Here is a 57,439-nt window from a genome sequence, read left to right on the forward strand (position 1 = left end):
CACACTCAATGACAGACAATTGGTGAGAAAAATAGTCGACAGTTTATCTTCCCCTGCCGCCAGCGTGGTTAAGTCCTTAGGCCCACACTCAACTCCCAGAGCTTATTTAGAACTTCTCGACTCCGCCTATGCTACAGTGGAAGATGGCGATGAGTTATTCGCAAAGTTCCTCGGCCTGAACCAAAACTCAAACTCAGGAGAGAAAGCATCAAGCTATCTTCAGAGACTGCAGACTGTTCTGAACAAAGCTGTGCAAAGGAAGGCAATCTCAGCCAGCGATGCAGATATGCAGCTCTTGAAACAATTTTGAGGATGCTGGGAGAATGACATCATCAACCAACTTCAACTGGAGAGTAAAATGAAAAACCCACCAACCTTCTCTGAGTTATTGTGGCTCTTGCGCACTGAGGAAGATAAGCAGGCAGCTAAAGCGATGAGAATGAAGCGACATTTAGGTTTCACCAAAACCAAAGCTCAGTCACAAGCTCATAATGTCAGCCTCTTGGACAATGATGAATCTGACTCAACTGAGGCAGTCAGCAAACCGACCACAGAGCTACAAGCAATTCAGAAGCAGCTTGTCTTTCTTCAAACTCAAATTGCAACCCTTATGCAACAGAAGGAAGTGAAGCCTGAACAAAAGAACAAAGGAGCAAAGATCAAAAAGAAACCCAAGGAAGACAAATCCACTGAAAAAGAAGAATCATCCAGCGTGAAACAGCCACCAACCAAACCAGGCTATGCATTTAAACGACCAAGACCGTGGTACTGTTTCCACTGCGGTGAAGACGGACATATCAAGACCAATTGCAGTAATCCTCCAGATCCTGCACTCGTGAATTTTAAGAGACAAGAACTGAAAACAAAACAGGAAGCTTGGGAGAAAAATAACCCAACAGAAGATTTAAACTATTAGCTGTTCCTATTGCGGGGCAAATGGGAACAAAAGAGTGCGAAAGTCCCAAAACTGAGACTCCACACAAGACAAAAGCGTCACTAAAAGAACACAGAACTGTGCACACAAGAAAAATCCCCAAAGGTCTTGTAGGCAGCAAGACCAGAGCTAACATTAAAGTTAATGGAATCAACTGCGACTCATTACTTGACACCGGTTCACAGGTCACTACTGTATCCCAGTCCTTTTATGACCTGCACCTATCCGACCAAACCTTGCACCCAGTGAGCGACATACTGGAAGTAGAAGGAGCCACTGGTGATTTAGTCCCCTATGCAGGCTGTGTACAGTTGAATATCCAATTCCCCAAAGAGTTCATTGCTTCTGAACCTCAAGTTGAAACCCTTGCTTTAGTAGTTCCAGATGTTCGTTCCAACAGTGACATGCCAGTACTGATTGGAACTAACACTCTTGACACACTCTACGAGTCTCAGTACTGTGATTCTGTACCAACAGTTAACCCCTACTGTGGTTACCAACAAGTACTGCAGATCCTGCAGTTTAGACACAACCAACAAGATGATCAGCTTGGATTGGTCAAGTTGCGAGGCAGTGATCCAGATGTCATACCTGCTGGTCGGAAAGTTGTACTAGAAGGGTTTGTTAATGTCAGTGGTATCAGCAATGAGAAATGGGTTTTACTTGAGCAACCCACCCTTTCATCACTACCCGGTGGAATCCTCACTGACCGCTGTCTCATCACCCTTCCAGTTTGTTCCCCACACAAGATCCCAGTTGTGTTAAGCAATGAAACTAACCATGATATAGTACTGCCAACCAACTGTGTTATTGCCAAGCTGAGTGTTCCCCAGAAAATTGCTGATCCCCAGAACACTCCTGTGAATCAGAAACCAGAAGCTAGTCAGCAACAGCCTGCTAGCCAGACAAATGAAAAGAAATGTGACATGAATGAAAGTCTCAAGTTTGATTTCGGCGATTCCCCACTTGATGAAAAGTGGAAGACTCGAGTAACAGAAACCCTGAACACTTACTCCGATGTATTTTCCCATCATGATCTTGACTTTGGTCATGCAACAAAAGTCAAACACAGAATCCAACTCAAAGATGAGACACCTTTCAAACAGAGACCACGTCCTATACACCCTCAAGACTACGATGCAGTAAGACGTCACCTTCAAACTCTTCTGGATGCTGGAATCATACGTGAATCCGAATCACCATTTTCATCACCGATAGTTGTTGTCAAAAAGAAGAACGGTGATATTCGGCTATGTGTTGACTACCGGAAATTGAACATTCAAACAATCAAGGACGCATACGCCTTACCTAACCTTGAAGAGTCGTTCTCTGCACTCAGTGGATCACAGTGGTTCTCGGTGATGGATTTAAAGTCAGGATACTATCAAATAGAGATGGAAGAGAGTGATAAAGCCAAAACAGCATTCGTGTGTCCTCTCGGTTTCTGGGAGTGGAATAGGATGCCGCAAGGGATTACTAACGCGCCAAGCACATTCCAGCGCTTAATGGAAAAGTGCATGGGTGATATCAACCTGCGTGAAGTCCTAGTCTTCCTCGACGACATCATCGTCTTTTCAAAAACCTTGGAGGAACATGAGACTCGTTTAGCCAAAGTCCTGAACCGATTGAGAGAGAATGGTCTCAAATTGTCTCCGGAGAAGTGCAGTTTTTTCCAAACATCCGTACGCTATCTGGGACATATTGTGTCTCGAAGTGGAGTGGAAACCGATCCCAAGAAGATCGACGCCTTAAAAACCTGGCCGAAACCTAAGACTTTGAAGGAACTAAGATCATTTCTAGGTTTCTCTGGATATTATCGTCGTTACGTTGAAGGCTACTCAAAAATCGCAAAGCCCTTAACGAGTCTCACGGCGGGCTATCCACCAACCCGGAAAATGACCAAAGTTTCCAAGGATGGTATCAAATACCACAATCCCAAGGAACCATTTGGAGAAAGATGGACAGAAGCATGTCAGAAATCCTTCGAGGAGATAATTGAGAAACTAACATCATCCCCAGTCCTAGGGTTTGCCAACCCTGAGTTACCATACGTCATTCATACTGACGCAAGTACAACCGGACTTGGAGCGGCATTGTATCAGGAGCAGGATGGACGGAATCGGGTTATTGCCTACGCAAGTAGAGGCCTGTCCAGAAGTGAAGCACGATATCCAGCCCATAAGCTGGAATTCTTAGCCTTAAAGTGGGCTGTCACTGAAAAATTCCACGACTACCTTTATGGGAACACCTTTACTGTTGTAACTGACAATAATCCACTCCGATATATACTCACCACTGCTAAGATGGATGCCACCAGCTACCGTTGGTTGGCCAACCTGTCCACCTACTCCTTTGACATCAAATACCGTGCTGGTAAACAGAACCAGGATGCGGATGGTCTATCGAGAAGACCACATGGAGAATTGATCAATGATTCCCATTCTCAGGAGGAGAGTATGAGAATCCATGATTTCACATCACACCACTTAGCTCCTGTGGATGTAGTCAAAGCAACCTGTCAGTATCACATTGTGGTACAAGAAGCGGAACCGTTACCATCTCCTTGTCTCATAGAGTCATTAGCCATCCATCCAGATGCTATTCCAGCTGCATATGAAGAGGAGGATGGGTCCTCTGACGGCCTTTGCACAGTCCCTAAATACAGTGAAGCTGAGTTGGCAAGACTACAGCAAGATGATCCTGTAATATGCACAGTCATCAAGTTCCTTGAATCAGGAGAACCTGTACCTGACAGCTCGAAGTCAGAACTGCCAGAGCTTCCTCTGATGCTCAGAGAGATAAGTCGGCTAGAACTGAAGAATGGCCTGTTATACAGGAAACGGCAGTGTGACAACACAACAGTGTACCAACTTGTCCTTCCACGTGTGTTAAGATCCTCTGTACTCACCAGTCTTCATGATGAGATGGGTCATCTCGGAATAGAGCGTACTCTGGACTTGGCCAGATCTCGATTTTATTGGCCGAAAATGGCATCTGATGTGGAGTCCAAGGTCAAAACCTGTGGGAGATGTGTTAAAAGGAAAAAACAACCAGATAAAGCCGCACCTCTGGTCAACATCAAAACCAGTCGACCTATGGAACTTGTCTGTATGGATTTCCTGTCACTAGAGCCAGACAGTCATAACACAAAGGATATCCTGGTCATTACCGACCACTTCACCAAATATGCTGTGGCTGTTCCGACTCGAGACCAGAAAGCCACCACAGTTGCTCGATGTCTTTGGGAGCAGTTTTTCGTCCATTATGGATTTTGCGAACGTCTCCACAGCGATCAAGGACGTGATTTTGAATCGCTGCTCATCAAAGAACTCTGTGGCTTGGTTGGAATAAAGAAAATCAGAACAAGTCCTTACCACCCTCGTGGGAACCCAGTAGAACGGTACAACCGTACGCTACTGAGCATGCTGGGTACTCTACAGGAGAAACAGAAAACTAAATGGCGTGAATATGTCAAACCTTTAACTCATGCATACAACTGCACGAAGAACGAAGTCACAGGTTTTTCACCCTACGAGCTCATGTTTGGGCGACAACCTCGACTACCGATTGACATAGCATTCGGATTGCCAGTCAAAGAAGGCTCAGCCACGACTCATTCTCAATATGTGAAAAACTTGAAGTCTTACCTGAAAGCAAGTTACCAACTCGCTACAGTAAATGCGAAGAAAGTGGCTGACAAGAACAAGCAACGTTTTGACGTGCGAGTGAGAGAATCTACGCTGGAGATAGGAGACAGAGTGCTGGTGCGCAATGTTCGCCTCCGTGGCAAGAACAAACTCGCCGATCGGTGGGAGTCTACTGTCTATATAGTCCAAAAGAGAGCAGGCGACCTGCCGGTCTATACAGTATGTCCTGAAGGTCAGGAGGGACCTACTCGTACTTTGCACCGAGACCTACTTCTCCCATGCGGATTCCTCTCTGAAATTGAAGAAGAGCCTGTAAAATCAAAGACGCCTGCTAAGCGTAGAACAAGACAGACCACAAGAATGGATCCTCATCATCAGTCCTCGGACGAGGATGAAGATGACATCCAAAGTCGTCCACTAGAAATTGAGACAATGTTCTATCCCATTGAGGTCGAGACTATAATCAGACAACCGTCAAGACCTTTCAGTGTGTCTCCATCGAAGGATGTCGTAGCAACTGGAAATGAGACAGAAAACCTACCTGATGTTGAACTAGAAAACCTACCTGAAAAAGAACTACCGAACTTACCTGAACCCACTGAAGCTGAAGTCCTAAACTCACCTGTGGAGGAAGAAAATACAAACCTACCTGGAAACATACCTGTGGAAAAAGACAATGATCAAATGGACATGGAAAATCAACAAGCAGAAACTGAAAAAGACTTACCTGAAACAGAAGAGAAGGAATTAGCTGGAAAAGAACAAGAGGAAATAGAGAGTGGAGAAAAACAAATTGTTTCTGATGGAGTTGATGATCCATTGCAAGAGGAAACACAAACCCATCCCTCGCCAAGCTCGGCTGAGTTGGCAGACAGTTACCTGAGAACTGAAGTAACTGAAGAACCTGTAGAAACGACAGAAGATGATGTCAATGAACAAGATTCCATGCAATCTGTACGTAGGTCTGAACGTCCGAGAAGGCCAACAGTGAAATTCACCTACCCTCAGTTAGGGAACCCCTTCACGTCTTTTGTTCAAAACGTAGTTGATGGTTTCAATAAAGCAATAGTTGATGCCTTTGAAAGCAAGATCTTGAGAGAAGAACATGAAGGGACTCATGTTATTTAAGGAGGGGAGGGTGTAACCCAGGTGGAAAATCCAGTTTACTAAGCTGTAAAATAGTTAACCAGGTTAACTAAAGAAACATTTTATTTTTATTAAAATATATTATAAGTTGTTTTATTTTGAGAACATGTACAAAACGATCTACCTCTACAACTAACAAAACCTCATTAGTTGGTTTGATTTATATAAAAAGAGGTGTAATTAGAAGCAACACTAGATGGCAGCACACGTTACATGCAATCCCAACGTCTCAGATGTGACGTCATCGCATGCGCTCTCTCTCTTTGACGCGACGTTGATGAGGACAGAAGCAGCAGCAGACGCTGAGAAATATAAACTCATGAAAACAGTATTAAACAATATTAAACTAACAAAACGTTACACCAGCTGTTGTTAGCTGTGTGTTAGTTGAGTCAGGGGGTGAACCCAGCAGCAGTTGGTGAATGAAAACCTTGTTATCCCACTCGGTGAGAAACAGTCAAAAATGTTACTGTGTTTGCTAAATGCTAATTCATTCTAAATACATGATGATGCTAAAATAGCAACCCTGCCTTACACAGGCCAAACCCCCTTGTGAGTGTGTCCAGACGTCGTCGTTGCTAGAGCATTGGATGTGATTCGGTGAGATGTTTTGTCATTGAAATGTTGCTGATGTAAATTACTAGTGTTGAGGGGAGTTGTGATGTAATGTTATTGAAATAAGTGAACCAAAAACGGGATTTATCCCCACTTTTGATTTGTAGGATTTTACTTTCAGATGGAAAGTGTCTTATTTCATTTGTTTTGGTGCTAATGCATTTAAAGGTGCATTCCACCATTTTTTTGGTCTTAAAGGGGCAACTAAGATGTAAAATGAGTGTTAAAAGTGCCTTTAAGGGGCTGTATGTTAAAAAGAAAAGCACTATATGTGTTCTATTTTGCACTAATGTGTCATTTTAAGTTAATATTTTGCACTAATGTGTCATTTTAAGTTAATATTTTGCACTAATGTGTCATTTTGAGTTCATACATGATAAAAAGGTATTTTGATATTTTTCTACGTTGAAAAGCTGGTTAAACTGAAGGAGTTTAATTCATTTATTTTGTACCCAACCAGTTATTGGTTAAAAACATATGCCAGCATATGTGAATATATTAATTCTAAAATTCATTCATTTGGATTAAGAGTTAAAACTAATTTAGAATATTTGGATTCTGCAATACTCTGTTGATATGGATAATTTAAAAGGTTGTACAACAAGAAAAGAATTGAATACAGATACAGAAGGTATTTTAATTCATGAAAGGAATTAGATCATAGACTAAAAGACCTGTTCCAAACTACAGGTCAGGTTTTTGGATAAGGTTGAAGATCCGGACAAGATGGCGAGCCACCACCCAGGACCAAGACCTGCTTGAGAGCTACAGACGGACTGTCTGTGTATGGTATGAATGTCAGTCACCCGACTGGTGCTGACTAGAACGCGTGATTACGAGTGCACTCCAACGAACACAAATTGATGATCCTCCTGTACACGGAGCACAGGAGAGGGACCAGACCGCCGTCTGGTTCTGACCGGTCCAAGTGACCAATAACGAACAGTGACTTGACTGACTTTTTGAATGAGCAGAGCTCGGAACAGTGATAAGAATCACACAAAGACATTTTTCTTTTCTTTTATTATTTTTGGGGGTTATTTTCATGCCGGCTAATGTACCTATGTCAATTTAATACATGTGCACTGTTTCATATTGCAATTGCTTTAAAAAAAAAACTAAACGAGTGCCCGTTGGTTACTCAACTAAAGCTACTTGTGTCGTCTGATGTGATTGTGTGGTCATTTACAGTTCTACTAGTCCCATAGTAACAGCCCAAACGAACCTAGAAATCTGAAGCGCCCACCGTCGTACACACTGGTCCGTGGTGAGAGGGCTACATTTATATGATCATTTTTGTTATCTCCTTTTTAGTCTTTTCTTTCTTTGTGAACTGGCAACTGTTTGGTGTTTTGTGTGTGTTTTGTTCTCTTTGAAAAAAAAAAAAAGATAATGTTGAAAAAAAAAAAAAAGTTAGACAGCTACAGGAAGAAAGCACTAAAGAGATAAATGAATACCAGAGAGCTTAACGTTTGTCTGCTAACAGATAATTAAGAAAAGTTAATTAATTAATTTCCTTTTGGGGATAAAAAAAGAATTCTTTAAACCTGAAAAAAACTAAAAAAAAACATTTGAGAGAAGCTGGATGTAAAACAGACCTGATCAGCTGGACATCGCTATCAATCAACGATCGACTCAGTCATTGTCCCGGAATCCTGCAGCAGTTCAGATGACATAAAATATCAGGTGAGTTAATATGTTTAATATTTCTGATATTGTTTTATTCCCTGTGATGCTTGAACTTAACATTTCTTGTTGTTTTACCTGGAAAGTAAAGCAGAACCTCTCTCTTCTGAGACCAAGAGACCAGAGTCGTCACTAAGACCAAGAGACTGGACCATATAAGTCCAGTTCTTACATAGTTACACTGGCTACCTGTCTGTCACAGAATAGATGTTAAAATCCTGCTGTTGGTTTATAAATCTCTGAATGATCTTGGACCAAAATACATCTCTGATCTCCTGGTCCATGATGAACCAACCAGAACCCTCAGGTCTTCAGGGCCACGCCTACTTTCTGTACCCAGACTTAAAGGGGACCTATTATGGCATTTAATGTATATTTTAAACAGGCCTTGAATGTCTTAAAAACAATCTAAATGTTTTTTCTACATAAATCAGAAATTCAGCCTTTGGGCCATGTCTCTAGTTTTACCGCTTCTAACCTCTTTTCTGTGCTGAGGGGAGGGGGGGCTATGATAATGAGGCTCTGCGCTGATTGGCTGCTTGAATGACGTTTAGCAGGGGAGGGAACAAAACCTCGCTCCGGCCAGAGCAGCCGGCTGCGTACACAAAGCGTGTCCCATGCGAGAAGCTTCTTGACAAAATAAATTCCATTGCTTTATTTCTTTTGTATTGGACTGTCCTAACTGACCGCGAGTTTAACGGTTTCAGTGTGGACAGAGCGCGTCCGATGTCACGCAGCTCGACGCGATAGTCGGACGCTCTCATGCAGTTACACGGTGGAAACGGATCTTAAAGCCTGATTTACGGTTCTGTGTTAAATCGACGCGTATCCTACGCCGTAGGCTCTGCGTTGGTGTAACGCAGAACCATAAATCAGCCTTTAGTCACCTCGTCTTCACACAGGAAGATTTAATTGAATTCTAAACAGTTACACCACAGTTATTTACTCAGATTCCTCATCATTTCATATGTTACAAGAAATCAAAACACTGAATTTTCACAAATGGCAACTTTATTGTTAAAAAAATAACATAAGTTGTATAAATAACATGTATGCACTATTGCTGGCTCAAGGAAGGGCCGTGCATCTTCTGAAGGTGTCGTTGAACAGCTTCAGGTGCGTTGCTTGGAAGATCTGAAACCATGAACAGAAGAAAAAGGTATTACGGTACTAATAGAGCTCTATTAGGGAACACTGGAGCCACCGGGGCCCGGGACTCCTCACCGGTCCGGTCCGGTGTGTGGCCTCTGGTGCTCCGGAGCTAAGCTAAATACTTAGCCCATGCAAAGATCATACTTGTAGACAAATATAAATAACATAAAAAAAATAACGTCACTTACCGCTGACTCGTGTGCAGTTGCCGGGTCCGGGCTGTGGGAACTGATCCTTTTATGAGGGTAAATGTCGATGCTAAACCTCATTTTTACTGTCCCCTCGTTGTTCAAACAGCCACCGCTTCTAAACAATGGCGGAGCTCCAGCCTAACAGTCTTTCTTCATTCTCCAGTGGATCTGCTGCTCACTGCCAACCACCCGAAGACCCACACTCTGTTTTTCCAGAGACTAAGTCACCTGAACCTGCGTTTTCTGCCCTCAACGTCCATTTTGACCAATATGAATACATTTTTATTCTTACAATATCCTGAGCGTCCGTCTCTCTGTGGGTCCAGTTTGCTGACCTGGGGTCCGTTTCACAAAGCAGGTTTAGTGAAAACTCTGAGTCTGTTAACCCTGAAATGAGGGAAACTCTGAGTTTTCCGTTTCACAAAGGGAGGTAACTCAAACCAGAGAAAGAGAGGTAACTCTAGCCCGTTTCACAAAGAGAGGTAACTTAAGCTCTCGGTCAGTTACCGTAGTAACGTAGTAATCTCTGAACCTAACCTGGTCGGGACCAGGTTTATATCAATGAACCTGGAGTTTCTCTGCGTCTCCGCCTCTTTCAGAGCCGCACGCACATTTGATTTCCTCATTCATTCAGTCAGCAGGCGAGTTTTGGCGAAGTTCTGCCGTCTGTCATTAAAAACAGAGTCAGTATATATATTAGAAGTCCATTGTCACGAACACGGCATGTCCTTTTGATGAAGACACAATTGATGAAGGTGCAGAATTAATGCGCAGAGAATTAAATATTCGTCGGGAGATGGTTATCAGACATACATGTACATTATACATAGTCTCATTACAGGCAAAGCAATATATGTTAATCCTTTATTTGTTATAATTTTGATGATTGAATTGTTTAATGATTTCATAATATATTCTAATTTTTTGAGATTTTTTATTTGGGGTTTTCATAAACTGTGAACCATAATCATCAAAATTATAACAAATAAAGGCTTGAAATATCTCACTTTGCATGTAGTGGGAAATTTGTTTCAACTTAAGTTGAATTAACTACGAATGAAGTTTTGCAATATATTCACATTTTCCGACCTCCATCTGTATATTATTACATAAATAAATAAGAGCATAATATGTGTCTGTATTGGTTCAATACGGAATGCAACTTTTAATTCCCAATTACGGAACAATTCCGTATTTCAAGGGACAGGTGGCAAGCCTACATAAACTTGTCCAAGCCATAAAAGGAGCCCCACAGGATTGCAGGTGAATGATGTAGAGATCTGTTACAGTAAATTAATTTTATATTATATTCTGTGCTGCGGTGTTACTCTTTTTTCGAAAAACATGTTCAAATTCGCCGTATGCGCGCATTAAAACCTCTAATTCCATTCGGGTGAACACGGCGTGAAGTATGTGGATCTGTGGATCTTCAGATGCAAACTAATGTTTCCTCAAAGGGATTTTGTAAATTGAAATGTTAAATAAAGTTTAAAAAAAGAAAAAGAAAAAGTAAGTGGATCTTTTGTTGTCGCCGGTTGCCATGGTGGATTGTCGAATCGGGGCTCAATTGATGCTGGCTTTTTATAGTTGTGGCGCACGCGCTTAACTCCAGGTGAAACTACTTAGAGTTGAGTAAATTAACACAAATCCGCTGTTCTGGAACCGAAAACTCAGAGTAGATCAACTAAGAGTTCAGGATTAGACTCAGAGTTTGTTGAAGCTGCTTTGTGAAATGGACCCCAGACGTGCGTCTGCATTCTGGAGGAGGTCCAGGGTCCTGATGGCCAGTCAGGATTTCAGCATGTCATGGCAGGTGGGCAGATGGAAGATGGTGGAAGCCAGGAGTCTCCAGGGGCTCGGAGAGAGAAGGGTAGACAGACTCATCGCGTCAACAGAGAGTCGTCTACCCATTGATGACTGTATGTGACTAGAGATTTGTTTAATTTCACTGTGATCACATGATTGTAACATGCTCATCCTGCCATTATTGTCTGATCACTGATAAATACTTGATTGAGACATCACTGTTTTCTGCTCGTTTCCAGTCTAAACTGTATGATGGCAGCCAAAATGATCGTAAGTTGTGTGGGCTCAGTGAGCGAAGGTAAGATGGCGACGAGCGGCGAGTCGTCTACCCGTCCAGACACCAGAACAGACGGTCCAAGGGTTCAAGGCAGCAAAGGGGGAAGAACACTTCCTGTCCTAGGAAAGAAAGTCTCCAGCAGTGAGTTTCATTTCAAACAGATCTGGTCCTCCTTTTGCCCGCTGCGGTATTTTAACAGCGTCTCACCTCCACTGTCTTCCAGCTGCCTACTCCGACTCAACTCCTGCAGACGGGCCAGATGCAGCCGCCTGGTGGAGGCCGTTTGCAGCAGCTCTGCCGTCTCCATCCTGCCGCCACATGCGTGGGAGGATCATGAAGACCCGCTCGTCCCTCATCATCCCTCATATATATATATATATATATATATATATATATATATATATATATATATATATATATATATATATATATATATTGATGTTGATATTGATGTTTTTTTGTGTTTACTATTTTTTCTCTTATACATTACTCATTTTTCTACATTTTATATTGCTCTTTTTTATTATTTAGCTATTTATTGGTTATTTCTATTTTAATTTTTTGTATAAACCGTTGAGCGTGTGTGTGTTTGGCTGCTGCACGATTGAATTTCTCCTCTGGGAGATCAATAAAGTCTTCTATTCTATTCTATTCTATTCTATGTTTAAAGCATCACAGCTCATTGAATCAGGACCCCTGTAATATGACATGTATTGAATCAAAATATTGCTGCCAATACACAGCACATACAGTATGACACTATTTAGTTCCCACCCTCAGTGCAAGGGGAACATCTCTGAGTTTTCTCTGACTTTCTTGACCAAATCCCATATCCAGCAAATAAAGTAATAATTAATGTTTTGCTTAAAGGTATAGTTGGTCACACACTCCTCAGCAGAAATGTTTCTACAAAAAGGCAAGATATAAATCTACACTTTTTACACAGAATGGAGAAAACACAATAGGTTTCGAAATATCTAGCTCCCATTGGTCGTTTATATCCTTGAAAGAAAATAGAGGTTATAGTAGGCTACGTGAAAAGGAGTTATTTGTATCTGCACTCGATTGCTGTTCCTCCGGAAGACCCGGATGTCTGGCACAGTAAAATTGAAATTGAATTGCAAGAACTGAATTTGAATTGTGAGAACTGAATGTAGATTCACTTTTTCAATGCAATGATTCAAATAAAAAAATACAAATTCAAATTATGTGATTCAGATTCAGTTTTTTATGCAATTATTCAAGTTGAGCAATTCAAATTCAAATATAAATTATTCAAATTCAGTTTCTAGTCGCACATATTTCTGCCCATAAATACCATATGTGCAATATCTGTCTGTCTACCTCTCACACATTTTACCTGCTTTTGTTTTTTGCACTGTTCTCTTTCTCTCGCACTACTTCTACTTCCATTGCAATGTACTGTAAATATTGTTTATATCTCGTAATTATATATATTTTCTACTTTTTTACTTTTACTTACCCCTCCCCTGCATGTGTGTTAAGTGTACTGCTGCTAAGTGAGTTTCCCCATTGAGGGAAGAAATATATTGTTTATCTTATCTTATTTTATTGTTTTTGTTATTGTTCGTTAGTAACAAGAAGTTTCCTCTTCTCTGCAGACTTTTGCTTTATGCTGATAAACAGGAAACTTCTTGTGCAGCACGTTTTAATCACTTAACTCACCATTGTTTTATCAGTGTGTCACAGGCGTAAGCAAATTATCATACGTTCTGTTAATAGCGAGCATGATAACTTACTACTTATTTACAATAATTCCAACAAGTGCACTAACAAAAGTGCAAACAGAAAGTCTGTAGAAAACTTTTAAACATATTTGTGCCACAAATGCCATGAATATAATAACTTTATAAATAACTTATGAACTCAACAGTTCAATGCCATTTTCCATTGGCATTTTATGACTATTTTTTGACTCTTGCAGTAATACGGGACAAAGTGCGTCCCTTTTCAGCTCAATATGCGTACTTTAGTTTATAAATATGGGACGATTCCGTTTTTCAAGGGACGTTGACAACCCTAGTCATGACTGATTTGAGTTTGAGCTACCTCTCTGTGTTAACAAATTGTATTAACAAATCAGAATCAAAATAAACTCGTTCAGAAAATATTTTTTTTCCATTTATAGCTGTATCTTTTGGCTAGCCATTAACTAAGCCATTCTCACAAAGCAGCACAATGTAACTTTCAGCTTTTGTTGAGTTTGGCGGCTCCTTTGGACAAAAGCGGTAGTGCTTTACCAGAAAGAACACTACGTTTCCCATGAGCACCAGCGCGTACTGCCGGAAAACTCCCGTCCCCGTCGCGTGCATTTGATAATGCGCTCTGGTTTTGTTCTACGGCACCTTTTTCCTGTCACGCTTTTTAGAGGGACTTCGTCATAAATTAGTAGTCCAACATACTTACTTACTTACTGTAGTCTTTTAGTGTGGAAGGGTTCCTACCATGCTCCTCAAAGTTACATAGTGCCAGTGGAGGCGATACAGACCCCTCAGACCATGACAGAGGTTCATTAAACCTGTTGGAAGTTGATGTACCATCACAATGACTCTGGAAATATATTAAGGTGGAAAAGTTACATAGTGCTGCTTTAAACAGCTGTATTAATTGGACTACTTTGGAACAAGTTGAACTGTATTATTGAAGTGCTTTGACATGACATTTCTCACAATTTGGCATTATATAAATAAACCTAAATTGAATTAAGGAAAATTCTAATAACAATGCTACACTACTATGTTATTCATATATTAATGAATAAATTGCTTTCTAGAAATGATTAAACCATTATATTATTAATTTGGGATAATAATACAAAAATATTATTAAACCATTATTAAAAACACTTTTCAGAAAACTTACGGGTTTATCCAGTAATCTTTATAGCCTACGATATCATCTGACACAGAGATGGTTTTCCTGCCTTCAAGACTAAGCTGGTTTTGCATGAACTTGTCAGGCTGTTTTGCTTGGCAGGTCTGATGAAACCACAAGCAGTTTTGAGACACTCAAACAAAATCCATGAGTTTGAGTTTGATTTACATACCCGTAGGCGGTGGTAATTTTATTTAATGTTATTTTAAATTTATTTTTGTTGTTTTTATTCACTTAGTTGTTTTTTTTTATTATTAATGTACGTTATTTGTGAAAGGGGCAGATCAGATAAGATTCTTCTTCTTTCTGCTCCCTTTTCATTCATAAGTTAGGAAGATTTGTATTTGTGTTTGTATTAAATTGTTTTGTTTTTTGAATGAAATAAAGAATAAAATGAAAAAAAAAATGAATGAATGAAATCCATGAACTTTTTAAAAAAATGCATAAACCTGTCAAAAAAAAGAAGACAGATGTGCATACTGTATGTCTTTGGAACAATATACAATACAGAACATAATGTGCACTTGTTGATAAAAACTGCACGTCAAACAAATCAGTCTCTAAAATGCTGTGGACACCCTTTGTGCTGCTTTATTCTTTTTTCTCATTCTGTTTCTATAACTGTATTTACCTTTGACTACTTTAAAGTCAATTTTTGAGTGGTTATTGAATTTCTAGTTTGACTTAACCTGGGTAAAGGTTATTATTTGGTCAACCAATTTGACATGTCATGTTTTTCTGTGTTTATTTTCCTCACGCGAAGTCCAATGTTCAGGGAAAGACTAATTTTGTCAGTTACAAAACAAATTCAACAGATATTAAGACTGTCATGACGGGTTAGACCCTGGGCAGGTCGCCAGTCAAGACATACATTCATTTGTGCTATGATAACAATTTGAGGTAACTCTGAAATTATAATGTAAGATTTTTACAGTTACTCAACACTAACGCCAGTAAGCTGCCTTCAGGGTCTCACAACAATAACGGAAAAATGGATGCTACTACCTAGGTGATGGTTATAGGTTAGGTTAAGCTTTTATTCAAATGCGGATTAATATCTTTGCAAGCTTATTGAACAAAAAACACGTGTTCCTGAAGTCCCGAGTGACCAAAATAAAAATAAAAAAAGATTATGAATTAAAATGGGCCAACCCACCGCAGGTAACGCCTACAGACACGCAGTCAAATTGTTCTGAAACAGTTGCACCGTGACTCTTCAGAGGATCAGTCCTGAACGGTTGTTCCACAGTAAAAACTCAACGTTTTAATCCCAGGTGCTTTCTTTATAGTAACCATGCGCCCATACGGGTAAGTGCATTTTGCTTATCAAAAATTCTTCAAGTTTTCATGCACAGTTCTGATAAGAAGTACAGTCTGTAGTCATCTTTTGTTAAGGAAGTGCATAGTTTTGAATTACTTGGTTATGGGTTATATATAGGCTACAGAAAGGTTTTTGTGATTAACTAGTGTGCCAAATCTCCCCAGTTTGCGTTTTTATCTTACAAAAACTTAATGTTTAGGACATCTTAGATAAGCAGCAAATAGCAGTCAGCAGATCCTCTATTCCAGCTTTGTGTCCCTGCTTTTTTATTTTTATTTTAATATATACATTTTATGAAAAAAAAAACGTTTTAACCTGCAAAAACATGGTTAATGTATTTGATTTGATTTGATTTGATCTTTATTCATCTTGAACAAAACAATAAAAAAAAAACACACCATACATCAACAACAATAATAAAGCACAACCAGTTTTGTTCAAGAAGGGACAGGAAGAACCAAATGCTTATCTAGTCCGGCCCCTTCTTGCAATATAAGAATATCCGATATATAAAAGAATAATAAGCTTAGAGAAAGAATGTAGCTTAGAAAAATGGAGTGAAATCCTGGTAAAATAAGCCCCTCCTCCCTCAGTGATATAATATCCTCCCAGCAGGGCTGCAGGACAACACAGTACTAACAAAACACTTTTCCAATGTGTTGTTCTTACACTTATGTGAAGTCTTCAAAATGTCTCAGAATTTCTGTTTCAGGATGGTTTATGCAGCTTGTTTGATACTAATTGTTCTGCTGATTCCTGTATGTTTCAGTGTAGTGAGCGTACTGGAGACAGCTCTGTTGGTTTTGCTGGCAGCCTGTCAACAATGTACCTCAACCTTCCTTCCACCAGAGTTCTCACAACACAATGGCACTCTGTATGCAACCTGCTTACTGAAACCCAGCACTGCGCTCCCGGAGGGCCTCCCCAAACTGTGCGGCGAGGTGCTGTTTAAGCAGGATCAAGCTCAGGGAAAACTCCAAATCCTTCTCCGGTTCCACGGCTTCCCAAAAGACGGTCATCCGGAGCCCAGAGCCGTGCACATCCACCAGTACGGAGACCTGAGCCAGGGATGTGACTCAACTGGTGGCCACTACAACCCGTTTGGTGTAAACCACCCTGACCACCCAGGGGACTTTGGTAACTTCGTGCCTCAGCAAGGAAAAGTCCATGCGTTGATTGACTCTGAGGCAACACTGTTTGGAGGTCTATCGGTGTTTGGTAGAGCTGTGGTGGTTCACGAAAAGATAGATGACTTGGGGCTCGGTGGCGACACCGGGAGCCTGCTGCACGGGAACGCAGGGCGAAGGCTCGCCTGCTGCACTATCGGGATCTCCTCCCCCCGTCTCTGGGATATAAAGTACAAGCAGTACCAGAGGCAGTCAGTATTATTCATATAGGAATTCCTGTCAAATTAAATCAATCAGTTCACATCTTGCAAAACTTTCCATAGTAAATACTTCCTCTTCTGGACATTTAACCTATTTAAAGCTGACATTCCCGTTAGTGTCAGTGCATTCTTTGTTAAAAATGATGACAAAAAGTTGACATAACATTAAAATAAAGACCGCCAACAAAGCATTTAAAATTATTTGCATGTCCTGCGGTGATTTTGTATAACTCCAGAGCATCATGTGTATGTTTTCTTATGTAGATGCAGTTTTCCATTAAAAAATACATCAATGACAAGTCTTGTTTGCTTTTTTTTCACCATACACAAAAGAGGATAAAGACATCAGCAATTTTTGTAAACGTTTAAGCATTTATTTTAAAATAAATATGTCAATGAATTAAGCTAAAGGAAATAAATAACCTTTTTAATCAAATAGTGTTTCGACACACACTGTTCAACATACATTTTTTTAAATCGTTTCCAGTGAAGTATAGTTTTCCAGACTGCAGCTTCTCTAGACAAACCACCAGAATGATTGACACATTTATCTATCTACTAATGCAGATTATTCTGATGTGCTTGTAAGGTTTTATAAAAATAAAACTGCTTCTTTGTTTCAACACTGTGCATAGCAGCTGGATGTGCATTTGTTGACACGGTAACTATCAAGATACAGTAAGTTTGTTTTTAACGTCACAGAGGCAGCACGTAGAAGTGGGAGGATGACGCAGAAAAACTGACAATCTGTTTTTAATTAGCGCCATCTTTAAGGAACATTCTGCAGTTAAGATAAGCTTGGCTCCATCATTACATGGTTAGGTGTGTAAATCTTCATCAGGGACATAAAAGGACATGAACTGAAGCAGTTTTGTGTGAGGAAAATATGTGCTTACAAAAAAATTGAAAATGATGTCAGCACTCGGGTAAATTTTTAACCTTTAACAAGACATAAAAATGTCGTTACAAATGGAGTGTCTCAGAAAAACCAAGATAACAACCTTGAATTGTGTACAAAAAGTGCATAAAAAAAGACTTTTCATGCAGGCATCTCCGTTTGATTGCTGCCTGATTTCTTGGCCTCTGCTTCTAACAGTTGCCCTTTTTGTATAAATTATACATTTTTTGACAAAATAAAATGAACGGAGATGTCTGTACAGTGGTTTCTGTACGAATACAAAGTTAAGATAAATGTAATTTGTCTGTAGGTGCCCTCTCCGCACCGTCAGCTAAGTAGGGTGGCTTTTGAAAGTTTTGCCAGAGATTTAAATTGCAGTTTATTTTGCTGTAAGTGCTACACTTAATATTCCTTTTTGTTTCAAACACATATTTCATTCTCACTCAAAACTGATTCAGTTGACATCATTTTGGTCCCTAATGAAAAATTACACTCTTTACCATCTTATAACAAACTTTGGGTCGTTTAAATGCTGACATTTTCCTTTAATAGGCAGCGGGCAACAGGAACTGACCTTTGTCATCATTTCATTTCATTTGCGTGAAACAAAATTCATTTTCAATGTATAAATGTCTAATTACAGCAGCAGCAGAATTATAACATATCTTATGCTCTCCTTCACGATTAAGACCAAATTTAAGTTCCGGACCGGTTCTTGGTAATAACAATTTTAATGACTGCTAAACACTGAAACTGAATGTCAAAAGCATAAATACTTGATCTCTAAGACAGAAATTAGAGCCATAGCCCTTTTGTGCAATTTTTTAGACACGCACTAAAAAAAGAAATAAGTAAAAATAAGCCTGTGCTACAATGAAGCTGCTGCACGCGGACGCTGGAGGCAGCAGTTGTGTCAGTCGCACAAGTCCTTTGTTTAGGTGACGTTTTAAAGGTGGAAGTACATGAAAATATCAGAGAGCACATAAGAATAAGTTCCCTTTTGTTTGGTCACAGTTGCGTCTTTTTTTTCTTAAATGTTACGAGACAAGCGACTAGCTTCTGGAAGACTTTGCGTGTCCTGATTTCAGTCCATGTCCTCCTGCTCTTCAGAAACTGTTGTTGTGGAGACAATATTATCATCCGTTAGACAAGACTCAACAGTCTCAACAGCTTCCACCTCCCCGGGACATTCTTTTGGCTCTTCTTGTCCTCCTCTCATTGGCTCGGAGTCGTCTCCAAGTCGGCAGGTATCGGATGGTGACCGGGTTCCGCTCGGATCCAACGCTTCAGGAGCAGAGTCACTCAGATGCGCGTCTTCTGTTGGTAAAGCGGTACACGCCGTCGTGCTCTCTGGTCGATCACTTTCATGACCGTCTCTGCTTCTCGGCCTTCCGCTCGGAGGGCTGCTCGGCTCATCCTCGCTGGGCTGCTGTGAAGCGCTCTGGTGCGACGCTTCCACGTCGGACGATGTCGGAGCATCTTCTTGACAATCAGGAACTGCTGGTGTTTCGGCAACTTGGTTCAGAACTTCAGGACTGCTCTGCTGTGCGGACGGTTCAGAACCATCCAGACCTGCAAGAACCAACAGCAGACTGGCGTTACAGAAATAATGACTGCGTTTACATGCATCAATAACCCTTTTAAAACCCGAATATTGGCAATAACCCGAATTGGCACGGCCATGTAGCTGTGAGACTACACAACCAGCACTGCTCACAGTAGACCACATACATAACAACCTGACAATAAATGTACATACCGGAAAATAATGTGCAATATCATTCTCTGCAACGTGCAATTATGTAAATAACATCTGTAAATATCCATCTGTTATTTTTTTTATATACTAGTATTTCTTATTACTTATTTTTATTCTCCTTCTTCTTATTGTTATTATTGTATATACTGTTTATAGTGTTTTTATTATTATTGTGTGATATTGATGCCTCTTGTGTTTTGCACTATCCCCTTTGCTGCTGTAATCTGGAAATTTCCCCTCTGTGGGACTATTAAAGGATTTCTTATCTTATCTTTATCTTATCGTAAACACCAATAACCCCTTTGAATAACCCGAATTTGTTTTTAAAAACCCGAATATGACCCCTGGGTTACATTTAAAACCCGAATATTCGGTCATGTAAACGCCAAACGGAATATCCCATCAAACGGAACATGAATTTGTTTTCTGCGCATGTTCTGTTCACAAGGAATCCTGGACTTTTGAGTCCAGGAAGTTCTTATAAACACGGCGAAACGCAAGACCACGCCACACTTTTGGAGTGAGGAGGAGACTAATCACTTCATAAATGTAATGAAGGATATGAACATTTTGGCATTTGTAGACGGTAGAAAGTACCGGGATAGCCAGATTTACAAGAAGGTGAGTTAAAAGTTGCGCGAAGCAGCATTTGTTTTGAATTTTTGATACAGGAAGAAGAAGCGGAAATGACGGTAATTGCGTCATCACGTTCTCCGCACGTCACTGGTTTGATCCAGATATCCCGAATGATTAATCACCATGTCTACAGGGATAACCCTGTTTGCTCACGCATGGAAACGGAATATTCTGAATGTTTCAGTAACCGGAATATTAGCAATAACCTGAATTTTGACTGCATGTAAACGTAGTCATTGTCTCACGGAAAAAAGGTGGGTGACTGATGGATGTAATATTTCCACAGATAATTCACCTTCCTGTCCAGGAGAATCAGCCGCTTCAGCTTGTTGAGAGCGAGGGACCAGGAGATCTCTGCCTTCTGTGACCACAAGAACATGACATAATAGAAGATTTTATCCTCTCAGGTAAAAAACAATTCTTAAAAACTACAAAACTGAATGAATGTGAGAACATTCGAAGATGAAATTCAGAGTTCAGTTAGTAGACGGCATCATTATTAGAGAAACATACTTCCACAAAATCCCAGAGACACATTATAAGTCAGGCCTCCAGGTAGCAAGAAGAAAAAGAGCAGGAAAAGGAGAATAAATCATTGTAAACAGTGAACAGATCACAGGTTAGAGTTACATAATTATGTTCCTAATAGTACTTATTGAGAAACTTGAACCCACCTGGGAGTCTCCACAACCCCGACATCTCCAGTGTTTTCAGTTTGGTCTCCAGCTCTGCCACTCGAATACCGAGAATCCTCACAAAACAAAGAAAGAAAAGGAGATGACGGGAACAGTAACAAATACAACAGTTTCTGTTCAACACTTATTTGTGCAAATTGAGAGCTGATCTGAGCAAACTGAGACTGTGAAGAATAATACTTGTTGATTTGCCGTTGGTGTTGGATCACCATGTTCTTCTCGTGGATGGTTTCCAGCAGAGCGGTGGCCAGAGACTTGAGGTCGGAGATGGACTGAGGAGTCACCGGTAAGCTGCAGCCGTTTTCCTCCGACAGGAGCAGCTCCTTCACTGGAGTCACATCAGTGATTACAGTTAACAGTTAACCCGCAAAACACTGACAGGACATCTCAAGGGTTTTTGGTAAATCTGCATTTGAATTGAATCCATGCAAAGAGTGTAAAAAGTTAGTTAGTTGTGTTTGTTTTCTGACCTTGTTTAGCAGAAAGCACCCCAGTCAGAGCCCCGCTGTTGGGTTTGCCGCTGATTTTAGAGTTCTTCCTGCTCTCCAAAGCACTCTGAAATCATTTGTAGGCATTGCAACAATTAAAACACACATACAATGTATAAACTGGGATATACTGTATATGTAAACCAAACAGAATGCAGCTACCTTGTACTTCACCAGGTTGGTTTTCAGCAGGCTGACCTCATCTTGAAGCTGATTGAGCCGCTCATGCAAGTACCTGAGAGAAATGAAATCATTAAGCTGAGGACTATCTAAAAATGTGCTAATAGTATAGAAATGAACACCAAAGAAACCTGCAGACAACTGAACTGAACCACTGAAATTCACGTCATAATGTTGCACCCTCTAGTTCAGGGGTCGGCAACCCGCGGCTCTAGAGCCGCATGAGGCTCTAGAGCCGCATGAGGCTCTTTAGCGCTGCACTAGTGGCTCCCTGGAGCTTTTTCAAAATAGTTTGACCTTTTTTTTTCCTTTTTTCTTTTTTTTACTTTTTTTCTTCTTTTTTTCTATTTTTCTTTTTAAAATTGTTTTCCCTTTTTTTCTTCTTTTTTCTTTTTTTTAAATTTTTTTTCTTTTTTTCTTCTTTTTCTTCTTCCTTTTTAATCTCAAAATTTATTTTTTCTCCAAATTTTGACTTTTTTCTCATCATTTCGACTTTTTTCTCGAGATTGTACTTCAACATTAATCTGGGCGGCAGTAGCTCAGGTGGTAGAGCGGGTCGTCCAATGATCCGAAGGTCGGCGGTTCGAATCCCGCTCTGTCCCAGTTTGCTGTCGTAGTGTCCTTGGGCAAGACACCTTACCCACCTTGCCCTGTGTGAATGTGTATGAATGTGTATGAATGTGTATGAATGTTGGTGGTGGTCGGAGGGGCCGTTAGGCGCGATATGGCAGCCACGCTTCTGTCAGTCTGCCCCAGGGCAGCTGTGGCTACAATGTAGCTTACCACCACCAGAGAGAATGTGTATGAATGAATAATGATTTCTGTAAAGCGCTCTGGGTGCCTTGAAGGGCGCTATATAAAATCCAAGTCATTATTATTATTATTATTATTATAATCTCGACATTCTGACTTTTTTCTCAAAATTTTGACTTTTTTCTCAAAGTACATGATGAAAAAAAAATCTTCCCCCGGTTATAACTAATATAGAAACATGCAGCATGTGTTGCCTTCATTCTAAGGCTTATCAGAGACTTCTCATTTTTTGCGGCTCCAGACATATTTGTTTTTTTGTTTTTGGTCCAATATGGCTCTTTCAACATTTTGGGTTGCCGACCCCTGCTCTAGTTTAAAGCAGGGGTGGGTAATCCTGCTCCTCGAGTGCCACTGTCTTACATGTTTTAGATGTTTCCTTGAATCAACACGCGTGATTCAAATGAATAGTCATCACCAGCTCGTCATCAAGGTTTGTATAACTCTGTAAACAACATGGTCATCTGTATCAGGGTGTGCTGAAGCAGGGAAACATGTAAAACATGCAGGACAGTGGCACTAACTCTGGCTTATGGCCATCTACAAACTAATAACGGAGAAACAGGAAGCAGGACTTCAGTTAAAATAATAATTATTCCAACAATAATCCACAAAGGAACTACTGAAGTACAAATGTAAAATAAACCTGTTTTCCACACAGAGTGCATCTATGTCTAGAATCCGAATCTCTTCGTTGCCCACGATGTGATTCATTTCCACGTTGAGCCGGTGAGCCTTCTGCTGAAAGACGTCCCGCTCTGCTCGAACGTCCTGCAGCTCGTCCGTGAGCGACTTCACGCTGTGTTCCAGCACCTCGTTCTGCAGCCAGACAACACCCGCCGAGTCGTTATGAAAAGTGTGAATCCTTCAACTGAAACAGAGAATCTATTGCTGGTTTATTTGTTAGATATTTTACTTTCTGAAATTCGATTCGTGACCTGACTGTTTGGAGGTAACTATCACACAAATCCTCAAATTGTCTTTTCATTATAATACAGTTCTACATATTTAACATTGCCAAAATTTTGGTTTGATGAACATGAAAGTGGTTCTGAACAGATAACCTCTTATACTTACTTGTCAAGTAATGAGAAATATTAGGTAATTACTAGGTAGCTGAGACCTCAGAATGATGTTCATCAGTTAAAAAACAATGCAAATACGTTGAATATCTCTTCTTACACTGTCCCATCACAACATTGAAAAGAGAAACAAAAACAGGCTTGATTTTGTCATGAAAATCACTGGAGACAGAGTTTTGGACAGTATTGTCTAAGAACACAGTTCCCGGGATTCTTCTCAGGGTGGAAGTTAACTTATACTGAACTGAGGTAAAGTGGAAAAGTGTCCCGTGGTCACACAGATTGAAATTGAAATTTCTTTTGGAAAACTGAGGACGTTGTGTTCTCAGAACTAAACAGGTGAGAAAGCATCTCGGTTGTTATCAGCACTTACTTCACAAGCCTACAGCTGTAACGGTATGGGGGGGCTGTTTGTGTCCATAAAAGGGGCAGCTTCCTTTAGGGCAGGGGTCGGCAACCCAAAATGTTGAAAGAGCCATATGTTGAGAAAAAAGTGGAAATTTCGAGAAAAAAGTGGAAATGTCGGAAAAAAAAGTTGAATGGTTGAGAAAAAAGTCGAAATGTCAAGAAAAAAAGTCGAAATGTTGGGAGAAATGTCGAGAAAAAAGTCAAAATGTTGAGAAAAAAGTCGAAATGTCGAGGAAAAAGTCGAAATGTTGAGAAAAAAGTCGAAATGTTGTGGAAAAAGTCAAAATTTCGAGATAAAAGTCGAAATGTTGAGAAAAAAGTACAAATGTTGAGAAAAAAGTCAAAATGTCGAGAAAAAAGTAGAAATGTTGCAGGAAAAAGTCCAAATTTCGAGAAAAAAAGTGGAAATGTTGAGATTAAAAAGGAAAAAGGAAGAAAAAAAAAGAAAAAAGGAAAAAAAGAAGAAAAAAGAAAAAAGAGAAAAAGAAGAAAAAAAAGAAAAAAGAAAAAAAAGGAGAAAAAAAGAGAAAAAAGGAAAAAAAAGGTCAAACATTTTTAAAAAAGCTCCAGGGAGCCACTAGCGCGGCGCTAAAGATGCGGCTCTGGAGCCGCGGGTTGCCGACCCCTGCTTTAGGGTATCTACGGATCGTAAATGCCCCCAGTGGAAAAATACTGGTATGTTTTCGCTGTTTTATCTTGTGAATACAATAAGGGTTGATTCAACACATTTATATGTGTTTTTATTTATATTCTATCGTGTTCCAACTTGCATATTTAAACAGTCCTATCAAAGCTTACAGTAAAGTCATGAGGTCACAACAGACAGCAAAGAGACCTCTGAGAAACATCAGCTGGATAATCGAAATAGAGACTTGGGTCCTCACTTGTTCTCCAGCTTGTTCCAGCTGTTTCACCAGATCTTCTCTCTCGTGTGCAGGAAAGTGTCGAACCCCAACCTCCTCATCTCCCAGCCTCTGTTTGGTGATGGTCATTCGTAGGAGCTTGAGGACAGATGGCGAAAGAATGATTCTGAGCATGACAACTGGGTACAAACATTATTTTTCTCTAATTATCTCATTACCGCACCCTCACAATAACACGGCTCACTTATTGTGCAGACAGTTTCTCGCTGTTGACGGTTTGGTGATGATGGTGATGATGAACAGTTTGATGTTCTACCTTGTTATCACCTTGAGCTTCGAGCAGCCGCTGCTTCAGCTCCTTGACCTCCTCAGAAAGCCGACCGCTCTTTTCTCTCGAGTCCCTCAGCAGCTGGGCTAAATTCACCTGAGTAAGACAAGAAAACAAACTCCACAGGTTAAACTGTCCGTCAAATCAGTTTATCTTCACATTCTGAACAGCACAAAAGAGTATTTCACATCTAAAATATGTGTACGAAGTAAAGAGACAGCATGACTCATCCGTGTCAAACACCGCCATCAGTCCTGTCTCATCCCTTCTGTATGTTTTTCTACACAGTGGTCTTTAAAGATCATCCATGTCAGCAAACACAAATATGCTGCACGTGCATGTTATTTTGCTTCTGTTGTGTGAAACACATCGTTCTTAAGCAGTTTTTTGCACAACCGACACAAGTAGGATGATTACTTACTTGATTCCTCTTCTCGGGAGGCAGAGACGGATCTCCATCCTGTTAATTACAGAGACAGAACATCATCATTTCTCCACAACACAATAACGGACGGCTCATGAACACTGTTCTCCAAGTGGCTGCAAATATTTACGTGGCTCTTTGAAAGCGTACAAGTTCAGCTTACAATGAGTTCTCTGTACTTCTTCTTGAGCGCTTGATGTCGCTCGCGGAGCTGGTTGGCCATCAGCTTGTACTGATCCCTCTCCTGCTGGCAGGTGTCCAGCTCTTTGGACAGGATCAGAAGAGCTTCTGTCTTGCTCTCCAACTTCCGCTTGCAAACCAGGAACTGCCAGATGTCAAAAGTATTCACATTCATTACTCAGGTAGAAGTATAGATACTAGAGTTTAAAAACACTCCTGTAGAAGTTGAAGTATCAACTCAAGTTTTTTACTCAAGTAAAAGTATAAAAGTACTGGTTTCAAAACTACTTAAAGTATAAAAGTAAAAGTAATGTAAGGGGGAAAAAAGCCATTAAGGACAAAAGCCATTGAAAATGAATGCATCTTAGTATAATGCAAATATATTAAAGAACCATATATGTGTACTATTGAGCATTAACATGTGTTTCAGAGAGCAGGAGATATGATGACTAGTTGCCTATAAGTATTGTAATGGTGCAAAAAGTCAAACTTCAGAGGCATGTTATCATTTATCCTAACCTTTATTGGAATGTACATCCAAGTTTAGTTGCAGGAATCTGAGGGAACGGATGTAAGAACAAAACTGGACAAGAACATCTGAAACAACCACAACCAAATTCACTCTATCCGGATGGAGCAATTTAACTGGATAGTTTGTTTTTAAGGCCGGAATTAAATAAAAATTTTAATTTAAAGTAACAAGGCTGTTTTTAAAATGTAAGGAGTAAAAAGTACAGATAATTGTGTGAAAATGTAAGGAGTAAAAGTAAAAAGTCGTCTGAAAAATAATTACTCCAGTGAAGTATAGATAACCAAAATTTCTACTTAAGTAAGGTAACGAAGTATTTGTACTTCGTTACTTGACACCTCTGGGAACTGCTCATGAGAACGAATGTTAAAAGGTCATTGTTATACTTTGTAAAAAATGAATTACATATTATAATTCAGCAGTTAGGACTATATGATACAAACAACTATCTCTTTACCAGGCATTCATATTGTTAGTGCCACCTGTTCTGGCTCCAACCATCTCCTATTTTTATCTTCTTTGTTTATAATTAACCATTTAATCAGCTAAATCAGAAAATAAAATAGGTAGTGTAAACTCCCAGAATGCCCTGGGTTGGACTGGTGACCTGTCCAGGGTGAATCCCTGCCTTTCACCAGAAGACTATTCATACTGCAGAAAAGAGCCATAAGGATAGTTCATAATGCTGGTTTTCGTGAACACACCAATTCATTATTTTTCAATTCTAAAATAATCAAATTTTTTGACATAGTGGAATTCCAAACAGCGCAATTCATGTATAAAGCTAGGAACAATTTATTACCATCTCACTTACAGGAAATGTTTTATGACAGAGGGGGGAGATATAATTTAAGGGGTATTTCAAATTTTAGGACTCGCAGAACATGAACAACAATGAAAAGATTTTCAATATCAGTCAGTGGAGTTAAACTATGGAACAGAATGGATTCAGAATTAAAACAATGTCCAAACATTAACCAGTTTAAAAACAAATATAAAAACATGATTCACGAGGTACAGAGAGGACGGGGTTTAGCGGCCTCTAGGGGCCTGCAGATGTATGTATGGGTTTATGTGTATGTATATGTGTATTACATGTGTGTGAATACGTGTGTAAGTAGATATATACATAGATATAGAGCAGATGTTAATATAGAGATAGTATGGTATAAATATGTATATTTATATAAATATTTATATGGGCATGTGTGTACAAATATATAGAAATACTCAACTATGTGTATAGGTAAGTGTGTGAGTATAATTATAGTATAGTTATTATAAATACATGTTAATAAATGATTAGTGAATGGGGTTAGGATTAAATAAATGTACACTTCTTCCTACTCATTTTTGCACATGTAAATTAAGATATTAAGTGTTAAAGTATGAAATTCTTTGTTTTGTTGTTTTGTTTTCTTATCTTCTCTTTAACTGTTGTTTTTAACATGTACAAAATTAAATTAAATCAAATCAAAAGAGCGCTGGGATAAACTCCAGCAGACCCCAAACACCCTAAATAGGGATGAGTGGACGGATGGATTATAGGGGTGGGTGGGCGTTAATAATATAATTATAATAATCTGACACAAGGAAACTGTAATAATCTGTAATAGTCTGACACAAGGAAACTGTAATAATCTGACACAAGGAAACTGTAATAATCTGACACAAGGAAATTGTAATAATCCGACACAAGGAAACTGTAATAATCTGACACAAGGAAACTGTAATAATCTGACACAAGGAAACTGTAATAATCTGACACAAGGAAACTGTAATAATCTGACACAAGGAAACTGTAATAATCTGACCAAAGGAAACTGTAATAATCTGACACAAGGAAACTGTAATAATCTGACACAAGGAAACTGTAATAATCTGACACAAGGAAACTGTAATAATCCGACACAAGGAAATTGTAATAATCCGACACAAGGAAACTGTAATAATGTGTAATAATCTGCTTCCTCATGCATGAACAAGTTCAGAGAAACCGCATAGCTGAGATTCCAGCTGAGGTTTCACCACAACATTTCAACTGTTTCTGTTCAAATACGAAGCGCTTGTCATTGCCAAAATAGAGGGGGACGTGAATATTTCACAAGAACATTATACAGGACTGTCTCAGAAAATTAGAATATTGTGATAAAGTTCTTTATTTTCTGTAATGCAATTAAAAAAAACAAAAATGTCATACATTCTGGATTCATTACAAATCAACTGAAATATTGCAAGCCTTTTATTATTTTAATATTGCTGATTATGGTTTACAGTTTAAGATTAAGATTCCCAGAATATTATAATTTTTTGAGATAGGATATTTGAGTTTTCTTAAACTGTAAACCATAATCAGCAATATTAAAATAATAAAAGGCTTGCAATAATTCAGTTGATTTGTAATGAATCCAGAATGTATGACATTTTTGCATTACAGAAAATAAAGGACTAGAGTGTTTTAGTGGATATTTTCACTCTCTTTTCTCCGTCTTGTTTTGATTGTATAGGCTGATTTATGGTTCCGCGTTACACCAACGCAGAGCCAACGGCGTAGGTGCGCGTCGCCGCGTACCCTACGGTGTAGGCTCTGCGTCGATTTAACGCGGGACCATAAATCAGGTTCACGGCTCTCACCTCGCTGAGCAGCGCCTGCCAGTCGCTCTCGCTCCTCCTCCTGGACGGATCCATCTCACCTTGCAGCAGGTGTAAGGTTGAAGAAAACGCTAGTTGAGTTTCACCTAAGCATCACTGCGTTGCTGAATTTAGAGACATTTTAGATCACCGAAAACGCCAACACGGATTATCTGCTGGAGAAGTACGGAGAACATCACTTCCGCACACGTGACGTCGGTGTGACGTCACGACGCATTCACTGACGGTCGTTAAACAAACCCACCCTCTTCTCAAGCCTGATTTATGGTTCCGCGTTAAATCGACGGCGTTGATATTAGCTAATTTATTATTGACTCTTTCACTTTAGATTTTAATTTACATTGGGAAAATTTTGTTTTTGGTTTCCATTGTTACCCTAAGAAAGAAGGAAAATGTTACTTTTTGATAATTCTGTTTTTATTTCTTGCCAAATTTCATATTCATAAGAGTAAATGTTCAAAGAAAACCTCTTGCTTTTATGTTTTCCAGAAAGAAATGGAACTTTACTTAAAACTAATCACTAAATCAACAAATGAAAAGGCTTGTGTAATATGTATAATCTTCTTGAATAACGAACATCACCCCTGGCACATGTTCTGTATTCTATTTGTATACTGTTCCTGTATACTATTCTGTGATAATTCTTTTAAATAAAGTTTAGAAAAAAAAGGCAAGTTTATTTATATAGCACAATTCAACACAAGGTAATTCAAAGTGCTTTACATCAACATTAAAAGCGGCAAGACATAATTAGACAGTAAATAACAAATAAAATGAAATAAAATTATGAGAAAAGAAGGTAAAATAATAAAAAGCACAAGTTGCTGAAAACTAAGGGCAGTAGAGTACCGCAGGTACACATCTCATTCACGGTTTTCAGAAAGTATTTTGATTTAAGAGTACGCTTAAATAACAAATAAATGAAATAAAATGATAAGAAAAGAGGTAAAATAATAAAAAGCACAAGATGTTAAAAATAAGGGCAGTAGAGTACAGCAGGTAAGTATTTAATTTAGGAGTACGCTTCAGTAAACAGTATAGTATTTATTGGAATAAAGTGTGGCTTTCGCCATACAATTTCTTTTTGACCCATACAGTTAAGGGAATTTCATTGAGAATTCTGCACGAGGTTTTTTAACCACTATGATACCTACATAGACTTAAAAGTGATCACTTTTTGTGATGTCCACAGGGAAACAATTATACATTTATTTTGGTATTTATTGCCCATGTACAAAACGTCTCTGGACTAAACTTTCACGTTTTGTTATATTTTTTTTACTTTGGGAAAATGTTTTATTTGGTCATACAGCTTGTGACAGAAGGAAACACCTCACTTTTATATAATTAACCTTCTATTTATTTTGTCAAAATTTCTCATACATAAATCCAAATTCTCTAATCAATTCCACAGAATTAATGTTATATGTAACATTACATTTCCTCGATAACGGCACAAAGAAAGCCTTAAAAACCTCTCGACTTTTCAAATAGTTTAATTTATTTGTATAAACCTGGTGTACTTTCCTTTTATTTTCTAACAGATCCCTGGCATTTTGTGTAAGGGAATACTCAAGTTGTATTCATTTTCATTTTCTCCATGCTGATTTTTTTTGTTCCTTTTCAGCTTGTTGTATGCCATGTTCTGTTATGTATGTATGTTATACTTTGGTGTTGGTTATATTTTTTCACTTGGCTTGTTAAACAGTAAGTCATTGGTAAAGTGCATTAGAAATGTAACATAGTAATAATTCATCTGTGCTAATATTCCAAGACATGATATTATTTAATTTTTGACAAACTAGTTCATTCATGGCATCTTAGCCATGCCAAAATTAATCCAATGAAGGAATTTGCTTTTCCCACTACCAGAGACATATTTCTGATGGTGCAAAGAGATTTGTAAACTTGTAAAACACTGCAAATAAATATATTTTGGTCTGAGCTACATACAAGAAGTAAACAAAAGGAAACTCGGCACCAAGCGTCTTTGAGATCTTTTAAAAGCGCTCTATAAATAAAATTGATTATTATTATTATTCTGAGCTACAATGCTACAGACAAAATAATATAATGGAGAATGATTTTTATAGGTTGAAAAGAATATTTTGCAGATTTTTTCATTGGTTTCCAATCATAATTGACTGGTGCTGTTGACCCGGGCCTTGACCGATCTCCATGGAGCTTGGGTTCATTGATCTTATGGTCTGCATGTTTTAGGTCAGATACCTGTCCTCCCCCTCTGCATTTATCTGGACTTGGGACCAGCTCAGAAAAACACATGACCTGTGAACCCCTGAGACTATCGTCTAAAGCGAGCGACTGCTCCATCAGATATTCCTTCTCTAAATTTTTGCTCCTCCAAATCTGCCCAACTCTCTTCAAGTTGTTTATTATGTTTTATTATGCAAAATGTTTTTCACCTGTAGCCCCCTTCCCTTCTCTCTCTGCAGTTGTTGAAGACCTTCCTCCATTTCAATCTTTGTCTCATGTCTTTGACTTTTTCATTTTTCCCTCATGTTCTTTGCGGTCTTCCACCAGATTTATTTGAATGTCAAAAACATTTCTTTGCTCAATTTCCATTTTTTTTTCTGGTTCTCCATCGTAATTAGTTCCATTTCAGTATTTTCTAGATCTATATTTTGCCGTATGGGTTCCAAGTATCTTCTTTGGTCATCCAAGTTCATGTTTTCTGCTTCCAGCAAATCAGTTTCCTCTTGCTCATGTTGTGCATTGCACCGTTCATTCTCTCTTTGTTGTCTGCAAAGATCATAGGGGATGTAGGACAAACTATAGTATTGCAAGGGCATATAAATTCCAGCGTTTCTCTCAGATTCATGTTTTGAGCCTTTTCAGTAATCAACCCAGCTAAGACGTTCAAGTATATCCGTTTGTGCAATCTAATTTTCAAAGTAGTTTAAATAAATAAGGAAGTCCCCGGTACTTATAGCCCAGGGGTCGGCAACCCAAAATGTTGAAATTGGACCCAAAACACAAAAAACAAATATGTCTGGAGCCGCAAAAAATGAAGAGTCTTGTATCAGCCTTAGAATGAAGGCAACACATGCTGCATGTAGCTATATTAGTTAGAACTGGGGAAATATATATTTTTTTTTTCATTATGCACAGAAAAAAGTTGAAATGTCGAGAAAAAAGTTGAAATTGTCAAGATTAATGTTGAAGTACAATCTTGAGAAAAAAGTCGAAATGTCGAAAAAAAAAAGTCGAAATGTCCAGAAAAAAGTCAAAATGTTGAGAAAAAAGTAGAAATATCGAGATTAATGTTGAAGTACAATCTCGAGGAAAAAAGTTGAAATGATGAGAAAAAAATCGAAATGTCAAGAAAAAGGTCAAAATTTCGAGAAAAAAGTCAAAATGTCGAGATAAAAAAAAGGAAAGGAAAAGGGAAGAAAAGAAGATAAAAAAGAAGAAAAAATAAAAGAAAAAAAGAGAAAAAAACAGAAAAAAGGGGAAAAAAAAGGAAAAAAAAAAGAAGAAAAAAGGTCAAACATTTTTGAAAAAGCTCCAGGGAGCCACTAGGGCGGCGCTAAAGAGCCACATGCGGCTCTAGAGCCGCGGGTTACCGACCCCTGTTATAGCCATATGACAACACTCACCCGTGATCGCCACAGTGAGCCGTGGTTGAGAGCCACGCACATAGAGTTGGTTCAATGGTCTTTAATGGATCCCTGTGAGCACATTATTACGTTAGAAGTTCTATATGAGCGAAAACCCACTTCTTTATTATTACCTCGGCATTGGTTTAGTTGTAAGTCATAAGAGAACTGCTGTGAGAAGGGCATGAATTGATATTTTTTTCCCAACATCTGAATAGATGATGAAAAACATAACTTGTATTCGATAGTATTTGATGCATTTAATCAAATAAATTGTTTATAAAATGATACAGCTTAACTAAGACATCATTCTATTGTTATTAGTTTGAAAAAAGAACAATTTTTTCAAACCTTAAACAAATTTCAACAGGGAATAAAAAGCATTTAAAACATATATAAAAAACAAAAACACATTTGAAAATATTGTCATCAAAGCAGCTTTTCAGGCTTTATAAAACTGACATAATATGTCACTGTAACGAACACTTTTTGCATAGGAACTAACAGTAGGTCTTCTGCTTCTATTAATCAGACACTAAGCTGCATATATGCAAACTAGCTATGAATACTGCACATGTGAACTCATATTTATGTTCTGTATCCTGTTATCCTTTGATGGAAAAGAAACCTGCCCTTTTTAATTGCCAGCCATACCACAGAGGTTAGTTGGATGAGATGGATTTATCTTCTCTGATAACTACTCATTTTACAGCATTTTTAAAAATAGGCCACGGCTCCGGGTTTGTTCATACAATGTCTTCTGTCTGTGCATTTACACCAGTTTGAGTAACATTGAAGGATGACTTGTACAGACTTAACACCGCAGCAAATAGAAGTGGCCGGTCCAAAATGTCATTTTTATACACTAGCTGTACGGACACCAAGGCTTACAATAGTGATTTATTTTAATAGGCTGATTACTCCCAGGGATAACAATAATTTCCATTTTGCAGCAAACAAATATTCTGTTCTCACTCAAAATTGCCTAAATTACAGTATTTTAGTATTTAATGAATGTTTACAATGTTTTAAAAGCTAATATTAGACTTAGGGCCATTTTAACTCCATCATTTTCCTTTAATCTTCCAGGCGCAGCATAAAGATTCACATATGATGGACTTGGAGCTTATACGTTTTTCACTACCTGTATTGGATGGTCATGCTATATACTCTAACAGCCATTGCATAAATAAGCACTCTTCTCCTCAAGCATTGTTAGATTGTCAGGATTAGAATAAGTCAACATTTTTAAGTATATGCCAGATTTGTCACAGCATTATTTTCATGCAACTTCATTTCAAACAATGCCTTGATCAGTTTTTCAGGCCTCAGCTTCAAGTTAACAAGCTCTGGTATTGTATCAGTCATTTCTTCTACGCTGCTTTACATTTCTAGTATTTGCATAACCTTGCAAAACTTTTTGCCTTAAGAAAAATCATATATTGCGCTGCATAAGTAAGATTATTTAGCACACGAGACTCCTTTGTAGCATACACACATTACTGTGATCAGTCATTTACAAGCTTAGATCTATATATATATGCTCAAAAACCATTGATTTCCCCTTGAGACTGGAGGAGAAGATGAAACTCCTCCGGTCAGTGGTCACCACAGTGAATGACCGAGGTGACTGCACATAAATATCCTTGAACTTGTGATATGTTTTGGTCTCGGCATCCCAGAGGTGGATCTGAGTGAAAGAGTAATCGCTACCAAGAGCAAGGTAGTGTCTGTCCTCGAAGGTGAAAGGCTGGAGGACCATTGCTCCTCGAGAGGGAAGAGCCTGCACCTCAGTGAACACTTTACCGGCCCACTTGAGGACTTTGGAGTCACCGATGTAACAGGCGAGGGCCAGATACAAGTCACCCTCCAGGCGAAAAGCTTTCACTGCCACCACGTCGTCAACTTTGGGGATTTCAATGTGAAGTATGAACTTCAGGGTGCTCTTGTTCCACAGGTAGATAACGGGCGCCTGGGAGCGACTGGCTAAAATTAGATAGCTCTTCCCATCCACCTCGACAAACTCGGCATCTGTGTCACGAAACCATTCATGGAGAAACTGGTAGGAATGAAAACCGGTCTCGTTGCGGTCTGATTGGTCAGTCCATTTGTAGAGGGTAGACATGCCTGCCTTTGAGCTGTCCACGATCACAAAATACCAGTCACCGTCCATGTGAAAGGTCTCAATGTCATTCGGTTTTGAGATGTTGAAGACCTCGATTGTTTGAAACTTGGTGAACTTATTTTGTTGTTCATCAAGCTTGTAAATGTGGGAACCTCCAAAGAGCTGGGTGACTATCATCAACACATGGTTTTCAATCAGAACTGACTTGCATCCAACAACGGATTTCCCTACGAAGAAAACAAAAAGCTTTTAGTGGCGATACAACTCAGAATATGAAGCTTTTTCAGATGATTTTCATATTTTGTATGAAAAGACCAAAAACCAACAACAAATCCATCTTTTAGCACTTCTCAACCTAGCTTGCTATGACATGGAAACAACACATTGAATACATTAAAGGAAAAATTTCAAAATCACTCGCAATCCTGTATAAATCCAGAAATGTACTGAATTCCAAGGCCTTGCATTTGATCTACTACTCATTGATTGTTCCCTATTTATCTTCTGTGTGGAATAGTGGGGATCCACCTTTAAAACCACCTTAAATTCGATAATAAAACTTCAAAAACGAGCCATACGTATCATCAATAAGGCTGATTACTACGCTCACACAGATCCACTTTTTCTAAATTCTCATGTTATTAAATTTTATGATTTGTTTTATTATAAAATCATGCAAATTATGTTCAGAGCAAAATCAAAAATGCTCCCTGACTCAATACAGAGGTTCTTTTCAATTCAGGAAACTCCCTATAATCTTAGAGGTGTCTGCAATTTTACTGTACAAAAAGCTAAAAAAGGTATGAAAAGGAGACGTGTCTCCATTACTGGAGTTAAATTCTGGAATGATGCCAACATAAATTTAAAAACATGTCATTCTCTTTTGGTTTTTAAGAAAATGGTTTGTAAAGCTATTTTTAAAGCTTATAAGTGCAATTGACTATCTGTAAATGTTTCTTTGCTTTTCTATTGTTTCTTTGCCTTTTGTTGTTTCTTTGCTTTTCTGTTGTTTCTTTGCTTTTCTATTTTCTTTTTGGTTTTCTGGAGGTCGGTAGCCACAAAAAGAAAGTTGGTACTATAGGATAGGCTTTTATAAGCAGTTTGCTTCAGCCTATGCCTTTTCAGTCATTGTTCAACACATTTTTGGTTTTGTATGAAATGTTAATGCTGTGCACAATGTTTTTTTTGGTGTTGTGTTTTGTGTTGTCATGACTGAATAAACTTCATTCAACTTCAACTTCAACATTTCTCATCCAAATTATCTTATTCATGAAGATATTCATCCTTAAACATTGTTTAATGGCATTAATTCATTCTCTAAGTGTTACGTAGCTGTATCAGTGCATGGAAAGGTCTTAAAAACCGCACTAGAGGGAGATATTTTTTCCCTCATGCTGTAGGATTCTTGATACACCCATATCTGTACTCTTCTTGCCTCACTTTTCTAAAATAAGTAAAAGAATATTTGCCTCTTCAAACAAAGAATGAGCATCTGTCTTGCCCTCCACTGTTATTTACAGGTGAGCAGACCATCAATAACCCTATCCTTTCATTAGAATAAACGAGGAGCTATAATGATGTTTTAGACAGGGGGTTGTACCATAATGTACTGTGTGAGAAATACAATGTGCTCTTTGTGCATTAAAGCATATATGCAACTTGAGTGTAATATAAAATAGAGTAAAAAACGAATTCCTGAAAGACGTTTAGACACAATGAGACATCAGTTGTGCTTTTACATTGACTCATACCGCTCATACCGCACAGCTATGGTTTTTCCACTTTCCTAGGTAATGCTCAGAGTGCTGCCGGGTAGGGCAATTATCTCTTTATGTTCGGCTTATTTGATTTATACAACCAAAGTTAAGGCTTCTATTGAGCACTTAGAGGAAGAAATCTCCATTTTAGGCTTCCATCCAAGTTGGCTCATTGTAAGTTGTAAGTCAAGTCTAATATTCTAACAAAGTCCCATGACAAGTTTTTAAAACTTTTAAGACTTTTGGGCTCTGTGTTGGCTTCCCTAACTCTTCCAAAAAGCCTGCAGAACCCACGAGCAAGGGAAGAACAAACTGTGTTGCACATTTAGTGCAGGCAGTATTTCTAGCACAAAAATACAATACTTGTGGAACTGCCTCAGAATAAATGAATGCATACTATTGAATATAAAGCAATACATCTCTACATTTATGATCCTGTAGTCTTGAAGATTTGAATGTCATTGACGGTTCATGAAAGTTGTAGGTACATTGGGCTTTGACTATGCACAGAATCCTTGTTTTCCTATTTTTTTCATGGCATGTATTGAATGAAAGACAGAATGAATTACTGAGTGTTGTCAAACCTGTTATATTGTCAAACTTTCTGAAATTCAATTCAATGTGATCCCATTCCATGACCACGCAGCTGTTGGAGTTCGGGGCAGCCATCGCCACAAAGATGTCCTCTTTAAAGGAGAAGATGTCCGATGACATGGACTGAATGGGAATGGACTGATGACGCACAAAGTCTGTGAAATGCAGACAAAAACACAAACTGCTAGTTTTGCAGATCCAGGTATCAGAGACCAAACTTCTTACATTAATGTTTCAAGTACTGCAAAACCCTCATCAGTGGTCACTTTTTTGCAGCAGCGGCCTTACCATATCCAGAAATGATTTTCAACCACTGCTCATCACCGTTTTGCTGGGAGAGCATTAGGTCTTAGTTTCATGAGTGTTAGTCCAAAAAAATGTATCATTACTGCAAACAACTGTTCAGTGCCTGTCCCTAAAGTCTAGTGACTAGCAGAGTAATGAAATACTTCCATGCCAGTAGAAGAGAAGACAACGGTGATGCATGCAAGAGGCGATGGTGACAAAATGAACATTTTTGGGTAGTGTATGATGGGATTTTTTTTTTTTTATTCTAAAAAAATGTGCCATGTCTCTAAAAAGATTGAAAAACTGTGATACAGTATACATGCTATCCGGAGCAAGTATACTCTGACACATTCATAATGGTGTCCCATTGGACACTTTAGAAACATACAAGTATTAGAACTTGTATGTTAGAACTGTTAGAACTTTTCATCATCAAATATACGTATGTAATATAATTTACAAACCTTAAAATATCCAAATTTCAAACATGTTTTAAAGTCAATTGCAGATCTGAAATGATATATCAAATATCTTTTTGTGACCACACCAGTGTGAGCCAAGTATTTTTCATGTTTTGTCCTGTCATCTTAATTTTTTGTATTTCAGATCTGCAATTGACTTTAAAACATGTTTGAAGTTTGGATATTTTAAGGTTTGTAAAGATTTTTTACAGCATGAAGAAAAGGACCCTATGTCTATGTCTACAAAAAGCTTTTTAGAGGAATAGTTATTAATATACATTGATTCTATTTGTTTTTTTGGGCCTAAAATCATACATGCTCATGTGCTGTTAAATTATTAAACCATTTCACTAATGTACTTTTCTTTATCCTGACAATTCTGGCAATAATTTCATTTTTTGCTTTTACTACTACGCCTTGTGTTCCTTCTGACAGTGGGACTGCCAATGGAAATTAGCCTTTTGGCTACAATTGGGTGCATTTACATTTTTAAAATGTTAATTAATGTACATTTTCCCTCTATAACAAATAAATGAGAAATGAAATTAAATGAAATGAATAACTAGTGTACTCATGAGCGCCTTTGATGATGCACTTGCTCTTTACCTGTAGAAATACATTCACCCGGAGGAATAGGAAGGTCATTGAGTCGTTTGCCCTTCATGTCACTGGGGCCTGCACACATGACATCTGATACTGTGGCATTCGTGTTTTTCAGCCAGGTCATCAACCACTTGTTCTCACAATTGCACTGGAAAGAGTTTCCTCGCAGATCCCTGATGCATGAAAGCAAGAATCATCAGCAGTGAAAGACAAATGAGAAACTGCATGTGCAGAAAAAAATGCAAAGGTTTTCCTGTGTTTAACTGAATTTTTTTTAATAGTTATATCACACTATTATTGATTTATCATTGCCAAATGTCTAGGTCTGAGTCAGTTCACTTTGGAAAGCATTATGGAAAAAGGAGATGTATCCTATTTCTCTCTCAGAAACACACACAAACACACACACATACACACACACACTGCTGACACCACAACTGCTTACTCACAGTTCCAGCAATGAATCCAAGTCGAAGAAGAGATCTCTTGGCAGAAACCTCATCTCGTTATTTGCAAGGGAGCTGAGCCAGACGCACAGGGAGACAATAAAAATCAGTTCCTGCCTTTCCTCAATCTCTCTTTAAAGTTGCTGTATCATTTTCTCCTCCCTAGGAAATATGAAATGTGATACTCTTTGCAATTGGTAAAGAGAAGGAAACCAGACTTACAGATGAGTCAGAGCTCGCAGACCCCGCAAAGCATTTTTGGTGATTGTATTAATCTTGTTTCTTTCAATAAACCTGTAGTTTACCATTGTGAACATACAAAGAAATACAACACAGTTATGACACATCAGATAGCAAATGTGGCTTTAGTGATTGACATGGGTAGCTCAGGGTTGTGAATAGTCGTGCACAAATGCAGTGAATTTATAAAAGAAAATAATGTACGTCTGTGATTTGTTTGCCTTCTGATACTTACAAATACTCAAGGTGGGAAAGACCAGAAAAGGCGTCATCTTTAATTGTAGTCAAAGAATTGGCATTGAGAAGCCTGTAAAGAGAAACCAACTGTGAAATGAAGCTGAACCTTTGGTTGTTTTGCTTATTCTCCAACTCAGGGAATCACAACCAAATAGTTTGATTTTGAGTTTTTTTATTTCGGTCCATTTGGGTACAACATAATACAACATAAAGAAAGGTCCAATATATTAAATGGCACCAAAAAGGTATAGGCTGAAGCCAAGGCTTATTATGCCTACCCTATTATGAACCTCGACTCAGGAGGTTTTATACAAAACAAAACTAATAATTTGGGTTCAAACATTGAAAAATAATGGATATATTGGAAAAGTAACAGATGTATCTAGACAAGAAGCAAAGACAAAAAAAAACAAAGATGAAAACAAAACAAAAAACATACTATAAATTGCAAGGAGTGATAAATTAAGTGGTTCTTGGCAAGAGGTTAAGAGTAGGGTATGTAAAAAAAAAAAAGTTTTTTAACATACCATGGCTTACAAATAGTTTGCATTATCAAATCTATGTAAACCCCCTACCATTCGTTGTGTTTGTGCTGCATTGTCTGATCAGCAAAGCACATTAATATCAATAATCTATGAAGAAACAACGTTTCCGAGCAATATTAAAGGCACTTACAGCAGCTGAAGAGAAGGCATAAGTGAAAACACCCCTTCAGTGATTTCCGCAATGGATCCGTTTACTATGCTTCTGTTGGGAGAAGCACAAAAAAAGGACACGTTAATACACTGTAAAAAAAAAAAAAAAAAAAAAAAAAAAAAAAAAAAAACATCAAGAAGCAACTCAGATGAAAGGCACCCAATCTTAAGGCTGGTTTATGGTTCTGCGTTACACCTACGCAGAGCTTACGCCGTAGGGTACGCGGCGACGCGCACCCCCTACAGCGTAGGCTCTGCGTCGGTTTAACGCGGAACCATAAATCATCCTTTAGTCGTAGTAATATTATTAAGTGTTTTGTGGTCTATTTAAGCCCAAACTCTTTTTGCTTAAAGATTCCATATATACTCACAGTGAGTTCATCTCATTCGGTAGTATAGTCCGGGGGATCTGCGCGGCACCGACGCAGATGATGCTCTCTTTGGAGCAGGTGCATCCTGAAGGGCATTTAAAAATCTTTTTGGATTCAGCTTCTCCGTAATAAAAACACAACAGCACCAGAGCGGTGGCCAGGCAGCGCACGGCAGACGTCATGTTGCTTGTGGGGCATTAATGCGGAGCTGGGAGCGCTGCGGTCGGAGCGAGGCTGTTTTCTCCTGTCCTGACATGAAACTGCAGCAGTACAGAGGAAACCCCTGACACGGCCTGATACGGGGCTGCCGCGGCCCGGAAGGGACGAAACAAACACAACAAAACCGAGAAAAAGAAAAAAAACTGATTATTTTATAATCGCATCTAATATACAGGACTGTCCGAGAAAATTAGAATATTGTGATAAAGTTCTTTATTTTCTGTAATGCAATTAAAAAAACAAAAATGTCATACATTCTGGATTCATTACAAATCAACTGAAATATTGCAAACCTTTTATTATTTTAATATTGCTTATTATGGTTTACAGTTTAAGATTTAGATTTCCAGAATATTCTAATTTTTTGAGATAGGATATTTGAGTTTTCTTAAGCTGTAAACCATGATCAGCAATATTAAAATAATAAAAGGCTTGCAATATTTCAGTTGATTTGTAATGAATCGAGAATGTATGACATTATTGTTTTTTTTAATTGCATTACAGAAAATCACAATATTCTAATTTTCTGAGACAGTCCTGTAATTCGCGAAGGAAAATAATTTAAAATGATCTGTGTGGATGATTGGAGGATATCAATTCGTTGTTGGTAAGCTTTTAAGTGCCAACATGAATCATTAAAGTGACGTGAATATGTTTCAAGTTTCATGTTTCAAGTTTAGTTTATTCATACATAGCCATTAAAATAAACGTATACAATTGAGACCATTCAGACATTTATAATGGTCCTTTGGCATGAATGGGTCCCCTAAAGTAAGCTATTGAAAGCTTTTGGGAGGGGGCCCAAAGTTCATAAAGGAAAAAAGTAAAATCAAAGCCGCAAGCAGCGAAGAACGGGCCCCTGCTCTCATGGCCACCGTCCCCCCCGGGTTCCCCCCCACATTCCTAGGTCAATAATATTATAAAAAGTGCCTTTGCTGTTCATGTTACAGGCCTCAAGATGAGAGGCAAGTAACAGAAGATCAGTCCTGTATTTTACAGGGGAAAATAAAGACAAAAGAATTACGTTGCGTTCTTCAAGCAGGCTGCAAGCTGTCTTTATTCACAGAATCTTAGTTTTCAATCATTTTCTCTTTTTTTCTCTCTTTACATTCAATCATGTCATACAATCAATAATCATAGATCACATATTCCCAATAATCATGTTCACAATTCCCAATAAACTGTTACTATAGAATTATAGCTTTCAAATTTGGTATTTCTGCTGCTGTACCAAAACTACTGTATATGAAATACATTTTTACTGTATGTGTTACAGAACTCACATTTATACTGTTACTTTTAATCAGTGTCTTAGTTTGCTTTCTCAGTAAATACTGTTAAATACTGTTTTAAACCTATAATGTTTACTCTTTTTACAGTCTTACTGCATTTCTAGAACGTTTTAATAATAATATAAATAAATGAATTAATCAAAAAAGTTGGTCTCAAATACCATGAAATACTCTCTAACACATGAACAATGACACACCAAAACGTATGCTAACTGTGAATGGTAAAACACGTGTACTCTTTCAAGTCTCAAAATAAACTAAAACACGATATTTCTGCATGTTGCTTAGATAAAACAAAAACATAAAGGCTTATGAGTCCTTTGCCATTAGTTGTGATGCTTTTGCACATTTTACTAACCTGTATTTTACAGGGGAAAATAAAGACAAAAGAATTACGTTGCGTTCTTCAAGCAGGCTGCAAGCTGTCTGAAGTACGGTAGCCTCCGTGGTTCATATACCGGTGATACCACTGCGCAACGCCCAAGGCATACTCAGCGCTTCTTAATGCCCCCTGGTGGCGTAACTAGGTAGCGCTCCTACTATAATTTGAAACACAAAATGCAACTGAAATAGGCCTTTTACATGGCTAAAACTCAAAATTAAAATAAAACCAATACACAATTGTGCACATACACTTGTAGGTGTCACACACTCCCCAACAAAAAATAAAATGGCTCCAGACATTTTACCATTCAAAAACACTTCCAAAATAACAAACTTTTAGTGTGATTTCTCAATCACCTAAGTGTAGGTGTGCATGTTCGGGAATACTGGGTAGGGGAAAGGGGATGGCCAGTAGGGTACCGGGACTTGGTAAAGTGCAAAAGGGTTAACTTGCATTCCCCAATACGACATCTGTGGGGGCCCATAAACTTCTGCACTACCAACTGAAGGGTTTCTCTGAACTGAAGGTTGACCTAGGGTATCGTAAGTGAAACGTGTAGCTGGCCTCCTATCCCTAATGGACCTTCTGGGTGTGTGCACATTAGTATCAGGGGTCAGGCTAGGTCTCCCTAGATTCACTTCTGGAGCAGGCTCCTCCGTTTCACTTGAAGTAGAAGGTCTGGGACTAACTCTTGGCTCTCGGTTCCCTTCATGTTCCTCCTGTTCAATGTCACTGTTCGGCTCATTGTACTGATTTCCATCATACTGATTCTGTTCCTTTTTTCTCTGTTCTGTGGGTGGAGCATCTATTCTGTTTCCACTCCTCAGATTATATCTTAATTCATAGTATGTGTTTCCATCATCATCAGAACTTGTGTCACTGTCGGGTTGTGGTTCTGTCTCCTTGAAAGGCGTATTTGTGCCTCTCCTTTTCTTTGACTTGGACTTTTCTACCTCTTTGGGCAGCTCGACAGGTAGGTCATTGACAAGATGCAACAAATTACGATGCAATATACGTGACTTGGTTCTATCAGTTTCTTTGACCACCTTGTAGACTGGATTGTCACTGATTTGTTCTACCACGTTATAGATGGTGCTTTCCCAATATGACCTTAACTTTCCAGGGCCACCTCTTTGACTCAGGTTGCGTACGAGCACTCGATCACCTGGTTGTAGCACTACACCTCTTGTGTGTTGGTCATAATACTTTTTACCTCGATCACTTGACTTTTTGCTGTTTTCTGATGCTATGCGATACGCTTCTGACATGCGTTCTGCCCATTTCTCGGCATAGCCCTTTGAGGTCTGGGGTTCCTCATTGTTAACCATTCTGAACAACAGATCTATTGGCAACCGGGGGTGTCTACCAAAAAGCAGAAAGAAAGGCGAATAACCAGTCGCTTCATGACGTGTACTATTGTACGCATGTACAATCTGGGGAAGATAGTCTTTCCAATTTTCCTTTTTTTTCTCCTTCAGGGTACGCAGCATCTGGAGAATCGTACGGTTAAACCGTTCGGCCGGATTCCCCTGAGGGTGGTAGGGAGTCGTACGAGAGTGTCCTACTGTGCTCATTTTCTGTAGAGTTCGGAAGAGATCATTCTCGAACTCCTTCCCTTGGTCGTGGTGTAATTTAGACATGTATCCATATCTGGGAATGTAATCATTAAAGATCTTCTCCGCCGCGGTTTTCCCAGACTTGTTACGAGTCGGATAGGCCTGTGCATATCGGGTAAAGTGGTCTACCACAACAAGAATGTATTGGTATCCACCTTTACTAGGCTCCAAGTGCATATAATCAATGGATACGAGCTCCAGTGGAGAGCTGGTAGTTATGCTACCCATTGGTGCTCGTATGTGGGTCACTGGCTTTTTCTGTTTTATGCATTGGCACTGTCTCGTGACATAGGTCTCAATGTCACGTCTCATATACGGCCAATAAAATCTCTGCCTAGCCAAGTTTAGGACTCTTTCAGTGCCAACATGGCCCATATCATCGTGCAAGTGCTTAAGGACTAGGGCTTTGTAGCTAGCGGGCAAGACTAACTGACGTCTCTCGGCTGTCTTACGATAGAGCACTCCATTCTCAATGTGTAGCCTTGTCCATTCGTGCATTACCTTCTTGCCAGCGCCCTTCACACTCTGTTTCATGCTTTCAGTCAGTGGTGCACTTGACTCTTTCATTTTTAGAATCTCCCCAATCACTGGATCTGTTCGCTGGGCTTTTTGCAGTTCAGCTAGATCAATCGGTGTCACAGCTTCTCTGCTGCTTGGTTCGGACTGGGCACTCTGTTCTAGAGCCAGGGCGGCGATCCAGGCAACATCTCCCTGCTCACCTGCTCTGCACCCTCCCCAAGTAGCAGTGACAGCTTCTCTGGGAAGTTCTTGTGTACACTCAGTGACATATGTGTTGATATCTAGGGGGCATCTGGACAGTGTATCGGCATCACCGTTTGCTTTGCCGGGTCTGTACCGTATGTCAAACTTAAAATCTGACAGTTCACCCACCCACCGGAATCCAACTGCATTCAACTTAGCAGTACTCATGACATACGTTAAGGGATTATTGTCTGTATAGACAGTAAAATGTGGGGCATAATACAAGTAATCCCTAAATTTCTCACAGACGGCCCACTTAAGAGCGAGAAATTCTAGTTTGCCTGAGTGCATTCGGTAGTTTCTTTCAGCTGGGTTGAGGGTTCGTGAGCCATAACCGATTACTCTTAGCTTCCCATTCTGACGTTGGTACAGAACAGCTCCAAGTCCCTTTTCAGATGCGTCCGTGTGGAGCACAAAAGGCAACTCGAAGTCAGGGTAGGCGAGAATAGGGGGGTTCACCAACTGGTCAATTAGCTTACACAAGGTGTCTTGGTGGAGCTCGGTCCACTCAACTGGTGTTCTGGATGGTAATTGTGCACCCTTCCCCTTCTGAGCTTTGCGCCTATCCTGAGGCTGCTGTTCTTGGCCCTTTTTCTGTTGTAGGAGCTCATAGATGGGCTTCGCTACTCTGGAAAAATCTTGGACAAAAGAACGATAGTAGCTCAGAAACCCAGCTATTCTCCGAACATCTCCAATGGTGGTTGGTGTCTCGTTTTTCAAGGCGTACACCGCCTCCAAGTCCTTGGGGTCGATGCGAATGCCCTCAGCTGAAACCAACCGGCCAACATATCTCACCTCATGTTTAAACAGGTCACATTTTGTGGGTCTGAGTTTCACTCCATGACTCTGGAGAGCTCTAAGGACCTTCCTCAGCCCTTCAATGTGGTCTTCAAACGTCTTGGCATAACATAAAATGTCATCCAAGTACGGTATGCAACACTCATCACGCAGAGGAGCGAGCATCTCTTCCATACTGCGTTGAAATGCAGCAGGTGCGTTCGTCAAACCAAAGGGTATCCGCACCCACTCAAACAGACCCCAGGGCGTAATAAATGCAGTCAAGTGGCGCGACCCTTCTGCAATAAACCCCTGGTGGTAAGCCTTCCCCTGATCTAGAATGGAGAACCAACTGTACCCACCCAAGGTGTCTGTGAGGTCTTGGATTCTCGGCAGGGGGTGGCGGTCTGGGACTGTGCGCTGGTTTAAGAGACGGTAATCAATACAAAGACGGAGAGTGCCGTCTTTCTTGCGCACACAGATGACAGGAGCCGAATAAGGGGACTTAGACTTCACAATCCACCCTCTGACAAGCAGATCCTCAATGTATTCCTTTACCTCCTTGTACAGGGGTTTTGGAATGGAGGCATAGGATCTTTGTACAGGGTTTTTGTCATTGAGTGTGATTGACATCTCTAAGCTCGGTATACACCCCATGTCATTGTCATCTCGTGCGAAGGCTGCTGACTCTTCCCTTAACAGTTCTCGTGCAACCTTCTGTTGTTCCCCACTTAAGTGACTTATGTCAACTGGTGGGTCCCACCTATCTGCCACACTACTTCCCTTGTCCTGTTGAGTCATCTGGACTTTCTGACGGTCATTGGGCTTCGGACCACTCTCGTCAGTCTGTACTATTTTAACCACTGGCTCAATGCTTCCTAGAACTGTTCTACAGGACAGGGTCACTTCGTGTCTAGTGTGGTTACCGATGGGGACTCTCACATAGGGAACTTTTGCCTGACTGATTGCGACAAGACTGTCACCAACATCTAGCTGCTGTAGCTGTGGGTTGTTGTCAGTGGGTTCAAAAAGCACAACTGGGTTGGACGTGTCAAAGGGGGATGGAACCCTACACTTCACATGTCTGACCTGGCCTGCCGGAATGACTACGTCATGCTGTCCTACTCTCAACACACTTCTACTGACTTTCTCGTCGTTGGTGAGTTTGGTCTGGACAAAACTGACAATTGCACTGGCTTTATCATCTTGGAGATTCATTGCACCTCGCAGGAGTGCTACAAGGGTGGGTATGAGGTCTGCACCACCCTCTGGACCCAGTATCAGCTCCTGGATCACATTGAAACCGATCAATGGACGGTCCAAGGGCACACTACTAACCAGGAAGGGTACTTGTACTGTCAAACTAGGGTCACTGTTGTCGGGGAGACTAACCATCACTCCTACCCAGCCGTCATATGGCAACGGTTCCCCGTTTACGGCCAGCACACTGAGAGGTTGTCGTCCAATCAATTCAGCCAATGGACGCACTGTGTGCTCAGGGAGGTATGTATTTACCCACTGACGATCGAGAAGACTCACTTGGGCACCTGTGTCAAATAAACAGTCTACTGCATAACTGTTAATGTAACACTTGATCTTACATTTCCTCCCCACTAGCTGAGCCACTCTTTCACGAATTTCAGTCTCTCTGTTTAGGGGCGAGGGGGTCACAAAGTTAGTTTTCACATGAGCTTGACTTTCTTTGGTCAGCTCTGTTTCTGTGGGACACTCTTGTCCACTGCCCCTTATAGCATGGGCGTTAGCAGAGGATGGGCTATTGTTCTTGTTCTGCCCCTGTTTAAGACATCCTACTGCCCTGTGACCTGTTTCCCCACATTTGAAGCAATGGTTGCATGAACTTAAGCCCTTCTCAATGCAATTGGGACACCCGTATCGCCTTGTTGTTGGTTTGTGTTTTGGCTTTGGGTGAGAGCACTCACAGGGTTGTTCTGAGGCCTTAACAGCTGTGAGGGATTCAACCAATTTGGTTAGAGCATCTACCTTGGCATTCAGTTCCTCAATTACCTTATTCTTAGTCTTTGGCTTGTTTTCTGGTTCTTTTTCAGTGACATCATCCTCAAGTTGGGCACTGTGAGCCTGTGTTATTTTTCTACTAGAGCCATGTCCCACTTGTCCCAGCCTTCTCTGTCTCTCACTCTCCTCGCTGCACACTTTGTTCACCTGCCTTATCAGTGACTCATCTGACACAGCATTATCAGACAAAAGGGGTTTGAGTTCAGAGCGGACATCTGTGTACTTTTGGAGAAGGCCCTGATAAATCGTACGTAAGAAGACATTCTGGACTGTGCGGGGCTCATATTCAATGTCCATGCTAGCCTGTCTGGATGCAAACATGACTTTCTGCTTCAGTGCTATCACTCGGTACAGAAACTGTTGAGGGCTCTCGTGTTCATGCTGCTTAGTGCTCATCAACTCCTGAAATAACTCACTTCCACTCTTTTCACTCAGGTGTGATCGCATGAAGCTCTTAAGCTCGCTAAGGGTTAAGTCATCCTTATTAATAAGCATGTCCTTAAACTGTCCTGGTTTGACAATACGTAGGACCCCATGAATAATCTCACACTCTGAATGCTTTGCTTTTAGCCCTACATCAATCTGCTTACACAACCCATGGTAACTGATGTCGGATGTACTGTCTGTCACCTGACCTCCGTGGACTTTAAATTCTCTGTGTTGTAGGAATGATAAGTCTCTAAGGGACACCATGCCATCAGGCTGTCTGTGTACTGGGTCTGTGGTATAATGGTCCTGAGCTATGGTCCCTATACTGAGGTCTGACTGTGGTGACACAGTGAACGTAGGTGTGTGTTGGGCTGATGTGGTCATCTGTTCATGTTCAGCTAATTTCTTGCCCAAGGCCTCATAATTAGCCTTTAACATTTGGTAATCAACTACCTGTTGATCAGCAGACTTAATAGGAGATGGGTTGGCTATTTTAACTCCCATACCCGGATGAATTGGTCTAGCCGGACTAGGCATTGTGACACGGAGAGTAAAGATCTCATTAATTATATCTCTCAAAGCAAGTAAATGTGCAAAACCCTGATCCTCAGAATCAAGCAGTGTTTTACAATGCAAGTACGTACAGATATAATCAAAACAACTCTCTTCATCACCTTTAGTTACCTTTGAAGAGTCAACATCTGGCACAGGTGTGATGTTCTCGACAACTTCAAAGAGTTCATCTGCTGTCAGCTTGTGTAACTGTTTCTTTATTGTCCATGTCAGGTCTTTTCTTGCTTCGCTGTCCGCCATTTTGTCTCACTCAGCAGCGTTTTACAGTTCAGAAATCTTCGTCCCGCTCTCCGGCACAGTTACGCAGTTCAGTCGTCTTCGTCCAGCAGCTCTGGCAAGTAAGTTTTCAGTAGTCTTCCTCCAACAGCTCTGGCTCATCAAACCGTTCAGTAGTCTTCCTCCAGCAGCTCCGGCACATTACACAGTTCAATTCAGTACTGTAGGGCGAGGCATGCAGCACTCCTCCAGCAGGGAACCCTCTCACACGCAGTGGTCCCGTGGCTGCCTCAGTCGCATGTCTGCCGCTCCAGTATGCTGGTTCTGTGGTGTTGGACGGGCTGTCCAGCACTCTGCTAGGGTCCCTCTCGCACGTGGTCCCGCAGCTGCATCAGTCGCACGCCCGTCAGTCCACCACGCTGGTACTGTGATGTGTCCTGGGTTTGTAGTTTTAGATCAGCATTCCTTCTAGATAAGTGGTGCTGATCCCAGCGGTGCCTCCAGAATTCTGTTACAGGCCTCAAGATGAGAGGCAAGTAACAGAAGATCAGTCCTGTATTTTACAGGGGAAAATAAAGACAAAAGAATTACGTTGCGTTCTTCAAGCAGGCTGCAAGCTGTCTTTATTCACAGAATCTTAGTTTTCAATCATTTTCTCTTTTTTTCTCTCTTTACATTCAATCATGTCATACAATCAATAATCATAGATCACATATTCCCAATAATCATGTTCACAATTCCCAATAAACTGTTACTATAGAATTATAGCTTTCAAATTTGGTATTTCTGCTGCTGTACCAAAACTACTGTATATGAAATACATTTTTACTGTATGTGTTACAGAACTCACATTTATACTGTTACTTTTAATCAGTGTCTTAGTTTGCTTTCTCAGTAAATACTGTTAAATACTGTTTTAAACCTATAATGTTTACTCTTTTTACAGTCTTACTGCATTTCTAGAACGTTTTAATAATAATATAAATAAATGAATTAATCAAAAAAGTTGGTCTCAAATACCATGAAATACTCTCTAACACATGAACAATGACACACCAAAACGTATGCTAACTGTGAATGGTAAAACACGTGTACTCTTTCAAGTCTCAAAATAAACTAAAACACGATATTTCTGCATGTTGCTTAGATAAAACAAAAACATAAAGGCTTATGAGTCCTTTGCCATTAGTTGTGATGCTTTTGCACATTTTACTAACCTGTATTTTACAGGGGAAAATAAAGACAAAAGAATTACGTTGCGTTCTTCAAGCAGGCTGCAAGCTGTCTGAAGTACGGTAGCCTCCGTGGTTCATATACCGGTGATACCACTGCGCAACGCCCAAGGCATACTCAGCGCTTCTTAATGCCCCCTGGTGGCGTAACTAGGTAGCGCTCCTACTATAATTTGAAACACAAAATGCAACTGAAATAGGCCTTTTACATGGCTAAAACTCAAAATTAAAATAAAACCAATACACAATTGTGCACATACACTTGTAGGTGTCACATTCACATAAAACTCAACTTATCATCATAACTAATTCAGGCCAATGAAGGTCAAGTACTCAATACCGAGTCCGATGACAACACCCACAACTCTCTATGTCAAACCATTCAAAAGTTATAGCAGAAAGTAGGAACTATCACATATGGACCAACCAGATGAAGGGGGGGGGTCGCGCTTTTTGGCGTCTAGCGTCGCCACGGTAATGCTTTTGACTGAGAAAAGTAATGCGCGTCATTGCAGGATGGAGACGCACATTTTGATGTATAACACACCTGGGTGCACATTACGGTTCGGGCCGCATTAACTGCCGAAGGAATGGCATAAATTGCGCCAAAATTACACGATTCATTCAAAATGGCCGACTTCCTGTTAGGTTTCGGCCATGGCGCCAAGAGACTTTTCTTTAAGTTGCGACATGATACAGATGTGTACCGATTTTCGTACATGTACGTCAAACCGTATTGTGGGGCTTGAGGCACAAAGTTTTATCTGTATGGACCACTCAGATGAAGGGGGGGTGCGCTTTTTGGCATCTAGCGTCGCAACTGTAACGCATTTGACTGAGAAAAGTAATGCCCATCCTCGCCGATTTTCGTGCATGTACGTCAAACCGTATTGTGGGGCTTGAGGCATGAAGTTTTCTAGGGGGCGCTGTTGAGCCATTTTACCACGACCATTAATGCAAACCATTAAATATTAAATTTTTCGCTAGGCCTGGCTTGCGTGCAAAATTTGGTGAATTTGGGGCACGTTTAGGGGGCAAAAAGGCCCTCATTTCGTCGGAAGAAAAACAAGGAAAAAAATAAATAAAAAAAATTCCTACAGATACAATAGGACATTTGCACTGTCAGTGCTCGGGCCCTAATTACAGTGCAATGTGGTACCGTTGGGAATATGAAAACAGTAGACATTACAATACAGACACTCAAACATACAAATACATACAATCATTCATACAGTCATCCCAATATCTCCGTCCTGTGGCAAGGGTATTTTATAAATAGGTAGACAGCAAATTTACTTTTAGATTTCTTTTAAAAATGGAGAGAGAACACAGCGTCTTCAGATCGTCATCAAGTCTGTTCCCGATCTGAGCCCCCCTGCAGACAACACTCACACCAGTGCAATGTAAACGCCGTTGTTTACCTGTTATCAGGTGTTTATCATAATGTGGTAGAATTGATATCTATAATAGCCTATCTATAATATAAATATAAATTAAAACTGAAATATTTGTTTCAGCACCATGGAGAGCGTTAACCAAAGTCACCAAAAACGTGGATGCCTTCTGCCTTTAGGGGACAGAAAGAGAAACTCACCTAAACTAGAACATCCATGACAACACAGTGACTCTGCAGTCAGTGAAACTTTAAAGATATTAGATGATAACAGCCTCCCTTTTCTTTTGTCAAGTATTTTACTTCACTAAAAAGCATTATTTTGTTAAACAAGAGAAAACAACATGAATTCTTTTTTTTTATAGATGGTTTCCCATATCAAGTATGTTTCAAAAGTATCCAAAGACTTGAATGATACCTAAGTCATGCTGTAAAGAAGAATCTAAATGCTTCAGGGGGTGATGGATTTCTATCCTGCTATAGAAGCCAACAAATTGACATCATGGGTTGTAAAATCCTGTGTGAATGTTTTCTTGGTCTTCCTCAAATTTTCTGCCAAAGGATTTTTTCACAGTAGGAGTTTTGATGTTTTCTTGGATTCATTTATTTATATTCACTTAAAAGTAAATAGTACTTAATTTAATTTCAGAGGCTTCTTCAGATCTGCTGCAACACAGACCACCTCAGGAGAGCCTTCCTTCCCAAAGCACCATCTTTTATTTCATGAAAAGATGGGGTAGTTTAGACTTCAGATTGAAAATTATGAACAACGATGTCTTGCACAAACATGAAATAAAAAGTGCAACAACTGACAAGTAGTTCCACAAAGATCCAAAATATATAGCTTTAGCTGTTTACCCACTCAATGAATATATATAACAAGTACTGTACTAGTTATTCAGTTATTATTCAATCACCTCAACATTCAGTCGCTTAATCAAGCTTTAAACATGAAGCTGATATAACAATCAAAACATTTCCACAAAAGTCATTTTTAACAGACTCAGAAGTTGGTGTTTCCTCCAAAATAGTATGTGTTAATTCAGTGCAAAATGCGTTGATAATCAAAACCTAAAACCTGACAATCCAGATCCAGAATCCAAAATCTGAGACCCAAAACCCAGAATCTGTACCCAAAAAAATCAAAAATATCTAGCCGAGAGTGCAATCATCTTTATTGGTTAATCTTTCTTTCTTCTCTCACCATCAGTTTGGGACAGAGCCAAGATCTAGTAGCTCATTGGCTACTGAATGACTCTGCACCTTATGTCGATGTGGAATGACATAGCAGCAGTTAAATGCAGCCTTCTGTAAGCTTTAAATATCCACTGGGCTGACATCAAATACATCAAAACACAACAATAAAAAACAGTTTTCTGAACTTATCAATATGACTCTGTCCTTCACAGGATAATGAAATGGATCACTGCAAAAACTCAAAATCTTAACAAGAATATTTGTCTTATTTCTAGTTAAAATGTCTCATTTTAGTAAATCACTGGAAAAAACAACAATTTTCACCTGTTTCAAGTAGATTTTCACTTGAAATAAGTAGAAAAATCTGCCAGTGGAAATAAAAATATTTTTTTGCTTGTAATAAGAAGATACTGCGACCCACGGGTTGAGAATCATTGCTCTTTACCATGACTCTTTGAGGAGACTTAAATTACTATAGCAACAATTATTTCCCCTCAGGGATAAATACAGTTCTTTTTGAATTTACTACTGAATTTAATCCTCTTTGTTTCAGGCATTGCCCTGCTTCAGTACAACTTAATTTAATAAATGGATCTTAAACTGGCTCCTGCAAAAGTTAATGTGAAGCTGAGAACATCATGTATTCATCACATTTAGGTTTATCAGAGAGGGAACCACATGCAGCAGAGGTTCTTGTGGAACAGGATGGGGAAACACTGCTGTAGTGGATGTAGAGTTTGTCTGCAGGTTTATTAGTGCACCACTAGAGGGAAGCTGTTGATCGAGAAAAATAGAAGGAACACACTCCAAATTTTTGACAGGAAATGTATCTGTACAGTACTGTACTGTACTTCTGTCCAGTATTACTGTATGTGATCATATAATTTATATAGCTATTATGATTGTTTTAATGAAAAAAAGTTGACTTTCACTTACTATTATTTATTAATGTGTCAATGTTAAATCTTTATTAATTATAAATTAATTCTGTCTGCATATAAATTAGTAGTTAGTACCATGATTTGGTAAAAACCTTTATCAATGACATATATACGCATTTTAATCTCGCAGCAAATGTTAATTTTCTTAAATGCATAAATATGTGTGAGTGTTTGTGTCCTTTACCGTTCCTCTTCGATAGTCCAGTCTACCATATTTTATCAATATTTGGATTCCATATTCTGACAGAGAGGACTAAAATCACCAAAGTGAAAAACTAAAGGAAAAGACTGCTAGAAAGACAAGACAGTGATGGGTGCAATGTGTGTTGTGTGGTGACTACTATAATATCTGTGTGATGTCTCTTAGTGGTGAAATGTGTTGCAATAAAAAAAGGCAGACATAAAAGGAAAAGGATGAATAGAAAAGTGTGTGCGTGAATGTGTCTGTGAGAAAGAGAGAGAGAGAGCGGGGTGTAAGAAAGAGATTGAAGCTCAGGCCTGCAAACATGCACATAAGAGAAAAAAGGGGGCCAGCACAAGAAGCTACAGGAACGATGGACAAAAATGATGGCTATGAGATACTTATAATAAATAAAAATGGAAATGGAGAAGAGAGGAAGGGAAGAGGAGAGGTGAAGAAGGGTAAGAGGTACATACAGATATAAAAATGCGAGGGCGGGGGGTAGAAACAGGGGCAAGTAAAAAAACTAGGAAGGTCAAGATGGTCACCGACATTCAACACAGTAGCGGTGACAAACAAGACGGCACAACCCACAACCCAAGGCGACACCAGGACAGCTGTGTGTTCCACCCCCACACACCGGGATGGACCAGCCGGCAACAAGCCACCACACCACCCGACCCAAAGGTTCCCCCAGGGCCACCACACGCACATAATCCACCACCAGAGGCATGTCTCATCCCCACATAAGCCCCTGGAGATCCCCACAAGAGGCGATGCTCTGACATCTGTCACACCAACCGACAATCCAGGACCCCGTGGGACCCCCACACAGAACAACAGCCAGCCCTTCTCCATCCCACCCAAATTTATCTGAGTTTCTTCATTTTAAATTCGTCTGTTTTTGTTTTGGAATGTGTCTGAGTGCATTAACCCTTGTACTGTCTTTGGTTCAAAATGACCCAATTCTCCTATCCTTCTTTCCTCCTGCTCTCTCCTTCCTTCTTCCTTTCCTCTTTTCCTCCTTTTTTACCCTCCTTTACTCTTTTTCTTCCTACCTCCCTTTCGTCATTCGTTCCTGTAGCAAGCTCGTTGCCACTGGGGCCGACCGACCGGACAGAAGACACAGGGTTTAGTGCAGGAACTCCTTTATTTACTCTTCTTTCACCCAAGACACACATGCACCAGCAGAACCTTCAGCAGAGCCCTCTCCCAGCAGCCCTCTTGCTGGTGTGCAGCTGCTCTTTATGAAGGCAGGCAGGGTGGAGAGGCTGAGGGGGCTGCTCCTCCACCCTGCCACAGTTCCTTTATTACCTTCTTTGCTTTTCCTTCCTTCTTTCCTTATTTTCTCCATTCCTTCTTCCCTTCCTTCTTTCTTTCCTTTTCTCCATTCCTTCCATCTTTCCTCCCTTCCATCTTTTCTCCCTTCCTTACTCCCTTTCCTACTTACTTCCTTCCTTCCTTCCTTCCTTCTTTTCTCCTTTCATCCTTACTTCCTTCTTTCCTCCCTTCCATCTTTTATCCCTTCCTTACTCCCTTTACTACTTCCTTCCTTCTTTCCTCCTTTTTCCCTTCCTTCCATCTTTTTCTCCCTTCCTTACTCCCTTTCCTACTTCCTTCCTTCTTTCCTTCTTTTCTCCTTTCATCCTTACTTCCTTCTTTCCTCCCTTCCATCTTTTCTCCCTTCCTTACTCCCTTTCCTACTTACTTCCTTCCTTCCTTCCTTCCTTCTTTTCTCCTTTCATCCTTACTTCCTTCTTTCCTCCCTTCCATCTTTTATCCCTTCCTTACTCCCTTTACTACTTCCTTCCTTCTTTCCTCCTTTTTCCCTTCCATCCATCTTTTCTCCCTTCCTTACTCCCTTTCCTACTTCCTTCCTTCTTTCCTTATTTTCTCCTTTCTCCCTTCCTTCCATCTTTTCTCCCTTCTTTCCTCCCTTCCATCTTTTCTCCCTTCCTTACTCCCTTTCCTACTTCCTTCCTTCCTTCCTTCCTTCCTTCCTTCCTTCCTTCCTTCCTTCCTTCCTTCCTTCCTTCCTTCCTTCCTTCCTTCCTTCCTTCCTTCCTTCCTTCTTTTCTCCTTTCATCCTTACTTCCTTCTTTCCTCCCTTCCATCTTTTATCCCTTCCTTACTCCCTTTCCTACTTCCTTCCTTCTTTCCTTCTTTTCTCCTTTTTCCCTTCCTTCCATCTTTTCTCCCTTCCTTACTCCCTTTCCTACTTCCTTCCTTCTTTCCTTCTTTTCTCCTTTCATCCTTACTTCCTTCTTTCCTCCCTTCCATCTTTTATCCCTTCCTTACTCCCTTTCCTACTTCCTTCCTTCTTTCCTTCTTTTCTCCTTTTTCCCTTCCTTCCATCTTTTCTCCCTTCCTTACTCCCTTTCCTACTTCCTTCCTTCTTTCCTTCTTTTCTCCTTTCATCCTTACTTCCTTCCTTCCTTCCTTCCTTCCTTCCTTCCTTCCTTCCTTCCTTCCTTCCTTCCTTCCTTCCTTCCTTCCTTCCTTCCTTCCTTCCTTCCTTCCTTCCTTCCTTCCTTCCTTCCTTCCTTCCTTCCTTCCTTCCTTCCTTCCTTCCTTCCTTCCTTCCCTCCTTCCTTCCTTCCTTCCTTCCTTCCTTCCTTCCTTCCTTCCTTCCTTCCTTCCTTCCTTCCTTCCTTCCTTCCTTCCTTCCTTCCATCTTTTCTCCCTTCCTTACCCCCTTTCCTACTTCCTTCCTTCTTTCCTTCTTTTCTCCTTTCTTCCTTACTTCCTTCTTTCCTTCCTTCCATCGTTTCTCCCTTCCTTCATTCCTTCTTTTCTCCCTTCACCCTCCCTTGACCCAAAGACAGCACAAGGGTTAAAAAAAGGAAGATGTGGCATGCAGGGTGGAAAGTCCCAGCATCCCTAGCTTTCCCCGTCGCTGAAATGTTTGTGTTTTTTTATTTATTTGTTTGGGATGGAGGAGAGATTCAGGTCTGGGGGTAAAAGGGTCCCACCCCACCGGAAGAACCACCTGGTCGCGAGCCTTCACGGCAAGAAGCCCCGCCCCCTGCAACAAGGACCCAGGACTCATTCAGGTCCAAATCCCAACCCCCAGTTACAGACTAGCACTCAAGTTGACCCCAAGGAAGATACGCCGGACCCCCGCCAGCGACACTCCGCCCTGGTGGGGGAGAACACCCCAAATCTGCCCCGATGCTGCCTCCAGGTCCAAGGACCATGATGCACTCCAGAGAGGTTTGGAAGAAGGTTCACATGTTATCACAATGAACAACCATTTTCCTTTTGCAAAATTATTTTATTTGTATTGGGAAACATCGGTGTGTTGGAAGAAGTGGCACATGCATGGTTCGTGCATTGTGGCAGAGCAGGGTGTGTTCATGTCCTATAACAACTTTGTACAGAAATATAATCTAAAGGGGAAAGAACTCTTTTTGGAAATACTTGCAAATTAGAAACTGTCTCTACAAGTATTCAGCAAATGGATAAAAACTCTATTTTGGACTTCAGCACCACCAAATGGTATATAGTGTATATTCTATAGAAGGGCCAACCATGAACTCAGCAGTTACTGCACAAACTTAAAAACAACGTGGGAAAAGGACATTGAGACTGTGATCTGGGACGCAGAGTGGAAAATAATTTCGTCAAAAACAGGCAAATATGAAGGAGAAGCCGAGGGGGGATTTGCAGTACAACGTTAAAGACAGGTTCTTTTGGACACCTCTAAGACTTAATAGAATGCTAATTTGCTAATTGATGATTATGTTGGAAATGTCAAAAGCACTGGGAG

General features: G+C 39.9%; 3 protein-coding genes across 4 annotated transcripts; 1 reads left to right on the forward strand and 2 right to left on the reverse strand.

Annotated features, from left to right (window-relative positions):
- Positions 1-15,556: 15,556 nt before the first annotated feature.
- On the forward strand, positions 15,557-17,347 carry LOC133458688 (extracellular superoxide dismutase [Cu-Zn]-like). Its single transcript, XM_061738895.1, has 2 exons — positions 15,557-15,657; positions 16,440-17,347. Exons 1-2 carry the CDS (start codon positions 15,644-15,646, stop codon positions 17,065-17,067), a joined length of 642 nt encoding a protein of 213 aa, XP_061594879.1. The 5' UTR covers positions 15,557-15,643; the 3' UTR covers positions 17,068-17,347.
- Positions 17,348-17,423: 76 nt separating this feature from the next.
- Positions 17,424-29,162, reverse strand: LOC133458584 (coiled-coil domain-containing protein 149-like). Of its 2 annotated transcripts, XM_061738676.1 has the most exons (13): positions 28,972-29,162; positions 25,792-25,953; positions 25,626-25,664; positions 25,193-25,300; positions 24,898-25,014; positions 23,170-23,342; positions 21,696-21,768; positions 21,516-21,600; positions 21,226-21,373; positions 21,025-21,101; positions 20,864-20,899; positions 20,646-20,711; positions 17,424-19,527 (listed from the first exon to the last, which is right to left on the reverse strand). In XM_061738676.1, exons 1-13 carry the CDS (start codon positions 29,023-29,025, stop codon positions 19,040-19,042), a joined length of 1,626 nt encoding a protein of 541 aa, XP_061594660.1. In that variant the 5' UTR covers positions 29,026-29,162; the 3' UTR covers positions 17,424-19,039. The 2 variants fall into 2 exon arrangements, with proteins under 2 accessions (XP_061594660.1, XP_061594753.1); XM_061738769.1 differs by lacking the exon at positions 20,864-20,899.
- A 3,716-nt stretch (positions 29,163-32,878) lies between these two features.
- LOC133458519 (leucine-rich repeat LGI family member 2-like) lies at positions 32,879-40,703 on the reverse strand. The gene is made up of 8 exons (XM_061738543.1): positions 40,424-40,703; positions 40,033-40,104; positions 39,356-39,427; positions 39,103-39,174; positions 38,884-38,955; positions 38,438-38,607; positions 37,073-37,237; positions 32,879-34,958 (listed from the first exon to the last, which is right to left on the reverse strand). The coding sequence occupies exons 1-8, from the start codon at positions 40,603-40,605 to the stop codon at positions 34,123-34,125; spliced, it is 1,641 nt and encodes a 546-aa protein (XP_061594527.1). The 5' UTR covers positions 40,606-40,703; the 3' UTR covers positions 32,879-34,122.
- Between the last annotated feature and the right edge of the window lie 16,736 nt (positions 40,704-57,439).

This window comes from Cololabis saira, chromosome 1 (assembly GCF_033807715.1).
Source record: "Cololabis saira isolate AMF1-May2022 chromosome 1, fColSai1.1, whole genome shotgun sequence".
Taxonomy (NCBI): Eukaryota; Metazoa; Chordata; class Actinopteri; order Beloniformes; family Belonidae; genus Cololabis; species Cololabis saira.

Coding starts and splice junctions, on each gene's coding strand:
- LOC133458584 (XM_061738676.1), bottom strand. CDS start 29,025: ATGGATCCGTCCAGGAGGAGGAGCGAGAGCGACTGGCAGGCGCTGCTC. Junction 25,015..25,192: donor AAGCTCAAGGTGATAACAAG/GTAGAACATCAA, acceptor TCTGTCCTCAAG/CTCCTACGAATGACCATCAC. Junction 19,528..20,645: donor TGATTCTCCTGGACAGGAAG/GTGAATTATCTG, acceptor TGGTTCTTGCAG/GTCTGGATGGTTCTGAACCG.
- LOC133458519 (XM_061738543.1), bottom strand. CDS start 40,605: ATGACGTCTGCCGTGCGCTGCCTGGCCACCGCTCTGGTGCTGTTGTGT. Junction 39,428..40,032: donor ATGCCTTCTCTTCAGCTGCT/GTAAGTGCCTTT, acceptor TTCTCTTTACAG/GCTTCTCAATGCCAATTCTT. Junction 34,959..37,072: donor AAAGTTTGACAATATAACAG/GTTTGACAACAC, acceptor TTTTCTTCGTAG/GGAAATCCGTTGTTGGATGC.